This window comes from Mizuhopecten yessoensis, unplaced genomic scaffold (assembly GCF_002113885.1).
Source record: "Mizuhopecten yessoensis strain PY_sf001 unplaced genomic scaffold, ASM211388v2 scaffold9301, whole genome shotgun sequence".
Classification (NCBI taxonomy): domain Eukaryota; kingdom Metazoa; phylum Mollusca; class Bivalvia; order Pectinida; family Pectinidae; genus Mizuhopecten; species Mizuhopecten yessoensis.
Window position 1 is genome coordinate 241,368 of NW_018407979.1, and position 72,089 is coordinate 313,456.

Consider the following 72,089-nt stretch of genomic DNA (forward strand, 5'->3'; position numbering starts at 1 on the left):
TTAACAAGAGCGCGTGTGTACAAAGTTGAAATTGTCCTGTTGAACAGTTAACCATATGGAAATTAATTTTAAAAAAATACGAACCATANATAAAAACCCATGAAACAGAATCAAACGCTTTTTCAAAGTCTATCATAAGTAGCATACCTGGGATGTTTAGTTCTTCTGCATAATGCATTATATCATATACTGTACGAATATTTTCCCCAATATAGCACCATGCCATCGGAGGAATAACAACTAACCCTATCAGACATCACTCTCTTTTTTCCACCACCGCCGGGGCTCGAACCGAAATTCTTGGGAGAGCGAGTGGTCTGAAGCTCACGCTTGATAGCACACAGTAGTACAATGACTGTGCGCGTTAGCGATCACGGCTACCGAAAATTTGTCATCGAATTCAAAATTGACCCAAGGCCAATTTTTAATAATAAGGTAAAGTTTTAAAAAGTAGGTCACGGGGAACTAATCGGTTAAAATAGCTTTTCTAAGTTCACTTCTAACCCCAGTTATTTGTACAGTGTAGGTCAAATTTTGATAAGTAGATCACAGTGACCTAATTATGTAAAAAAAAACATGTGTTCCACGGCTTCCGGTTCCATTTTCAACATTGAAAACTGATTGATTGATTGATTGGTTTTACGTCCACTTCACTACCGAGTAGTTCGGTTATTCAGCAGAAGAAGAAAAGACGGAAAAATGAGTAGAAGGGATAAAGTATGGAGTGAAGGAATAGAAAAGGGAGACACGTAGGGGAGGGAAGGAGTCGTCCATCCTATATGTACAAATCTAATTATTGTAAGACGGCTCCTCAGAAACTGACGCTGGATCCATTTTTAAGGGGGTCAACTTTCATGTTTTTCATTTATTAAGTCCTCTAGTTTGATAACATTTGATCAGCATGTGTCGTTGAGATTGAAATGATCTTTTGGATTTTGTATTAATCTGCCGTTATTTGGTTTGGAACGCCTGTACGCTAGTGTTGTCAGCGCTATCGGTGGCTAGAGTCGGGTGTCTGATCGTCCATTCCAGATAGAATAGGCTACTTGCCTGGAATCCTATGCTGCCACGGGCGTAACTAGCCCTTGTTCGGAGTGGAGTCATTAAGGAGCAGGTCCAGGGCAGGGCCTTGGTAAAGGGATGCAAGGCAGACAGATAGACAGACATTCTTTAATTATTTCCTCGAAGGTCAAGATTATTACAGAATAAAATGCAATCAAAATGTATACCCACACTATTTCTTGCATTTCATAAATTGTTTTGCCATTATTCATATGGCGTTAAAAAGGTCGTTCATTTCGTTGAATATTGTTTTCAACGTTTGTGAAATGTTTATCATCAAAAGTTCCCAGATATCATTAAGACGTATTCATCACCTAGAAGAAAACTACACTGTTCATTATCATCTAAGTCTAAAGTGTTCACTACTTGGTTGAATAATAGGTCTCTACTTTTGTACGGATAAGGACATATTATCAGGAAAAGCAGAATTACATCGTCCGATTCTTTTCCACACAAACGACATATTAACTTTTCTGTCACATAAAGAAACGACCTTTTCAGCATTTCAGTTATTTCCCAAGCAACTGTAACACCGGATTTACTCCTTGGCAAGAACGAATCTGAGCGTATCTGTGCAGCCCTGGCCTACTGTCCAAATCCTCGCGCCATTGTCGATCGTAAAATGCATTTAGAAAACATTTCAAAAAACGACTCCAGCATGCTTTAGGAGGTACGAATTCGTTAAAGATGAAATCATTTACGAAAGAAGTGATACCGAACTTTTCAAAAATACACATAATGTAAGGAATGAATCCTATTCAAACTTTACTGCGAGGTTCGTATATAACATCGGAAAGACGTACTAGGAATATTGCCTTTCATATAAATGAGATGCTATATATATACACCGTTGCACAGCTTGTTCCAAAACATAAATTTTTGTGTTTCCACTGCATTCATCATTCACGATGCACGTTTAGGGGACCTTAGGTGTAGAATTTGGATACTAACCTCGGTAAGCTTTGGTTCTTACACAAATCCTACGCCTTTGGGTAGAATTTTCATATCTCCTATATTTCTACATACGATATACTCCATCACTCTTCTTCATTGATTCGAAGCGAAGTAGATGATTCACTGGGGCTAAGCTACTTTCTATGTACACAGCTTTGTGTTGGTCCATCTGGCATGTAACACACATTTGTCTGGGTGAAGATTGTGTTTCCTAGAAGGAGGCACGGTAGTCTCGTGGTAGGACACCCGGATCGTGACCGTAGAGTTGCGGGTTCCGAGTCACGGCACGGCACTGTGTTGCATCTTTGAGCAAGATACTTTACTCCGCTTGTTCTAGTCTACTCAGCTGTAGATAAGTATGTGATTGGGCAGTGCTAGAATTGTTCAATGCTAGCTGTGAGCGCCAAAATGGCAGAACCGGCTATATGCTCCCCAGGGAGTTGAGAAAGATATTGTCTGGTTGCAAAGGCCCTATAACCACGGATACTAAATTTGTGAACCGCTTTGAGACGACCTACGAACTAGGTTGTGATAAAGCGGTATATAAGGACCTTGAATTGTTATTATTATTTAAGGACAAAACAGCTGTATGATGCTACAGTGCAATTCCTACTGTATTTATTACCAAATGTTTAAGATGCAGTCACCTGTGTGTGTTACCTTCATCTTTGGTTGCTGAAGGGTTGATATGTTTTTCAGCTTTGTTATATTCCATCTTTGCATATTGCAGAGTTATCTTCTCTTGTGGGCAGGTATTGATTGTTACTCATTGGTTTGTGTGAGAAAATTACGTCTTTTACTCAAAAATTGATGACGTTACTCTCACAAACCAATGACGTAACAATCAATACCTGCTCACAAGAGCAGATAACTCTGCAATACGCAAAGATGGAATAAGAACAGAGACGGGCCATCAGCGTAGGTTTCATAATGAATTGTGATATTTCCATTTATATCGCTCGAATGAAAACTTAAAGATCGAGAAATGGGGAACGTTAGTGTTTTCTTGAAAGTACTTTTCAATGTTTCACCATTTGATGTAAATGTATGCTAGTTGTTTGCCATTCCACTTGACTATCGAAGTTATTTATCAATTTACACTGTCAAAATATTTTTAGATTGTTCAGTTGAGAAGTTTTGAAGTGGTGATTCACCAAAAAAAAGCTTTTCAGGAGTAAAAACAAACCTCTGTTTGACATTCAACTTGACTATCAAAGTCATATTACAAAACATAATTTTTAAGTGGAGCCAGTACCTGTTATACATTACATCTCCAGCACACATGCAGGCATACGCACATATGGAGATATTAGCCAGGTGGCATATGACCAGTAGTTAGCGCCTGATAGGGCAGCTCCTGCGAAGTCCTCAAAAATTGTATTGGTTTATGTATAGGCTTATTGTATTAATTGTATATCTATGTACTGTAAAGCACTTTAGAGTGGCTTATGTTAGCTAAATAGGGCACTATATCAAATGTTGTATACTTTTTTATTTATTTATTTATACTGTCAAAATATTTCTAGATTGTTCAATTGAGAAGTTTTGAAGTGGTGATTTACCAAAAATAAAGCTTTTCAGGAGTAAAAACAAACCTCTATTTCCTAGCTTTCACTTCCACACCCAGTCAAGGCTGCGAGATATGCCCTTGATTTAACCCTCTTACCACTGTAAACCATAATGGACTCATCCTGATCTGAAGAAATGACTGTGATTTGGAGGTCTTTGTCCTTTGTTTAAGATGTCTTCCGAAAACTTTCTGATAAAGAAAAGTTACAGCTCATCCACTGTAGTTCTTGTCTGTTTAGTTTTCCGTCTTGTAGATCGATGTGGCATTTCGCAAATTCAAAGGACTTAGCTGAACAAGACCAAGCAACTAGATAACCTCCTGGACTAGTGTGCACTCAAAATTCCAAAGAGGGTGCTGTAATTTGTTATTACAAATGTGTATTGAGTTGATTTGAAATGAAGTTGTCAGTGGAATTTCATTATTATAGTCTCCAACAAAGATCTGCAATCATTAACTTTGTTGACAGGAACTTGAGATAAGCCAATAATAAAAAAAACAAAAACAGTCAGGATCCTGATCAGCCTCTATAGAGGTTCCATCAGTATCTATTATCATTAAGTTTGTTCCCATTGGCTAATCTCCAGTGCCTGTGGTTTGTCCTAGTAAATTATTCATAAGTGAGTCATCATATATGGTTTTCTTCATGTGAAGCCATGACTTTATAAAATGTTGTGCTCATCCTTCTTTGACAGCTTTACCGTAGCGAGAGTTTATCCAGCCGTCTCTAGGATTTCTGTCACTGCTGAATCTTGCGTCGATTGGAATCTTTCTAGTTTCTAAATGCCCATGTAAGCTCAAACTGAGACTCGTTATCTGTTCAATGTCTGTCCATCTGTTTGTCAACTATTTCCATTGCAAGACTACTCCCTCTGAACGGTTAATAAGACTTTCACCAAATCTGGTCTGAAGCATCACTGAGCACAGAAGACTCAATGTTGTACGAGTACTATTAACTCATTCACCCCTGAAGACACATTTGAACTCTCCCAATTTAAAGGTTGGAATAGTTCATTATGAAATTTTAGGGGTTAATGAGTATTAAGTATTGTAAACGGTCAACAAAGACACATAGAGTTTAGAACTGGATTCATTTTAATACTTTTGCTAAAAGCAAAAAAACTGACCAGCATGGCCCTAGTGAAGGGTATTTTCCATATCTTTGTCCATCTACACATAACATGATACAAAAGTTTCAAAGTTACTTCTAGTGTAATTAAAAAGTGCAAGTAAGATTACAAATTTTCACAAAAAAATATTAGACATTCTTATGTTATATGATACCAGTCTTTCAATGCCATATACTTGAATTTTGACCGACAAACAAAAGAGATCGTTATTGATTTTATAAATAAATAAAAAATTACCTAAATTTTGTTATAAATCTATTAATATGACATATTTGTATCAGAAATACAACTTTTGAATTTTACTCGGGTATAGAATTTAAAAATATCTTTTTTATTCCAAATCTTCTCAACTATTTTACCGTTTGTATTACCCCTCTTTGTGCAAATTTTGAATCTTGATACAGGAAATTTGGCTGGTTGTTTCCATTGTATATAATATATTTTAAATCCAGTATATCCATTCAAAGGAAAATGTGTGAACATCAGTTGAAAATTACATAAATGTACTACCAAGTCAAAGAAAATCACAATTTTACCATACAGACAGTGTAGTTTGAAACAAAAAGTGATTCATACAAAAGTAATCTGGGTATGCCTAAACAATAAGTCAACTGATAATGTAAAAAGTTTCAATTTTTGATTTTTTTCCCATATTTTTTTAATAAGCAGTCATTAATAGAATTTTACAATTGGCAAAACTTTATCAAAATGAGAAGAAAACCACTACCTCACCAGCAAATACTCTCACCGTAACCAACTCCATCTCAGCATATCTAGCAAAACATTTCTGGTGTGTTTGGCATTTTCAGCAAAAGCGTTTTTTACAGATTCTAAAAGTGAAATTGACACATTCACTGTATGGAACACAACACTCCAGACAATACAAATAGCACAACAATCATTTTACTGATAGAACTTAGAAAAAAATGTGAAAATATATATATATATTAATAAAGAAATGAAACCTTATCAAAACCTTGATTTCACAAATCACTTATTAAAGTAACGTAAGCAAATATGGTATAACAAAAATTCAGATTTATTTTTCAAGTTGGTACGGCTTCACTGTACAAACAGTGAGAAAGTAGTTTGTTTTGAGTATGAAACATTTCACTGTACTTATGATATCTCATTCGCAACTGGACTCTTCATAAATCATTGCAGCAGATGAAAGAGAATTGGCTTTTTAACTCTTCCACCCATATGTAACTTGAGTAGACTCTACCATACATTCATCTGGATGAGTCCATTATGGTCTACAGTGGTGAAAGGGCTAACAGATTATTGATGAAATGTGCTCTTGTCTCTGAATGAGTCCTGATTCACAATTTTGTGTTTCATGCAATGTTATGAATTGTGCAGGCCCTACCAAATAAACCACTTGTCCTCAGAATACTTTAGCGTAATAAATACCTCCTTTTTAAAAAGATTAAACAAATCAATTATTTTCAGTATAATTTCTGGAGGGATTACTTTTTTCTTTCTTTTTAAGTACTCAATCTTAGATCAACAAATCAGTTAAATTGAAGTGGAAATTAAACAAAAAAATCTAATATTAACTTTTTTATAAAAAAAGAAGTAGGTGTGAGTACGTCTAAAGTGAATGTATTTTGTTTGGTCCGAGTCCATCATGTGGATTTTCAGCGTACATGAAGTATAATAATCTACGTAGGACAAAACCCTTCAGAGGTTAGCTGTGTCTGCTTCCTTATCATCTAGTATTTCACCAACTATTCAATGGAATGAAAAATATAAAAACTGGAAAAAAAGTAAACATCTTATAATTCGATACTGAACAAAAAAAACAAAAAAACTAAATCAACCATAACTTCATAAAATGTTTAAAAAAATAATTTTCAATTATCAAATATACTAGAGAAAAAAGTCAAACCTGTGCTGAAAACAATACAGAAATTACTGTAAAAGCATATATTTTTGTTGGGGTTAAATTTCGTTGTTAAACCCTTTCACCCCTATGAAACCTTAGTAGACTATCCCATGCGTTGATCTGGATGATTCCATTATGGTCTACAGTGGTGAAAGGGTTAAGGGGACAAGTCCGTTGGGTTTATGTTTCATGGAATCAATATTTTAAAACCCTGTGATTTTTTCTTGTAAGTAAGATGTTTAAATAGACAGGCGTGATGACATAGTGCAGGTAAATATAGGTCAGGTATATGATCAGTCTATAAATATTGACATGTGCTGACGTTACCTGTGTAACGATAACTGTGTTGCAAATATAACGCTTGATTGACACGCTGTTGTTACAAGTGTTTACCACTGTGCCTGTGACGATAATTACACTGTTGATCATGACTTGTGTCTAAATGTAAACACACTGTGGATTTGTAAAAAAAAAAAAAAGTTTATTAAATCTTTTCGTTTAGTTTATATTTCGTTATTTTGTAAAACCACGAAATTAAATCCCCACCGAAATGTGATGCTTTTACAGTAGTACAAACAAATGCTGAAACTGTGACTTATTAAATCTACATATTCATATGTATTGCTACACAATGTACTACAATTAAACATGACTAATTCTAAATCTGAAATACACACATAAGAAAAATGATTCTAGTTTATCAAGATATATAGGAATAACAGGACACCTAGTACTGTAGACCATAACTAAAAATAAAGTCACTAAATGAACTTAATATGGATATATTGTAAAATCATAAATTTTTGTGGGACATTAAATTTCATTTATTTCGTGGATACCAAAAATCAAAGAAATTAAATCCCCACGAAAACATAAATTTGGTATGATATAAATAGGAGAAAATTAAAAATCGGTGAAATATAATGTCCTTGAAACAGGCTAGTATATGAAAACCTCAAAATTTTAACCCCACGAAAATAAATGGTTCTACAGTATGTACTAAATAAAACAAACTATCAAGCATTTATGTCTTATCAGATCTCAACCATGGAAATATATTTGGTCAGATAATCATAAATAATGGAACTTTTATACATAATAGCTTTTTCTCATACCTGTAGTGGTTACAAATTAACTCTCTGTTCATAAAGTTTTTATCTTAACTACCAAGAATGGGATACTAAAATTCCAAATATATATATATATGTAATATAATCCTGAAATGAGATTTTTTTTTGTTTATAAATTAACATTAGGTTAATCAGTAGAATATTAATGTAATGAACGGCAGCTCTATCTAATTATTTCATTTTTGATTGAAAATTTCTTTAGAAAAAAATATCCTTACAAAAATATGAAAGAGTTTAGCAGTGCACACAAGTTTGTTAAGAGGGTATTTATCTACATTTGTATCCTCACAAAGCGAACCTGAGAAATCAAACTCAACAACTAGTATCATGTGTTGACATATTAATCCAGGACAAAAGGGATTCAGTAAAGCTTGAAACTAATACAAAACACATCAATGCCTATGAAATATTTGAAATACATAAGAAATATATAATCAAAATTTGGCATTTGTTTTAACTCCAGCCCTCCTTGTCCCCAAAGAAACTCAAAATTCTCCAAAAGTGTTTTCTTTTTTCCACATTTCATTTTCTTTTTTTTAAATGTGATTGATAGTGATACACTCAATATTTGCTTTTGTGTTCGATAGGAGGGATGTAAAGAACGAAAAAGAATAAAAAAAAACATCCATCGAAAACATCAGTTTATATTCTTTTGTCATAAAAAGGTGGAATCACAGCTGGAAGTGAAAAATGTTTGGAAGAACAAGTATCGGAGAATGAAGTCTCCTGGCAAACAAAAGCAGTGTTATACAAGAACAGAAGCCACAGTTACATCTAAGAGTTGAAGTAAGGGGAAAATATCCATATGTTTACACGAGATAATGTCACTGATCGTCAGCGTTGTCTTGGCGACAGTAAATGTTTTAGGTACTTTCATATAACTGATTGATGGTGGGGGGAAAACTTCCCTGTCACTTTTCAGCTCTAAATATTCGGGATGTTCCAGGACAATCTTTCAAACACATTTTTTTTTTTTATAAAATACAGAAATTGTTGTGTGAGTTAACAGGCTTAACTAAGTGTCCACATTCCACTGTATTAAGACTATAGATGGTATGTTTTCTGTTCCTTCGGCTTCAGATGTTAGCTACATGACTTCACAACTTCCCAAATCCACATTCTTCCTTGATAAAATATGAAGTGTTTGTCTTTATGGTGAAGTAACATAAGAAAACCGCTGCAATCTGCGGAAGGTAGTGGCAGTGGAATTAAGACTCTTCTTGTTCCCCTTCGATATCCTCTGGCCTCTGGACAGCTTGTTCTACAATAACAATTATAGCTCTGGTCAGTATTAAACATGAACAGTAAAAAACATTTCCAAAATGTCATCCTCCGACATCTATATGTCAAATTGTCTAAGTCTTGTGTTAGGCCAGAGGAAACTCCAACTATCTGACACCCTGTTTTGTTATACAACAAAGATTTGGCACACCAGGTCAAATGATTTCTGGATTTTGTGTGTGTAATTTGATGGGGTTAGCAGGTTTTCTTTGCTCAGTTGAAAGTGAGTTTTAGGGCTTCAAATAGGATATGAGTAAATAACACAAGCCATTCGGATTGATATGTCTCGCCTGTGCCCCGCTTTGACCATCAATGTACATATAAGAGAAACTAACTTAAATGCAAAAACTTCATGTTGATGGAGATGCTGACAAAGTCAATGGACCATGAAAGGTAGGCTGCATCCAGCACTTGATGCATGGGTTGATATGTACTACCCAAAATGCATCTATAGTCCAAGTTTGGTGTAACACTTATAGCCTATGAATGCCAACTGAATTTGGTAGGGTTATATAGTGTTGTAGGTCAAGGTCATCTATTTGAGGAAACTTTATAACACTCTATCCCAGGTACCTACTGGCCAAAAAGCATTGCTCTAGGCCTCTTTTGTTATTCATCAGAAGTTGTTTAAAGGTTTTTACAATTTTGACCCCTGTGACCTTGAAAGTTAGTCAAGGTCATTTATTTACTTTATGCTAGTTACCTGCTGGCCAAGTATTTTTACTGTGGGCCTACTAATTATTCAGAAGAAGTTGTTTAAAGGTTTTTACATACTTAACCCATGTGACCTTGAAAGTAGGTCAAGGTCATATATTTGAGGAAACTTTATAGCACTCTGTCTCTAGTTACCTACTGGCCAACCATGTGAACTTGAAAGTAGGTCAAGGTCATATATTTGAGGAAACTTTATAGCACTCTGTCTCTGTAGGTACCTACTGGCCAAATATCATGGCCCTAGGTCCTCCAGTTCTTAAAAAGAAGTTGTTCAAAGAAAATGTTGATGGACAACGGACAACACACCATACCATGAGCTCATCTGGTACTTCGTGCCTGGTGAGCTAAATATAAGATAAAATGTATGTTTTGAAATTTTGGTATCAACACCAAAATATTTTTTAGGTGATTTGAACTCATTCACCCCTGAAATTTCATAATGAACTATTCCAAACTTTGAATGGGAAGAGATCAAATGTGTCTTCAGGGGTGAATAAGTTAATACATCTTACCATCTCCATCTTTGACAGACATGTCAGCTGTCCACAGTGTCAAGTTGTCTCTCAGCAGCTGCATGATCAGGGTAGAATCCTTGTAGCTCTCCTCATTCAAGGAATCAAGTTCCTGAATGGCGTCATCGAAGGCTGTCTTTGCGACACTGCAGGCTCGGTCAGCCGAGTTCAAGATCTCGTAGTAAAAGACAGAGAAGTTCAGGGCCAGACCTAGCTTGATAGGATGTGTAGATTGAAGCGCATCTGCTTTTTCGGCAGCTAGCTTGTAGGAGGTCAAGCTGTGTTCAGCTGTTTCCTGTCGTTCATTTCCAACAGCAAACTCAGCAAGGTACCGATAGTAGTCTCCCTGCCTGTGGAAATAAAAATCATTAAACTTTTAAAATGATGAATCAGAATGCTGGCTAGACCATCCTTTCTTGAAACAAAGCTTTCAGTTATTTGTGTAACTTGACATATTCATTAGAAAATGGCATCACAAAAAATTGACATAATATTTTAATGGGTCAGTCCAAAGAGGCAACACATAGTTCAGTGTGGTGAAGTCCTCTGATTAACCCTTTCACAACTGTATACCATAATGGACTCATCCAGATCAATGCACGGTAGAGTCTACTAAAGTTACATAGGGGTGAAAGGGTTAAGAATTGATCAACCTACATGAGGGTATAATGGTAGATTGTATTAAAAGAGCAACAAAGGGATGGCATTTTTTGAGTACCTATGGTACAAAGGCCTGAGTTTATCTTACCTTGCCGACTATATTTTTAGTTTTTGTTGTTGATTGATTTGTTGACTTAAATTCAACTAGACATGAAGGCTTTAGACATTTTATTTCTTCATATTTAATAGATGTAACTCCTGTGACCTTGAATATAGGTAAAGGTCAATCAAACTGACACTCATATGGTTTTCAAAATTGACTTTATGTAGATTACCTGCCTATTTTAAATTTCGTTTTGTAAGGTGACTGACAGAAATTCGACTCATAATGAGAACTCCTTTAAATCAAGTTAATAAAAGCCATTTCCACGATTGATCTTTTCAACATGCAGTTGTAAACACAAAGTATTAAAACTGATTGTGGCACGAGGTATACTCCAACACTGTCTGTGTATTCAATATATTTTACAGCGAAGTAAGTACATACTTGTCTCAGCGTTGTCACAGAAATGAGAATTCTAACTGTCATTTTCTATGCATGTGTCATAAACATAGTCGATGCAACATAATCACGCCTGGTCTTCATGATCAGGAGAGTTCCTTTAATTTTAATTTAAACTATGTGTGAAATACATCTATGGCTTGCACAACATGTTTGTACTGTAACCCTTTCCTCACTGTAGACCATAATGAACGTATCCAGACAAATGCATGGCAGCTTGACAATAACCCCAACATCAACCATTGCAGTTGAAACTGAACAGCCCTAACATAAACCATTGCAGTCGCGACTGAACAACCCTAACATAAACCATTGCAGTCGCGCCTGAACAACCCTAACATAAACCATTGGAGTCGAAACTGAACAACCCCAACATAAACCAATGGAGTCGAAACTAAACAACCCTAACATAAACCATTGCAGCCGCGACTGAACAACCCTAACATAACCATTGGAGGCGAAACTGAACAACCCTAATATAAGCCATTGCAGTCGCGACTGAACAACCCTATCATAAACCATTGGAGTCGAAACTGAACAACCCTAACATAAACCAATGGAGTTGAAACTGAGCAGCCCTAACATAAACCATTGGAGTCGAAACTGAACAACCCCAACATAAACCATTGCAGTCGCGACTGAACAGCCCTAACATAAACCAATGGAGTCGAAACTGAACAACCCTAACATAAACCAATGGAGTCGAAACTAAACAACCCTAACATAAACCAAAGGAGTCGAAACTAAACAACCCTAACATAAACCAATGGAGTCGAAACTGAATAACCCTAACATAAACTATTGCAGTCGTGCCTGAACAACCCTAACATAAACCAATGGAGTCGAAACTGAACAACCCCAACATAAACCAATGGAGTCGAAACTGAACAGCCCTAACATAAACTATTGCAGTTGAGACTGAACAGCCCTAACATAAACCAATGGAGTCGAAACTGAATAACCCTAACATAAACCATTGCAGTCGTGCCTGAACAACCCTAACATAAACCAATGCAGTCGTGCCTGAACAACCCTAACATAAACCAATGGAGTCGAAACTGAACAACCCTTACATAAACCAATGGAGTCGAAGCTGAACAACCCCATCATAAACCAGAAAGTTGAGACTGAACCCCAAAATAAACCATTTAGAGAATCTCAACTAATGGTTTATGTTGGAATTGTTCAATAGACCATAATGAACTTATCCAGACAAATGCAAGGTAGCTTGATATAGACCATTAGAGTTGACACTTAATAACCCTAACATTAACCATTGCAGTTAACACTGAACAACCCTAACATAAACCATTAGAATTGACACTAAACAACCCTAACATAAACCATTAGAGTCGACACTGAACAACCCTAACATAAACCAATGGAGTCGAAACTGAACAACCCTAACATAAACCAATGGAGTCGAAACTGAACAACCCTAACATAAACCAATGGAGTCGAAACTGAACAACCCCAACATAAACCATTAGAGTCGAAACTGAACAACCCTAACATAAACCAATGGAGTCGAAACCGAACAACCCTAACATAAACCAATGGAGTCGAAACTGAACAACCCTAACATAAACCATTAGAGTAGACACTGAACAACCCTTACACAAACTAATGGAGTTGACACTGTACAATCCCAACATAACCCAATGGAGTTGACGCTGTACAATCCCAACATAACCCAATGGAGTTGACACTGTACAATCCCAACANGGAGTTGACACTGTACAATCCTTACACAAACTAATGGAGTTGACACTGTACAATCCTTACACAAACTAATGGAGTTGACACTGTACAATCCTTACACAAACTAATGGAGTTGACACTGTACAATCCTTACACAAACTAATGGAGTTGACACTGTACAATCCTTACACAAACTAATGGAGTTGACACTGTACAATCCTTACACAAACTAATGGAGTTGACACTGTACAATCCTTACACAAACTAATGGAGTTGACACTGTACAATCCTTACACAAACTAATGGAGTTGACACTGTACAATCCTTACACAAACTAATGGAGTCGACACTGTACAATCCTTACACAAACTAATGGAGTCGACACTGTACAATCCCAATTGAATGAAGCTTAATATATTCAGACTAGTGCAACAGAGATTTCTGTTTCCCAAGAAAACCTGTTAAGCGATTTATTCCAATGCCAAACGCGAGTGGAGACAGATTGCAGGTTGTACATAGCTAAACATAAACCACTGGAGTGCAGACCGAGTGTATCCTAATATTAACCAATTATGTGGAGACTGAATGTTACCAAACCAATTAGAATGGCGACTGCAGGTAGATTATACTAAACAATCTGAGCAGAGATGACCACAATTGAAACTGGTGAGATGACATTGAATGTATGGAGTAAATGAGTGGAGATAGAATGTACAGCAGAAATCATTGATGATGACAATATAAAGCGTTTTTTATTGAAGATCAGTATCTGATTTGAGTGAAAATTACTGATTAATTAGACAGCAAACTAGATAATGTGAAATTTATCAAGAGTACAGTACTAGTTGGGGGAAAACTATCAAAAATGCTCTGCAGCTTCTATTCCGTCTTTGTGTATTGCAGAGTTATGTTACNCGTATTGCAGAGTTATCTTCTCTTGTGAGCAGGTTTTGATTGTTACTCATTGGTTTGTGCAAGAAATTTACGTCGTTTTCTCAAAAATTGATGACGATACTCTCACAAACCAATGACGTAACAATCAATACCTGCTCACAAGAGAAGATAACTCTGCAATACGCAAAGACGGAATTGACGAAGGATTTTATTACGATCACTTCCCCTTCAATTTTATATGTTGTTACTTATTAAGTGGAGACAGTGAGAGATATTCTGCAGGCATTCAAAAATATACCTGGTCACATTTTTTCAAGCAGATTTGAACTGAGGGCTACTGATTGCTACTAGTCCAGTGCTTTCCTGAATGAGCTAAAGATTATTTTTTTACATTAAGTAACAATCATCTAAATGGTTCATCTCTCTGGTATAAACAACACAAACTCGATGAATTCTTTTTTGAAATCTTTAATATTCAAAGCAGTACAGATCTTGGACATTCTAGCTAATACAGTACAGTGTGCTTTTCAGTTCACACAACATGGCAAAATTCAATTTTAAATACAGGTTATACTATTTATTTAGTTCATGTACCGTATACATATATATATGTGTGTAAATGTTATCATCTAAATTCATGAAATATAAAGGAAGGGGAAAATGAAAATTTAAATATCTAACCATATACTGTATAATCCAATCTTTCCATCACAATGGCCTGAAAAATGATAGATTTTTTTTTTAACATTAATTCAGACTAAATAAAACTTTAAGAATAAAACCAAACCTTCTGGAACACAAACCCCTGTAAATTGTTATTGATCTCCCATACATTACATGTATTATCAGCATGCTAATAGATAGAAAGGTAGTTAAGGATCTATAATGGATGTTACAGGTACACAATGTACAATTTACACTTGTACTAAAACAAGGAAATATTTCAATATATCATAGTTTTTGTATAATTGTTTCATAACCAGATGATCTTGTTTAAGTTGCTTCATGTCTTAATGACATAATAGCAATTCTTATTGCGTCACAACGCGACAACAATAGAAATCTCACCACTTTACCGACATTGAAGAAAGTTTATAGAGTACTGAAGAGTACATTATATCTTATCATAGTTTGCATCCTTGATTTAAGATATCTTCTCTCTTCACCCCTGCAATATGTCATGATGAATTGAAGGCTCACGGTAAGCTATTTGATTACTTTCAGGCATAAAAATCAGACTAATCTCTAGACTGATACCAGTCCTTCGAAGATTACAGAGGGGCTACACTAAGCTTCATCAATCACATCAGAATACAGTCATCTACTTGTATCATCTGCTAAGTGTCCTGTAGAGAGCCTTAGATTTTGTAATGACATATTCCAGGAAAGCAGAGATGTCTATGGTGAGCAGAACATTTGGATTTGGAGGATGCAGTTTGATGACCCCAACTTTACAAAATTTATCTTTGTTGATGACCTTGACCTTACAAAATTTGTCTTTGTTGATGACCTTGACCTTACAAAATGTCTTTGTTGATGACCTTGACCTTACAAAATTTGTCTTTGTTGATGTCCTTGACCTTACAAAATTTGTCCTTGTTGATGACCTTGACATTATAAAATTTATTTTTGTTGATGACCTTGACCTTACTAAATATATCGGTGATCAATGACCTGATCCTTACAAAATACAAAAGGTAACTACTGAATTATACTGTGCATTGGGATATAAAAGCTTCCAGAGAGTTCGGAGTAAATGGTCTTCCATCCAGCAAGTTTTGAGTACTATTGTTGATTTTAATTGCTGTTTCACAGGAGTCTACAACATATGAATTTTAGAAGAAAAAGAAAGTGGGGAGGGGGGTGGGGACACATTAAAATATGCCCCAATTTTTAGAAAAAACAGATGAACTTTGCAAGGGGAAAATATAAGGCCCGAAAATCACCGAAAATCATTCTGCTATTTCTTCTCCAAACAGTTTTATGCATTACTGTTTTTTTACCGTTTTTTTCTTGGCCCAGTTTGGAGTACTGTACAACCTTTTCTCTCTCTGCACAGTAGTCAAGGGTGCATGATAACCTATGAGAAACACTATTTCACTCTTCCTACCATTATAAATGTGGCAAGAATATTACGCAGCTTCATACTCTGGGTTATAAGTGTATATCATGATTTGATTAAATGACATGCAATGACCATAAAATGTTTGTAACGATACATTTGCTACAGCAATGAGGACTAGTATATTTTGTCTTGTCAATAAACATATCCGACCGTTACGGCATTCCAGACCAATGCAGCTATTAAAAACTAGTCTTGTGTTTGGTCTAATACCAGACTTTATCTCTTAAAAGACAAAAAATCTAAATCATAAATACCAACATCAAAACAATTAAATACCATTTATTTCACATCACTTTAAACCAAAAAAATTAGCGTCACTTACCAGGTAATTTTTTATTTAATTTTTCATCATGAGTTCTCTAATTTACTTGGTATGAAATCAACGTTTGTGTATCCTTACCATTATAATTTCATACAAAGGAAGAAAATGAAAATGTTCTATATGGTCGATATATTTAAAGTATTTTCGATTGTTTAATTTTACAATGATAATCTGTTAACATATTTTAATTATCACATATGATAATTACATTTCCTCTGGGGGTTTCTCCTTCATGACGAGATGATCAGTAAGTAATCCTGTAGGAAGTAGATCTCGGTGGAAAACAGACATTCTAATTTAACAGCACATACCATTATCAAAAATCTACTGGAATTTTCTACCATAAATTATAAAGAAAAACAACAACATCATAGATGAACAACAGAAATACCAACATAAGTGATAAAACCATTAGTGATTCACACTGCCAAGTGGAAAATCCTCTGTAGGTTATTTACATGTCATCAAATAATTCTGCACAACTGAATTAACAAAACTAGGACCTTATCATGGAAAATACAGAAATACAGGTATGTATTGAAATTCAAATAGCAAAAAAATCTTATAAAACATGTAGTGTCAGTAATTGAAAAAAACATAAATAGACCGTATACAGTTGTATATATAAATAAAGCCGAATTTATAGTGTCCGAATATTCAGTTGACATGGTCTTTTTAAGGTATGCTTTTTGCCCAGATGTAAAGGTTCATACAGACTTTTTCAGGACAAAATTCAAACACTTTCCAGCATTTAATTGTAGTTGTCCAAGAAGAAAATTTTGGGAGAAAAGGGTTGAGATTTTCTGTTTATAGTAAAAGGATATCACTATATAGCACAAAGTTAAAACAAATCACAACTAATTAAAAATACTCAACTTACTTCTTACGACAATTTTTCTATCAGTACAAAACCTTAAAAATAGTCCTTCATTTACAACACTTCAAAATATTTCTTCATAGAGAAGAAAACACAATAACCCTTTCACCCCTAGAGACTAAACATGGACTTGTCAAGATCAAAGGATGGAAGAGTCTATAAAAGTTAATTAGGGGTAGAACGGTTAGTTGTCTCCAGTATATTTGTTCCAGAACTTTCCCCAGAGTTCTAATGAAATTCCAGCGCTTTTACAGGATTTCAAGCACTGACCTCACTTGCCTGTAAGAACCTTGACACAAGAGCTCTACATATGTGAAGGATAGGTCATGCTAAGGCGAAATAGAAATTAACATGATACACAATATCATAAACAGTTACCGTCTAATAAGCTATCTACTATAATATAATTTAAGTCTTTAACTGCAGTTCATAGCTAAAAGCATTAGTGGCATTTTTTTCTTGTACTAACTTTTTATTACATGCTAGATACTAATTTGTATAGCTAGGAAAAACATTCCAACCTATTTAAGGGCACATGTAATATGTTTATTTGCTTCAATCAAAAAATTCTAGAAATACATAAATTAACTGGGTAAAAAACCTTTCCAGAAGGTTAAAAAAAAAGACTTAGGAAAAGTGAAAATCTCGAAAGTTAAATCTGTGAGTTAATTGTTTGGTATCAAAAACAAGAAGCAATGGATATAGTGAAAATGTCATGCTTGATAAAATAAATAGGAGACTTTTTCTTTTGACCTATTTCAGCATGTGCATAGTTTACAAAAAAAGCAAAGTACACTTTATGTAAATTATTTAAATCTAAACCAAGTTTTTGTTATGTTTAAAACAAAGTATCTTGAAAACAAAATTTTACAACAAAATAACTTACAACAATTAACTCGCAAAACAACCCGATCAGAATTGTTTTTTAGAATTTTATATTTATAAAGCATAAATATTAGTATTCCTTATTTTTCAAGTGCACCTTAGCACAACAGAATACAGATTGTAAATGAATGACCCTTAATTGTTCAAAAGAATGGTCTCATTTAATTTCTTCAAAAAAAATAATAAAAAAATACTAATAATGTATTAAACAAATAAACTTAATCACATAATGTCTCGTTTGTGATCGAATCACTGATCGTTTATCAATTTTCAACACTAACTGATATCATACAGAAATTTCCTAGAAACATGATGTCTTGTCCCAAACAATTAAAAAACATGGCACCAGTGTTTAAACCACAAAAGTCTTTGTATCACGGACACATTATTGACCGGTAACCTTGGAAATATCGGGGGAAAAGTTGATTAAGGTTTTGATTGCATCCAAAAAAGAAATAGCCAATCATGATGACAACACCCATAACACGTGAAAAACAACAAACATCCATATTGCTAAGTGGAATTTCTGAGTTTTTTTTATTACAGGAGAGTCAACAGATGATGAATATAGTTTTTAATCTACTTTATTTTAAAACAAACTACATCAATCTCTGTTCTAGACAGAAGGTCTACAGCTCCAGTGTGTTTTGTCACTAACGAGTTTCCCAAGTAGATGTTGCTGAAGTAAGATGGAAATGATGACAATATTTGGAGGTGGTCCCATGATAAAACTTATCATAGTCGTTTGGGCATATAATCTTTCCTTCTACTCATTGTCCTCGCCTTCCTGCTGACATTCTGTGGACATAAAACACAAGAAAACTGAGAATACAATCTTCCTGATCCAGTGTAGTCAGAGAAATAATTCTTGGCAAAGTCTCACGGCCTTTTTGTATATTTATTTTTTACAATTGAAAATTAATTATTTTACCTTGAATGACAATGACAGTGGCTGATTTCCACATATTTGACAAGCAGTGTCATTATACTAAATTAACAAAGTATGAAACAACCCTGTTTATAACAGATGGTCCAAAGGGCCTGTACCACTCAATCTAGTGAAATTTCACTGTGTATTCAATTTAACTTAGACTACTGACACTACATTGTGTATTTTCATTAAGACTAGCAAAACGTTACTGTTTATTCACTTCTATGTAGACTAGTGACACTGTGTATTCACTTCTATTTATACCAGTGACACTGTGTATTCACTTCTATTTAGACCAGTGACACTGTATTCATTTCTATTTTGACCAGTGACACTGTGTATTCACTTCTATGTAAACCAGTGACACTGTGTATTCACTTCTATTTTGACCAGTGACACTGTGTATTCACTTCTATTTTGACCAGTGACACTGTGTATTCACTTCTATTTAGACTAGTGACACTGCATATTCACTTCTATTTAGACTAGTGACACTGTGTATTCACTTCTATTTAGACCAGTGACACTGTGTATTCACTTCTATTTTGACCAGTGACACTGTATTCACTTCTATTTTGACCAGTGACACTGTATTCACTTCTATTTTGACCAGTGACAATGTGTATTCACTTCTATTTTGACCAGTGACACTGTGTATTCACTTCTATTTAGACGAGTGACACTGTGTATTCACTTCTATGTAAACTAGTGACACTGTGTATTCACTTCTATGTAAACCAGTGACACTGTGTATTCACTTCTATTCAGACCAGTGACACTGTGTATTCACTTCTATTCAGACCAGTGACACTGTGTATTCACTTCTATTTAGACCAGTGACACTGTGTATTCACTTCTATTTAGACTAGTGACACTGCATATTCACTTCTATTTAGACTAGTGACACTGTGTATTCACTTCTATTTAGACCAGTGACACTGTGTATTCACTTCTATGTAAACTAGTGACACTATGTATTCTCTTTCATTTAGACCCGCAATTCTCACCTTCATCATCTTTGTCGTTTGTTTGTTTTTCTGACGTCCACAGAGTCAAGTTGTCCCGAAGCAGTTGCATGATTAGCGTGGAATCTTTATAATTTTCCTCTGGGAGCTTATCCAGCTCCTTGATGGCAGCATCGAAGGATTGTTTGGCAGTAATGCAGGCTTGATCTGGAGAGTTGAGGATCTCATAGTAGAAGACGGAAAAATTAAGTGCCAGGCCTAGCCTGATTGGATGGGTCACTGGCAGTTCTTCTTCACTTATTTCCGTGGATTTCTTGTAGGCATTCATGGCATCTTCAGCAGCTTGTTTGCGTTCTTCCTCGGTCGTGATCTCGGCCTGGTACCTGAAGTAGTCTCCCTTCCTACAACAAAAACAGTGGAATGCTTCCTGTTACAATTGAGCAATTATATCTACTTTCCATATGCAAGTGTTCACATAAAGTTGAGAAATTCTTGAATTCAAATATCAACCTCACTATCAACATTGACTGCTAAACAGGAAAACTTCACCTCTCTTTATGAATGAGACTGCAAATTCAACACAGGTCGAACTAGAAACTTATATATATAAGTCAAAAAGTCTTAATACAATGTGATATTTGTAAGCCTCCATGAAAATTGTCAAAATCATTAACTCATTCACCCCTGAGTCTCATTTGAACTCCTCCAATTCAAAGGTTGGAATAGTTCATTAACTGTGTATTCACTTCTATTCAGACCAGTGACACTGTGTATTCACTTCTATTTATACCAGTGACACTGTGTATTCACTTCTATTTAGACCAGTGACAGTGTGTATTCACTTCTATGTAGACTAGTGACACTGTGTATTCACTTCTATTTAGGCCAGTGACACTGTGTATTCACTTCTATTTAGGCCAGTGACACTGTGTTTTCACTTCTATTCAGGCCAGTGACACTGTGTGTTCACTTCTATGTAAACTAGTGACACTGTGTATTCACTATGTAAACTAGTGCCACTGTGTATTCGCTTCTATTCAGACCAGTGACACTGTGTATTCCCTTCTATTCAGACCAGTGACACTGTGGATTCACTTCTATTCAGACCAGTGACACTGTGTTTTCACTTCTATTTAGACCAGTGACACTGTGTTTTCACTTCTATTCAGACCAGTGACACTGTGTGTTCACTTCTATGTAAACTNAATTGCAGGGGTGAACCAGTTAATAAATCAAAATGTATAAAACTTGATGATGATAATGGATGAAAAAATATCAATAAAAGTCTGTTAAGGCCCAAAAAAACTATAATGTGTGTTTTTGCTATCATCCTCAGAAAGAATAGGGTAGGTAGGCATTTTGTGTTTATTTTGGAAAATATTTTCACTATGCATATATATAGAGCGGGAGTTCTGGCTTAAACAGTGCATATCACTAAATGTGAATAAAAACTTTAGGATAGGCACAAAAATCTAGGGTAGGTAGGGTTAGTGGAAACACAAGATTTTTTTTATTTCGCCCAAGATATTTTCTGCAGTATAATATTCAAACTATTCAATGGCTACAACCAAACCTGCTTACAAAACAAAAGTAACCAGTTCAATACGAAATCTGAGCGTGTCATGTTTGTTGTCACCAGAACAACAGTCACTCGGAGTTATCTTCCTTAACATGTGCATTTATTGCGAGGGATCAAATTCCCTTGATCTTTTTTGTAGTGTGACAATACATAGTAAGCAACAATGGTTAGTATTGATGAGCAAATTCAACAAGGGTTGAGTTGACTTTGAAATCAAATTTGGCAGGGTGAAAATATAGTTACAGGTTACTGTATAAAGAAAACTCATAGTTTGGCAGGGTGAAAATACAGTTACAGGTTACAGTATAAAGAAAACACATAGTTTGGCAGGGTGAAAATATAGTTACAGGTTACAGTGTAAAGAAAATACATTTCTATACACCATAATTATATGGTTCCTTATTTCACTATAAAAAGGTGATACAAGAATCTCTGTCCAACTGCACTGTGTTTTCCTATATACAGTAATCTCCCCTTCAGTTCCGTTTGGATATAACTGGGACAATTGGTCCAGGGCACTTCTGTTGACCAGGAAGCTCAATTGGTTAGATGTCTGAAGTTCTGGGTTCAAATTCAGGTCCAATCTAACTAAAGTTATATCTTTGCATCGCTCCCGTTTACCAATAGGTCAGGTGGAAAACGGGAGCAATGCGAAGATTATAGATGGAGTCGGGCTAGCCCTGCGTTTCTTTCTACACTCAGAACAGTGTGGTGGATTTTGTTTTGTTTAATCTATCATTAAAGTCCCACCAGGTATGGTTTTCTTTACAGAAATGACTCAACAAAGCTAGTCATGCCGAAAGAAACCAGCTTCCAATATTTAGTTACATTTTTTGGCTGTGCCACGGAGATTCTTGATACACACAAACACCAAAGAACATGTAAGAAACTATACACTTCTAACACCAGTGCAAAACTCTAGATGAATGCTAGGTAATTTGCTCCATATTGCAGTATGAGTAAAACAAAGATGGTCTAAATCAAAAATATAAAATTCAGAACCACCCTTAATTAATTAGCATTCTCGGTCTGCTCAATGCATTTCTATGTAATTTCATAGCATCTGTGAAGTCCAAGCAACTTGCTATAAAATACAACCTATAGATTTAGATCTGGTTGATATTGGGTTGGGTATAAACACACGTTACTGGGTTTTTTATGATGTACTTTCAAAACTGTAGTACTACTGTTAACCTCCTGCCTGCTAGTATATAATTTGGGATGATTCTTGTTACTTGAGATAAAAAAAACTGAAGACACATTTGAACCCTTCAAGTTCAAAGGCTGGGATAGTTCATTATGAAATTTCAGGGGTGAATGAGTTAATGTCACATAATGGACTCTTTCCAATAATCACTGGCCATAGCAAATGGGTTTGAGCAGGGTGTGAAAATGTGAGCCTTATAAAAAGTGTATTTCTATTGAAAGGTATTAAGTACACCTGTCTACTTACTAGAACCCCTAGGCTAAAGTATCCAAATCCTTTAATGGTTCAATTTTTTATTTTTATTTATTTTTATTTTTATTAAGTCAATTTATGTTATTACCAGGTAATATTACATTTTCATTCAAAACACTTTCTTTGTAGGTTATAATATATCCAAAACAGGGAAGGCACCTAAAAGTGCTTGCAAGGAGATTGTGTTAATATATTAAATGCTGTTTGCATGGAAACACGAAAAGACATCTACAGTGCTTAGCTTACACGGAGTTTATGACGAGGCATCAAATGTGCTTACATGGAAATTGTGAAGAGGCATCAAATGTGCTAACATGGAAATTGTGAAGAGGCATCAAATGTGCTTTCATGGAAATTGTGAAGAGGCATCAAATGTGCTTACATGGAAATTGTGAAGAGGCATCAAAAGTGCTTACATGGAAATTGTGAAGAGGCATCACATGTGCTTACATGGAAATTGTGAAGAGGCATCAAAATTGCTTACATGGAAATTGTGAAGCAGCATTTAAAGGTACCTTAAAGCCGGAGTCAAATGAGGATGGGTGCCTAAGGTGACAATGCCGGAAAGATAACGTAGACAGGATCAAAAGAAAGACAAACAAGAGTACCGCGGGGCGGAATAATATACGCCCATCGAATGCCATATAGTGTTATATACTTTCTAACGGACAACCCCATACCATGATACTTCCGTCAAATTTGACAGGCGTATAAAAATTATATAAAAAAATGAAAAAAAAGGTGTAGCAATGGGGACATAGATCATTGTTTTGCCTATTATGATAGACATGCAGTGGGATACAACAGGTGCACTCTGGGTTTCTTCAATGTCCCCTAAACAGAGGACAAGGGAGAAACCACAACTCGTTCTGCAGCAGGGGGGGGGGGGTGTACAGTAGTCGCCTCTTAATTAGCAGTAGTGCTCAGGTTATGTATTTATACACTGCAAATAGCAGTTGCAGTTATACTCTCATAAATGAACCTCCACATAGAACAGATATATAGAAGGGTATTGCCACACCAAATGAAAATAGAACTACTTGTATGACATTACAATAGCAACACTGTTATACACAGCTTTCAAAGTGTTTTAATTATTCATGGACGGACATCTGTTCGTGAGCGTCAGCAGTGGTTAACCATTACGTGTGTGGAACGTTATCTGGTCGCGATTTCATCGTTCATCCGCTGAACGCCTCCAGTCAATAGGTAGGCAATTAACATGTTTATGTGGAATCAATTAGAAATGACAGTGCTTTCCCAATTTGTTTCTTGTGTGATATACTAAAGGTACACATACAGCATTTTATTCTGTCCAGGAGTTGATTTCTGTGTAGTTGTATCTTTTTCAGGTGCTAATACACTGTTTAATGTTCAGGAGAACAGTGCTCTGGAGTTATTTTTCTATTTTCCTTGATTGTCAGGTCAAAATATAGGTCAGTTACCAAATATTGCTTTTGCCCCCTATACCTAGATTGCTGATACTACATAACAACATATGAAGAATTCTCAGGGAATTATTTTTCTCCAATGTCAGAGGTCAAAATGTGGGTCAAAATTTGGCTGTCAACATTTGGCTGTCAACATGCTTTCCTAGACAAACCCCGGCCCCTATATACAAAGTTAATTGACCCCGACCCCTCCCTGGATGAAAATCACTATGTAATACACTGTAAGTAGTAAACTTTCGCTTATCAAGATCCAAACGGTTGGACCAGAGTTGTTTGTTTACGAAGCAAGGTCAGATCTAGTAATCTGATGCTGTTTTCAGGCAAGCCTCGACAAAGCCTTGCAGGGCCTGCATAAACACCTGCATGTCACAACCAGGATTTATAACTGAAAATGTTACCTTTAAAAAAAAGACAAACCAGTTGTTCCGCATAAACGAACAGACCTCACGAGAGTAAAGAACCGTTGCAATGTCAAGGAAATATAATGATCTCTTGCGAGACACCCCCTCACAGACAGGATGCACTTCAGACAAGGGAAAGACAGATTGCCACACGATCCACCAGTTTGTTCCGAGTTACCTCTAACCAGTTATGTTTTAAAGATCCCTGTCCCACTGCACCGTGTTTTCCCCTATATACAGTAACCTGCACTAAATTTCTTTTGGGATATAACTGTAGGGCCAGAACACATCTGATGACTAGTTAGCTCTGTCGGTTAGAGTGATAGTATGACTATCTGAAGTCCAGGGTTCAGTGCCTGACCTACCCCAGCTGAATTTTTACATTCAGACCACTGCTGCTGAATATATTTTGTTTATTTCCTCCTCTCATCTTCACTTTTTTTGATAAAAATCCTGCAAGGTATGGCTTTCTTTTCAGAAATAATTTATCAAAGTTCTAGTCATGCCAGAAAAATGGTTTCTAATGCATATAGAGTATTTTTGGCAGTGGTATAGGGATTCTTAAGTCAAATCTACTTGACATGCGATTACATTATATTGTACAAATGAACTTGTATATCATTTAACAATAAAAGAAAAGAAAACAAATTAGGCCCCAACACTTCTGCCAACCAACAAATGAACTTGTATATCATTTAACAATAAAAGAAAACAAAACAAATTAGGCCCCAACACTTTTGCCAACCATGGGAATGGGAATGGGAGTGGGGTGTGTTTATATATATACATCATTAAATTCCCTTAGCCCAATGGGTGATCCATAACATATTTCATCAAAATCATCTTGGCTGTTCTGGACTTGTCCCTTTGGTCCATGTGAGCTAAAAGTGCTGTTTCTGCATGGGTTTTTTATGCTACCACAACTTTAACTCATATCAAATTTGGTAGCTTTTTTACATTTTTTTTTATCATGAATGCAACTGATCTTTTTGTTATATATTTTTTCTACACATTTTTAATACCGGTAGCAATAGCACTATTAACACATCCCTTTGACCAACAGCAGAGGGACCTTGGCAACTGGAAGTTTGATCGTTTGAATTGAGTCATGCCAACAGTCAATACATTTTATGGTAACTTTTGAGCAAAAATTAATACTGCAGTGTTTGACATTCTCTTTTCAAAGTGAGGTTGCAATTTGACCTATTTAACTAGCAACAAGAGCTTTCTGGTTTCTAAGTAAACGTTTTTCTTCTGATAAAACTATTTAAGCTTAAAATGAAATATAAGCAAACTTGGGAACAGAAGAACCTCTCAACTGGAGAGAAATCTGTAATACACTTTCTGAGAATTTGCTATTAACTCATTCACCCCTGAAGACACATTTTAACTCTTCCACTTCAAAGTTGGAATGGTTCATTATGAAAGTTCAGGGAAGAATGAGTTAATAAGTGTATGTCTGCCTGGCAGACACCTTGTCTCAAAATTGAACATGCAAAACTAAGGAGCACGACGATCTTACATATGAATTTGAGAAAGGTGTCGAGTACTCATGGATTACCGTAATAGTGTAAACTGTCAAAATCAAAAACGGCTGCCTGATTGCAATCTTGTTTGTTTTATTATCAGTCTCGGATTGAAACATGCACAGCTATGGACCAAGGGTAGTCTTCAGATGAAAGGATGAGTGTCTATAAGGCCCTTTTTTGGCCCCTGGTTTATCCGGATTTTCACCTCTATTTATTATTTAAGATGTGCTATTGTATTACATAAGCAAAAACTAAGGCAAAATTGGACCAAAAGTGGGTTTTTGGGGTACAAAACGGGTAGGGCAAATCACAAATATAACTTGCTGTTTTCAAAATGATCTAAAACAACCAAAATAATAACAGTTCTGTTTTTGAAAACATGTGTAAATTAACAGGCATATATGTGTATATACATATAAATTATATGAAAATTTAATTTTCAGAAATTCAATTGTCACTTGAAGATTGTTTATATAAATTGGAGTATTAAGTCGGGGGGGGTTCTCATTTTCCCATTTACATACAGTGACATGTTATTTAGTCATTTTCCACCCCGACACCTGTCTATATGAATGTTTGCAGATTAAACAGGCTCAATAGAGTGTTTATAGTAGTCAGAGGAGTGTACGACATGCTAAGAGAGACTAAGTCATATAGACTGGTATTATAATGAAATATTTGGTGTTTAGCAAGGAGATGCACTTTAGTCCTTGTGCTCGAAAACACAAGAAAAAGTGTTTTCAAGTAAAAAGGCATTGTGGGATAAGTACAAAACTTTCACAAATACTTACTGTATAACATGAAATGTTCATGGGTACTTTCCTTCTTGGTTTGAAACCTTTTAGATTGTTTTGTGGTACAAACCTTCGTGGATTTCCTACATTAACCAACAGTAGACACGTGTATCATCCAAAATCGTTGGTATATATTTTCAGGGTTCAATAGTAACCACGAAAACCTCGAATGTTTATACACAACGAACATTTCATGTTACACTGCAGTATCGTCATAGAACTGATATCTATGCCAAGTTTCGTGCTTATCCCAAAATGCCTTTTTTGTACAATCAGCACATAGACATAGGAAATAGACAGAACAATTGATAAAACAATGAAATGGGTTAACTTTAATGATTAAAACAAATACTTTTCTTGAGGCTAGGTGACTTAATATTACCAGCAAATCAAACTTCATACATCAAATTAATCATTTTACTGTAGTTGTTATGGCAAATGCCTTTTTATGATAAGTAAGAAAACAAATCAGGACCTGGAACTCACTTAAGCCACAGGTGCTGAGCACATATTATGGGATGTATAAAATATACAATATCACCTTAGTCATGATCCTAATTCTGCTATTTAGGTCTTTGACCAGAAATACATCATGTCTATATGAATGCTCCTTCAACACGGCTCCTGCTCTGGATTATCAATGACTGGGTAAGCACAAAGTGGCTGTACTAGGGACATTTTAGTGCTGCCCAGTTATAATTGATATCCGGAGTGGTGTTGGGAGACTGGTTAATATAACATTAGAATTTAACATATACTGAAAATATTGGCTATTTGTTCTGCTATAAAGTAATTAAAATGCAGTTTCTTGTATAAATGTTGATATTTTACTTTCATCGTAAGCATATGCATGTTGACCTGGGTTATACATATTACAACTCAAAATATGATTTAGAAAGGAAATTATTGAGAAAACAAAACATTATCATTTGAAAATTACCTAAAAGAACCCCCTGACATAATCCTCTATTTTATATAAACAATCTGTAAGTGATGATTGCATTTCGATAATTTTTCATTCTTTTATATATGCCTGTTTAATTTACACGTTTTCAAAAACAGAAATGGTATTATTTTGGTTGTTTAGCCCATTTTGAAAACAGCAAATTATAATTGTGATTTATCCTACCCCTTTTGGTACCCCAAAACCCCACTTTCGGTCCAACTTTTGCCTTAGTTTTTTGCACATGTAATACAATAGGACATCTTTGAATAAGTTGAAGTGAAAATCCGTACATACCGGGGCCCAAAAAAGGGCCTTATAGACACTCACGCAATGAGGAGATCTGTCCCATACAACTTGAGAAGTAGTAATAACAATAATTGTTCAAAGACGGACAACGGACCAACAGATGATGGACAAAGGACGAAGGGCAATTCGAACCGCTCAACATCTGATGATGGTGAGCTAAAGATGAGGCAAACAAAGGTGGCAGTATATTGTTGCTTTTTAATGTTTTACTGTTAGAAAAGCACATTACAGAGACATACAATTCATGATATTCATTCTACAAAAAATTTGCTTCAATTTGCTTTCTACTTATTGGACATAAGAAAACTGACAGTGCAATCAATGCAGCTCATCCTCCATGGATGAGAAGTCACACGACTTTTCAGGGTAAAGTTTGTAATGAAGTTAGACACTTCCCCTAATAAGTTACTACAGCATATACCAGTTATGGACAGTGTTAGATTGTTAATTAGTCTTTAAAGTATACCTAATCAGACCTTGGATCCTGGAATATCAATAGTTCCCAAAATAAACATCTGTTCGTGGTTCATTTGTATAAACGCTGTAAAATTACACAAGTCGGAATTTTCTATCTCTTGTACATCAGAGGGCAAACATATCAAAAATTAACACAATAATCACACTCAAGTGTAAAAAAAAATCACAAAAACAGGACAATGCAATGTGAAAACTACAAATTTTGCTCTTTATATCAAGTCATTGAGTGTTATCTACATGAAGCCAAATGAAAACTTGAACAAGAATGAAAAAACCTGCATGTAATGATGGCATGCATTAATCATAACAATAAAATTACAACCTTTTTTAAACCAATCTGAGCACTCACTGTTCCCTAGGACGTGCGATAATGGAAAATGGACATGGTAAATTTGTAAATAGTAACACAGTACACACAACAATGTTGAGCAACAATATTTGATCAGTCAATGTCTGAAGTTCATTATTTTTTTTAACATTTTGTTTTTCGGAATAAAGGTGAATTTGGATGTATCTATCACCTAGGGGATTTGTTTGAAATTTTATGTCAGTTCACATTAGATACAAAGGAAATATTTTTTACTGATTCAGGGGTGTGAAAATCAAGCCTTAGTACATTACCGATTGCCGACCTATTCTGGCGCCAGCGCACCTTACACTTCTTTTTCTTTTCAAAACAAACTACCAAAAGTGTTTTTGTTTGACCAAGACATATGTGCCATAGTGGGAATAGGTACGCAGCGAAAAAGGTCACCAATCCGTAGTGTTTCAAGTTACTGGAACAGCTCAGTCACTGCTTCTGGCATGTAGACCTTTACACCCGAGATTCTAAAGATAGAGCAGTACTACCAATATAAAAAAAAAAAAATCATTGACTTGCCCCTTAAATAATAACAAAGGTCAGGCCCCGTCACCATCACCAGTATATCAATAAATATATCTGGACTTAATTTTAGTAAATAGTATTATTGTTAACTTATTTTTTCTCCTACAATTACCACACCTATATGCATGGGTGACATTTTCTTTTAAGACATCAAGGTCCGTTTCTCCACACAAATGCTCTTTCTTTACACTGACCAATACAATTCTAGTAACACTAAATCTGGGTTGTCTGCCTTTTTACAGGGGCAAGGTCACTTTCTAAGGGGCCTCAAGTTACAGGAATGGTTACTATAGCAACAGATCCTCACCATAACCTAATTTGATGTAACAAGTACAAAGTGCATGTAAGCATACTACTATTTCACCCGATATACCAAAAATTTCATATTGTTTTCATTTAAATTAGGGGACACATATTTTGCCAAAAGTACAAGATGATCTCAAAAGTCAAAACTCCTTAATCAAAATTTTCTGCAAAAGTCTTTCATCTGGCATGTCTTAATTTAGCACTACATCTTGATAGAAAGTATCTCACCCTTATAGGGGCTCCAAAGTTCTATAGACAACATGCTTAGTACTCGTTGCATCAAATGATTCCTTCGTTACATTTATATAATAATTAAGATGTTGCTACTAAGCATCCGATACAGCCGAAGATATAGGGTCACACTAAGAATCTTGCCCTTCGATGTCCTCCACAACTCCGCCCTGTTGTTCCTCTGTAAACACAAACATAATTTAATATTATCATCAACCTGAATATGGCGTCATTACAAGTCACGAGATCGGTCACAGATCTATCACACTTTCTGAACATTGTTCCTCCTACTGATAATAGATTAAACTGTCAATGTGAACGAACAAGGCATGGCCACCACAAAAAACAAAAACAAAAAGTCTCAGGAGCCAAGCATGATATTCACATTTTCACAATGTTCACATTTGATTTGAGGTCTTCACTCAATATCACTGATAAACATTTAAGGAAAAAAATATTGCAACTATTTAGTGACGTATCAACAAATGTTGATGCAGTGATTATTTTTGCTCAGTTTTACTGCCGAATACAGGCTGTTCCCCTCGCTAAAAAGTGTCATCCCCGCATGCTTCTGGCCAAATATCATCACCCTAGACCTTGTGGTTATTCAGAAGAATTCATTGAACGTTTTAACATATTTGACCCCTGTGACCTTGAATATGGACATAGGTCGTTCATTTGATCAAACTTGATAGCCCTTCATCACAGTATGCTTCTCGCCACATATTATCACCTTAGGCCTTTTGGTTATTAAGTAGAAGTCATTTAAAGTAAAATCTTGACGCCGGACGACGCGCCATGGCATGAGCTCACTGGGCTCTTTGGGCCAGCTTTGCTATAAACCACTCTTGATACTCTATCCCACCTAGCTTGCTATGACAACTGTTATTACTCTAAGCCTGATAAATCCTGAGAAGAGAAGAAGTTGTTTAACATTCTAACATTACCGACTTCTTTGACCTTGGAATCAGGTCAAGGTCTTTATTTGAACAAAGTCATTATCCTCCATCCCAGTAAGTCAAATACTATTCCTCTAGATTGTACAAGATAGTTATACATACATAATACATATATAACTCTGTAAACTACTTGTAGTAAATGTCAGATGGGGGAACACAGAATGCCCTCAACTACAGGTTTAACAATCATCATTGTTCAAACAGCAATAACAGCAGCAAATCTAGCTGTTGGGAAACATTTTATCCACCAAAGTCACACAAAGGATGATTTGCGATTGAGTGGTGAAAATCAACCACTGTGCTACTTGAGACAAACAGCAACATTAGACTAAAGGAAGTTACTGGACAGAACAAATCCAGAGCACCTATCTTCTTGGAATGAAGCAACCCATGGAACTACTCTTGTTAGCGTCCTTTTACACTATACATTTTAACAATAGTACTTGTTCTGGGGTTACTCTGTTCCAGGTACCTACTGGCCAAATATCAGGACCCAAGGTCCTACAGTTTTTAAAAGAAGAAGCTGACGGATAACGGACAACACACCACCCATAAGCTCACAGGCATTTTGTGCCAGGTGAGCTGAAAACTTAACATTAGATCAATTCTAATTATTTCAGACTGAAACAATACACAAGTTAGTGCATTGATATCATGTCATGTTAACTGAATACAACTTTCTATTGTGATAAAATCAATTTACCCTCGGCATCTCCCATGTCGGTGGTCCACAGTGTCAGGTTGTCCCTCAACAGCTGCATGATTAGTGTTGAATCCTTGTAACTTTCCTCAGACAGTTGTTCCAACTGGCCTACAGCTTCATCAAAGGCTTCTCTCGCAAGGTCGCACGCCTTTTTGGGCGAGTTCAGAATTTCATAGTAAAATACTGAAAAGTTGAGGGCCAAACCAAGGCGAATGGGGTGGGTGGGTGGTAGATCTGCCCCAGTTGCTTGTGTAGCATTTGTGTAGGCCAGTAAACTGTCTTCAGAGGCTTTTTTTCTGTCATCACCAGTGGAGAACTCTGCTAGATAGCGGTTATAATCCCCCTCCCTGAAATCAAACAGCAAACACATGAATCTGTCATAAGTTAAGATCGAGTTATACATAATATAGTTACAATGGCATTGAATTGCACCCCCCATTCCCACCCCACACCCTTTCAACTAACATCTCTTATTTATATCTATTCCATTTTTTTCTTTTCGAAAGACAACGTGGTTTTATTTTTTATTGCTGTTTGAATAGGAGATGCCCCACAAGGTATGAATATTTAGGTTACATCTACACAGTACGACACTTAAAAGCCAGGAAACCCCTACTTTGTTGGGGAACAAACACACACACAAGGGTTCATCATACATCTTACACCTTTTAGTTACACAAGCAAGTTGTAATAACATTCATCATCAAACATATTCATCAGTAACCAGAAAAAGCTGATACATCAAATTGCTTTAAACATTTTTTTATACACTGTATCAGTTATAGTCAGGAATAATCATGGAGGGGCCATGGGGCCGTTAATCCCTCAAAACTGAAATTGACCCATTCATGTTTCAATTTCATTTTTATTTTGCATAGAATGGCCCCTCTTAATTTTGATATAGACTGAAAAATTGCTGAAATGGCCCACTGCACTCAAATTCCAGGATTTTCCCTGTTTATTATATACATAACTTTCAGCCATTTGTTTTACTTTGAAAACATATTCATTTTTTTATTCTTCTTTTAACAAGTTATCATTGTGTTATGTTTTATTAGACTCAATCAAATCCATTTGTAGTTTATTTTTTAAGGATTAATGAGAATGAAAAATGTTGTTTCATCATAATATACACGAGTAAAAGTAAGTACTCTTTTTTTCTGTTATTTTGCTTGAATTTAAAGTGTAGAATTTAAAAGCTTTAAATAAAACCCTTGAGCTTAAAAAGAGACAATACATTATTAGTTAGCAATAACTTCAAATATATCCACTAACTTGAGATCATAGTGGCCATCGCAGAAATTAGTATTGACCCAAATAATGTCAATAACAGTTTTAAAATCGTTAAGGTATCAACAGAATATCTGCACTAAATGTACGTTAAATAGACCCAACAGAATTGAAAATTAGTTCAAAGTTTCTATTTCATATTTCAAATCAACATCGAAAAGAATAACAGTGTATGTTAAAGACCAGTATCAGGTTTTGGAACCATTGCATTGGCCAGTCGGATGTTAATGCACTGAAATGGTTCAGATAATCAGAAAACATGCAGCTTTATATAGTCACCTTTAAAGTGAAATACGGGGAGGGGGGGAAACGCCAGATCACGGCCATGCAAGGATTTTTTTTTTGATTTTTTTTCAAACTCTGTCTGATGGAAAATGTGAACAAGTCAAACAATCTTTCAGCCAATCTTAAGCCAAGAAAGCGATCTTGCTTTTCAATTTGGCCAGAGAAATCCCTGCTGGTCATAAAATGGTCAATAACACCAAGTTTGGTAAACTGTTGCTTATTTGACCTTGCAAAAGTTTTAAATGTTGGTCTCTTTTCCCCTGAAGGGCCCCATCCCTCTCTTCCCAACCAAATACATCCTACATCTAGGAATACTCTATAATGAGGTTTATTTTTGTGCAATGCAACTTAAGGACTAGGAGTAATCATATCCAAATTTCTGCCGATGGGCCCCACCTTCGTGCACAGTATAAGATTTCCCTCACCCAGGGATGCTTCATGCTTATGAGGTTCATATCCTAATTTTGTTTACTTTTGATCTGTTCACATTCTTAATACAATCTCGATACTCGCGGGTTACGCTCGCTTACGCTCTCTGCAACCATGGAATAGGTCATGACAAAATTGAAGGCTCAGTGTGCGCCACCTTGTGGATGAGACAAGGCGGCTAGTTTGATCCTTTGCAGTACATCAAAAGAATCTCGCTGTGCCATAACGGTAAAATGGACTTGCTTTTAAGTCGGGTGTCGTTCCTCTGTAATCTTCCGAGGACAAATATCAGCCTAGCGATTGGTCAGATTTTTTTTTAACAGAGACTAACCAAATGGCTATCTTCTTGACTTCACTTTTAATTTGCAAAGACATATTCCAAGAGTACGAGAGCATTAAGAGAGCGATCCTTAAAAATATATTTTGAAAATATTTTGAAGAAACCAACCTAAATATTTTGAAGAAACCAACCTTTTTTCAATGTTAAATTCAGCATGAATTCAGCTCAGTCAATTTTAACAATTTCACAGACTAGGCCCCTTAGTAAACTTTGATAAAACTTTTTTTTAAATTACTTTCCTAATTACCTTCTTTATTCAGTTTAAAATCACTACATAATTTTGAAATGCTTGATCAGAAATCTTGTCATTTTTCCTTGTATAGGAAACATAATACATGTGTAGCCTATTATATGCAGTCACTGGGAAATGGGAATGATGTCGGGTTTGACCTATTTATCATCTATATACTACTTTATACCACCTACCGGTAGTATGATAAATTCATTATTGTTGGTTGTGAGTATGAAAAGAAGTTCAGAACGACTTGAGAACCGCACGAAACTTCTATTTGTTTACGTTTGTCAGACGATCATTGACCATTGAGCTTTTGAAGTAATTTGGAAAACATGGTGTTTAGTTGACTTTTTTAAATGGAGAAATATATAAGGAAGTAGTATATAGATGATAAATAGTTTATCATACATAATTTTCAGTGTGTGCTGTGAGAACAATTTTCTTATCGCTTGCACTAAGATAAAATCTTTAGTCTGTGGTGGCCTTTCGATTTTATCCACGTGCTCGCGATGAGAAAATTATTCTCACAACAAACCCTGAAAAAACATGTGCAGTGTGATAATCTATAAATATCAATGAATGATGTCCGACATGACCCGTGTATCTGCAGTGATATCCGACATGACCTGTGCATCAATGAATGATGTCCGACATGACCTGTGTATCTGCAGTGATGTCCGACATGACCTGTGCGTCATTGAGTGATGTCGGACATGACCTGTGCATCATCGAGTGATGTCCGACATGACCTGTGTATCTGCAGTGATGTCAGGCATGACCTGTATATCTGCGAGTGACATAATTTATAAGTTTGTATCATGAATGATGTCACATATATCCATGTGTTCCAAATAGCATATATCCTGCATAATTAACTCATTGTGTAATTCTTCAGTAAATCTTTTTTCTATGCAGCTTTTTCATATTATAATCCATTTATCCTGCACACATGTTAGGGTGGCACAGAACACACCCTCCATTGATGTAAATTTTAGTTTTTGTTATCAGTTTCAAAAAAGTACATGTATAATTATGGACCAAAGGAACCCTTCATATTCAATTTGAGAAATATCTGTCCAGCACTTTTTGAGAAATAGTGATAACAAACTTTTCCAAATCAGACATTTGTTAATTTCTCTTATCTTGCTTAGCACAACTGTACCAATACACCTCAAGATAAATGATACCACTGCATCAGTTATAATGGCAAAGAGGAGTTCCACGTGTTTTATTTACATCCAGTAATCTCCCAGAGAAGAGTTCCACGAGTTTTATTTACATAGAGTATTCTCCCAAAAAAAGAGTTCCACAAGAGTTTTATTTAAATGGAGTATTCTCCCAAAGAAGAGTTCCACAAGTTTTATTTAAATGGAGTATTCTCCCAAAAAAAAGAGTTCCACGAGAGTTTAATTTACATCCAGTAATCTACTAAAAAAGAGTTTGATGAGTTTTATTTACATAGAGTATTCTCCAAAAGTAATGGAGTATTCTCCCAAAAAAAAAAGAGTTCCACGAAAGTTTTATTTACATCCAGTACTCTGCCAAAAAAGAGTTCCACGAGGGTTTTATTTAAATGGAGTATTCTCCCATAGAAGAGTTCTACGAGAGTTCAATTTACATCGAGTATTCTCCCAAAAAAGAGTTCCACGAGAGTTTTATTTACATCGAGTATTCTACAAAAGAAGAGTTCCACGAGAGTTCAATTTAAATGGAGTATTCTCCCATAGAAGAGTTCCACGAGAGTTCAATTTACAGAGTATTCTCCCAAAAAAAAAAGAGTTCCATGAGAGTTTTATTTACATAGAGTATTCTCCAAAAGAAGTGTTCCATGTGAGTTTTATTTACATAGAGTATTCTCTGAAAGAAGTGTTCCATGAGAGTTGATTAGTCCCCCAAAGAAGAGTTCCATGAGAGTTGAGTAGTCCCCCAAAGAAGAGTTCCATGAGAGTTGAGTGTAGTCCCCCAAAGAAGAGTTCCATGAGAGTTGATTAGTCCCCCAAAGAAGAGTTCCATGAGAGTTGAGTAGTCCCCCAAAAAAAAGAGTTCCATTTACATCGAGTATTCTCCCTTCTATATACAAAATGAAGCTTCCCATTTTTGTGGACGAGAGTAACTTTCCTGTCAATTGCTTTGCAGCTCATACATTTGATGCTATTTTTTATGCTTTGCAGTTAACATTCCCTAAATAACAACATGGATAAATAGCAGGCTTTGTAAATTAAGGTCCCCAAGTCCAACCCCCGCTTTTTGTGTTTTCTTTTTTCTTTTGAATAGTTCAAATTCGAACAATTGTATGAAAAATGCATGGCCACAACTATTATTAAAAATACTTCACAATAGTAACAATGGTAGTTTCCTAGTTTAATATGTTGGTTCCTTTCAGAAATGGTGAAATGTAAGGTTTGACAATAAAAATGTTTCTCCTCTGTGCCAAATAAATCAACACCTATTTTTTCTTTTCACACTTAAGAAACCAAAGAGCAGGGTTTAGCAAAATAAACAATGGGTCTAGTTAACTGCGACATCACCATAGCCCTGACATTTATTTATTGCGACATGTTGCAATGAACTTAACGGAAGAAACATACCTATTTGGAGACACATTTGAACAGAAGACAAAACAGCAATAGATATATATGTATATTTTAATGGTTTCACATTAATTCTGTTAAAACAAAACAATGAGGAATACATAAAGATTATGTGGATATTGAGTGATAATTAATTATAAAAACAAGCACAAACTACATTGATGATAGTATTGGTAAACACTTCTTTCTGTGTCTTTCACCTTAATTTAATTTGGGTTTAAACATTTTATAATTTGCATTGTATGCATATTTTTTTTTATAAATCTGTTTAGATTTGGTTTTTATTCATCTGACCGAAAGAATCAAGCCCACTCTGCCTGAACTGTGACAACCTCGGACAGCTTAACCTTGCCTGTTTGCCAAGAAGTTTGGGTTGTAAGCAAGTTTTCTTGTTATCTGAACCAAATTAACGGATTGTTCCACATTAGTCGACTACCCAGAAGTCCATCTTGTTCAGCTAAAAATATCGACAATTATTTTAATTAATGGCGCAATTGAACCACAGCCACAACATTCAGATCGAAAAAACTTGATTAGCAAGCCACTATATATAAATCAGTAAACACATTTCTTACAATACCAATCTATCATTGTTATTTTAACAAATTATTTCTGCATCTTCGTGGACCTTGATAAATATGGCCTACAGCCAGCATCCACTCAAGTTTTGCGCTACATTTTGTATATTGTAATATTTCTCCTGTATATGCCATTTAACCATTTAAAATTTTCTGTATTGCTACGCCTAAAAGACTTTCTTGCCATTTGTTTATTTATTCTGCCACTATTCCACTGCAGGGTTTTTCCTGCCTAAATAGATGGGGGTCTAAATTTTTTGGCCCCCTTTCAAATCAAATTTAGACATTTTTTTATTTATTTTTTACCGAAAAATCCCATCATATTACCTCACTTTCTTTTAAGATGTCAAAACATGTGGATTTTTTTACAGAATATCAAACATTTTATAAAAAAAAAAAAAATGAAAATGAGAGAATCAAAAATGAAAAGATCACACTGTCAATTTTTGCCAGCCAAAGGAAGGTGGTAATTCCTGAAATACCCAGAAAAAAGACCTGCATTGCATCTTTTCAAATTTATAGGCACAACATGCACATAAACACATAAAATGTAACAACTATTACAAAGAGCAAAGACAATAGTGTTTTCCTGTTGTGAATTTTGGGATGAAAATGATACAAATATTTATCTTGCACAATATCGGACAATAATAAAACTATGCGAAACTTGCAATCATCAGGAAAGATTAAAAACAAAAATTTTGGGAGCTTTAAGGGATTGGCAAAAAAATATTTTAGGTAGCTAGAGGCGAACACAACAACAAATGACAACCATTCCTTCCTTACACCACTTTTTTTGTATGCATTATTCAAGTGTACTTGCAGTAAAATAGCATAACCCACTATAAGTCACTTTTTCATAATTCCATATACATCAGTTTTTATTACTTTAGTTGAACATCCACTACAAACATACAGATTATCTGTATTTTTAACAACAAAGACCAAAAACCCATTTTTTACTTTGAATTTCATGTGAAAATTAATTTGAAATTGTCATTGTCTCACAATACATACACCAACTTGTGTTAATGCTCAAGTTTAGCTCAAAATGTTCACAATACATTATTACAACAATGTAAACATCACATTCCCATTCCAAAGTCCATACGATAGTCCTGTCTATTTGCTAGTTGATGAAGTGAATGTTATAATCGTAAAGTGTCCTCAGCATTGAGGAGGGATCATATGATAGGGGTCAGGTCAGTTCTGCTCTTGCTCCTGTTCTGCATCCTGTTCCTCTCCTGTAAACAAAACACAAAATGTTCAGTCAATACATTTCATCATTTAGACAAACTCAAGATTACATCATTAGTATTGTTGTACACAGTTCAGTACAAACTGGGTTTTGGTTAAAGGTAGATTAGTAATAAATTAAACTCATTTTAAAGAATGCGACAACTCCTTTGTTCTGTAACATAGGGTTAGCACAAATCTTAATTTTGACTAAGGAATTGTAAGTAAAATGTAGGGCCAGGTTCTCTCGTTAGAGCAAGGTTGTGCAGTGAAACAACTGGTTTTCAATCTTTGTACAGGATGCTGTAATTCTCAAATGAGTGATGGTTGGTTATCATGCTTATTGACCCCTTATTGTGTATTTTCCTATTGTATCAAGATACGAGGCACAGTAGTCTAGTGATAGGACGCTAGGCTCGTAACCAAAGGGTTGCAAGTTTGACTCTCGTCATGGCACGGTGTTGTATCTTTGAGCAAGATACTTTACTCCGCTTGTTCCAGTCTACTCGGCTGTAAATGAGTACGTGGTTGGGTAGTGCTAGAATTGTAGAATGCTAGCTGTGAGCACTGAAATGGCAGCGCCTGGCTGTATGCTCCCCAGGGAGTTGAGAAAGATATTGGCTGGTTGTAAAGGCCCTATAACCACGGATAATAATTTGTGAACGTTTTGAGACGTCCTACGTACTAGGTTGTGATAAAGCGGTATATAAGAACCTCATGCATATGTATCTTTTTACGATTTTTTTTTTTTTTTTTAGAATTCAGTAAACATGATAATTAACCATCAACCGTTGAGAAACCTGTTTCTATCAGATCATCCTGTTATGTCAGGAAAGCTGTTGATTTGTAAAGCAATATCTTACTTTCCAATCGGAAAGAAATCTCCATGATTCATGATATTCTAATTGAATTCAATTTAGTTTTGAAAATGTTTCAACATAATCTTAAAGATAATGAAAATGCTTGCAGCCTTTATACCCCACCCTCTACATGTTGTATAAAGCATGAAGATCATCAATACTACTGTTAATTTCACAGATTAGGAATAGTGAAAGGCATAACACACATTATGGTAGAAGCACACTGCATGAAGACAAAAGCATAAAGACATGAAACAAAAAAGTTAATTATGTACCACAAATAGTGAAATCCTTTGCTAATTACTTAAGTTAGACCTTCCTTTCTGTTCCTTACATGAAATCCACTAGTCCTGGATGTTAAGATAGTGAAATTATATACCCATGCCATTAAAATAAACATCCGGTGAAAAACAAGAGGTCTACGCTTCTAAAGAGTTTCTCAAAATTTCGACTATCCATTAACTTCAAGATCATGTCCCTGCATTGGTCATTCTACCTCCAAGAAGTGGAGTCAAATGTTCCCATTCAGAGTTTACTCATTAATTAATTTAATATACAGATTGAGTATGGAATCAAACATTTCAGTGATATCCAATCGTTGTCTTGCACATGTAATGATTTATATCTCCACACAAATATTAACACAAAGCTATTTAAAAGTTCTTTTTTTTTTCATTCACAATATACTTGGGAGGAAATTTTTTTTTTGCATCTAATGATTTTTTTGGGGTGACGAGATATATGACTTTCTGTCTAGAGTAACAGTAGATCAGTAATTTAGTGCTAGGTTTGCTGTTAGGTGATCTTCAAGGCTTCAAATGATTCATGATGTATCACTCATTTTTAATCAAAAGTGGACAAATATCCATTACTTATCATTATGTAATTCTCTGGCAATTATTTGTATGCCAGCATTATCAATTAATTCCCAAGACCCTTCTCCTCCCCAAGCCTGTCCTTTTACAATACCTTCCAGTTGTACACATGACACAAGAAACTGAGGCCAGAAACACAAACCACCAGAGATAAATTTCCTATTTAAAACTTGGAGACGTTGCATTTTCCTTCCAACCTTTAAAAATATCTTAAATCAAAACGTTCCATTAACCAGGAAATTAACGACCCCATAATAACCCAACCTCATTATTGGTCTCCTACATAGTTGATAAATGACCAAGCAATTAAACTGACCTAATGGACAAAATCTTATCTGGTCCAAAATTACAAAAAAAAATCATGACGATGGAATTCTACTTTCATTTTAGCTACAAAGTTCAAAAATAATCTTCAACCAATAAGAGTACTCTACCAAAGTTATCTAATCAAAGTCTATGTTTTTCATGGGTTCCTATCGAAATATGGTCGTACCATCTTGCTGATTCCATAGTGTTAAGTTATCTCTGAGAAGCTGCATTATTAACGTAGAATCCTTGTAACTATCCTCCTCCAACGTGTCTAGTTCGCTGATGGCATCGTCAAAAGCCTTCTGAGCAGTTTCTTGAGCATCCTGGTATTTCCCCTTAATCTCGTAGTGAAACACAGAGAAGTTTAAGGCCAAACCCAATCGGATCGGATGAGTGGGTTTCAAATTTTCTTTTGCCATGGCAACTGCTTCTGAATAATTATCTTCACTTTTCTTCGTCACTTCCACCTTATCCTCAACAGAAATCTCTGCCAAGTATCGATAGTAGTCTCCACACCTGCAAAATAAAAGAAATCTCAAATATTCTACAAAACCAATGAAAATCAACAGCATATGTTAGAGTAACATTGTGCACATGATTATCAACATTGCAATCTTCAAATATACTGAAATACATATCAGTAAAATTTCAATTGAACTGTTTTTTCTCTTATTTGATTTTTAAAGAATATTCTTGCTCAAGAAATTGTGACAACATTTACATCTCTTCTATAGAAATTGAAGCTAGAAACCCCAAGAGATTTTGTGATCGCAAAACATCTACCAAGACTGATGGATTAACAGAAGTCTTAAGTAAATGAAGATGTAAAGCAGGGATTAGTGACACATCCATGGATAAAGAACATTTCTATGGACCTGTTTTCTTTTTAAGCACAACTGCCAGTTAGTATTTGGTGAGCAGGGTAATTTAATGTTGGGACACTGATGCAGAATAAATCTATGTTGGGCTAAAAAATTATACAGTACACACATTAGGTAAGACTGCTACGAACACCAAACAAATTAAAGCCACTTCAGAACAGAGGAAGAAATCCTATTGCTGCTTGCCATCGTTTATTACGCTTCTGACAAATGGACATTCATTTATTATTTCTTTTATTAAAAAAGTTACACATCTCATTTCCATATACGTCACCATCTTGTGATATTAAAATTCATTTTCAATACAAATAAATATAGTAAAACCTTTTATCTAGGCTGCTAATCTGGTGAAAACTTGTTTAGGAAAAGATATCAACCAATCCTAGTGAAGGATAAAGAAGCCAATGTGTAATGGCCATTATCCTGAATTAGAATGTGGACAAGTTTCCAATGTCACAGATTGGCTCTGAAAATGTATCTTACTGGTCTGGTCATGAAAAACAACTAGTGTTCATGATCATGAAAGCCAGCGATAAGGCATACAATAAGCTTTATACTTGGGTCAATAGTTGAAGTTACCTTGCTAGAGAAAGTCAACTTGCAACATGGATATTTTGAATTTGAACTATACACCATCTTTAGACATTACATCTCTACCAAATCATAAGTGGTGATGACAACCAAACTTAAAAACTTCATGGAATATACACTGTAGTAACAGAAATAGTAAGTAAGATTTGGAGACCAAGTGGCCAGTATCATTAAATTGTTCTTCAGTATTTGATGGCGTCAGAAGAATAACAGAATACTTAAATACTAATCGATCAGAAGTGATCAACACATGACCTTGAAATATTATGACATATTTTATTAGAGCAACTTTATGACTCCTGCCCTCGTAGTTCTCTAGAAGTCATTTGAAATTTCTATACATGAATTCCTTATATAGGTCAATATTATTTATCAGAACATACTTCATAGCAAATTCAAGACTATTGTTTCTCATGGAGTCCTTTATATAAATGAAATTGACCGCCTTTTTTACTGTGCATTTTTCAAAAGTTCAGTTTAATTTCCCATATCCGACTCCCAACCTTGAATTAAGGTTAAAGTAATACATTTTCAACACATTGATAGTTTTTCACTACAGCAAGCTACAATCTCCCATGTTTTGAAAAGTTGTCATTATTTGATAGAAAATCCATTACTTTTAAAGAGCAAAAAGTTCATTTATTGGGAAGAGATATATTGCCCTTTATCCCATCAAAAACCAGACCATATATAGAATTACTTTAGGTGTAATTGGTCATCAGAAGTTGTTTTAAATATTAACCATTTGACCTGTGACCTTGAATACAAGCCAAGGTTATCATTTATTTGATGAACTGTCTTGACATCCATTCACCACAGCAATTTACATGACATGACCCTCGGCCAAACGGTTCTTCTCTACCGTTAAGAAGTTGATGAAAGAAAAATTTGATGACATTCTTTTCTACTGTAAACAGTAAAAGAAGAATTTGATGACGTTCTTTTCTACCATAAGAAGTTGAAAAGAAAAATTTGATGACAAACTGATGATGCACTACAGCAAAAGCTCGCTGGAATTTTGTGCCAGGTAAGCTAACAAAAATGTGAACAATATGATGTCCTCTTCTAAACTGGCTTTTTTTAAAAACCTTTCTTTCTGAAGTAGAATACTAGAAGATTTGACAATGTATTTTGGAATAAAAAAAGTTCATACAATGTTTATAAATAAAAGTTTACCTGTAGCTTATCTACTTTTGTAGGAGTTGGCAAGGAACAAGCCAGGTTAGATGTTTGATTAAGTACTATCGTGAGCAAACAAACATGCTGTGCTGGCTAGCAATAGTGTACAGTGCACACACACACACAGAGCACCAATGACAAGTGAATTTACTAACATTTAAATATGTGTACAAGCCCAATCACACATTGACCAACAGTGACAGGTGCGGTCAATAAAATCAGCAATAGGTAGCGAACATATAAAGGTCAACACGTCACTGGAGTCAGTTTGACCAGTTCAAAGTGGTTGAACAATTGTTATTCAAAGCTGTTTGTAACAAGTCAAGCCCAGACTCCTTCGTAGAACTCACAGCCTTACATGATTCTGACCATTTCCAGCAATGCGAGACTAAGTACAGGTTGTGACGTATTTGTTAGCAACAAGACTGCTTAATGTCATTGCATGCCCTATTGGCGTGTGGAGCAGGCCTCCTGCCAGTGTCTGTGCAGATACAGTTACAAGTATCCACTCTTGATATCAAGCAGCTTCTCATATATTGATTTCTCCAGTCCGTAGTACAAGTCGGCCACACACACTCACAACATCACATTTAGTCACCTATATCATCATCATTGTAGTAGATAAAGTATCGGCCAGGGACCAATCTGTGTTTTGTGTGTATTCACTCTTTTTGTTATTGGGGAAAAAAATGTATTCACCTTCATGAGTGTCTTGACCTCATGAAATTCAAAGATACTGCAACAATTAAATAGCATATGCATAATAAATATCATAACTTTATTAAACAAAATCAGTGATTTTGTTTACTTAAAAAAGCTTTTGAATTTACACTAAAAATTCTCAAAACAAGACAATTTTCATATTGGGAGAAATATAGACCTGTATTGAAAATCAGCAAATTTAATCACAAACCATGAAAATCTGGCCAAGATTGGTCCCTTTTAGTTTAAAGATGACTATCAACATACGAGTTATAAAACTCTGAAATAACATATTCATTTTACATATATATACACTTATATACAATTACAATTTCTAGCCAAACTTTAACCTTTGTCAATTCCTTGAAAATATTGGAAACTTTACGCCGACCATATAAGGGTCCTTTACTCTCCTCCATTGATTTTATGTTTACAATTAGTACACATTGATTTTACATTTACAGTAGCACATTATGTGTATTATCGAGCCTTTATATAACCGACAAAGCCTTCCCTCTCTTTCAGTCGTTCGGGCCCATTGATAATCTTACCCTTTCATACCCTCGAGAGATCACAATGGAACCTTCCGCCCACTAATCATGGGTCGTTATATAAAATCTTGAGGGATGAAAAGGTCTGGTGATTTTAGGGATTATAGAATTCTAGATTATCTGCCTTCTTAGAGACATGCAAATCTGTTCAATCCATATCAACTCGGAGCAAAATGACGTAGATCTTAATGCTCAAAACTATGGTTAAGTTTTCAGATTGTAATCACTCACACATACAATTCTATTGCAGATCAATATGATATATGTATACATTCGTGTTTTGTATATGATCAGATATTGGTATTGCAGTTAGAATACATGTGGCATGTTCATGTACAATAATGATTCAAAGTCAGCTTCTACAAACAGCTGATCTGAATACTNTAAAAAAAAAAAAAAAAAAAAAAACCCAACCAAACAGTGGGAAAATGGTGAGAAAAAAAATCCATAAGCCTGAAACTATATAAAAACAGTACACAAGGCTTCTCAGAATTATTTGCTAGTAATTGATTATTCTTGGTGAAAAGGTTGAAATGAATGCTGAAGAATTTTGAGAAGCATATATGCATTTAGGCATAAATTACAACAAGCAGAAATAAAACAAACTGAAAAGTCTATCAGTAGGAAAAAGGTTGGATTATACAAGCAAGAGGTAACATGAAGAAGACATGCATATGTTATGTGGATATTTTAAGTGATGCTGAAAACTACCACAGCATTTCAAGAAACGAAATCAAATTTGTACATATTCTTTTCAAAATAGTTTTTTAATCCATATCTCGATACTATCCAAGTCAATATTCAAGTTCAGAGAACATGTTGCCAGCATGGTGCAGTCCCGGTTTACAGACAGCAGTTGACTTGCCAATATCAGATCAATGAAGCTATACTAAACCAGTTCTAGTTCATATGGCCATCACCTTCAGCTACAATGTTCCATTCCCCAAGGGATACATCTCCAGCACACAACCACCAACCACCTCATGCTTATTACAACTACAGCACTGGATCAGCAAACAAAAACCATATCTAAACGAACTTGCTCCAAAACCTTCCAAATCAACGTTTCATTAGGAACACGAAAGAGTGGAGTATGAAAATATTTACACATATTGCAAATACTTGCAAACTATTGTTACCAGTTATTAACAAACCACGTTTTGTGCATTTTTCCTAAACCATTTGCATATCCTATTAAGAAAAGCTCTCAATGTTAGGATTGCTGTTAAGAAGATTGTTAGGTCTGCAAGTCGGTGAAGACTAATTCTGTTTGCAGATCATGATCATCTTAGTTATAACTTGACCTTCATAGAGTATTGCTAATGTCTTCAATTCTTCCAAGGACATGGTTGTAAAGAGATATGTATGCAAGTACCCGATCCATGAATGGCCTAGCTAGTTTCATTGCAAGAAGAAACAATTCACAAAATTGTAAGTATGTTGCTTGCGAACAAGACTGCCATATTTCAGACACTAATCCACTCACGTTAGAAATCAATGAAATAATTAGATGGTGTGATGAGGTCAAGTGTTTATTAGATATTATCTATCACTGGAACTACTGAAATTTGTTATAAAGCTGTAGCACTTCATCAGTAAGAAATCAGGTCCCTTATTCTTCGACAAATGATCTTCAAGACAAATAAAGATATCCAGCACCTGATTAGCCCACTAGGTATTGATCAACATTATGACAAATATGATGTATATTTGACAATTTTTATACTTTAAAACATCTTATTTAGTTGAACTTTCAAAATGTATTTTTTTAAACAAATCTGTTGTTTAATATTAAATCTTTGATCATTTTTATGAATCCCACTAGTTTAAGGCAGACTTTCAGTATTTCTGCCAATGATGATAGTTTTGTGTAAAACTGTAGTCAGTTATGCTAATTTGCTATGAACACTACTTCATGTGTAGTTCCATCAGCTTCATGACACATTTAAAAAAAATCTGATTACCAATATTGAAATGGTTTTTTTTTTATAAATCCCTTCATCTGTACTGAAAGACACTAGGATTAGTCAAAAATTTACTCAATTTACTTCATTGGGCACCAAACCTTTGCCCATAGGACCAAATCCTTCCTTTTTACACTGTTTAATCTCCTTTGTCTTAGGATACTATATTCATATCACTTGTCGTTTAAATCCCTTTCCCCATACTTAAAAAGTAGGGCTTTTTTAAGACTTACTTCTTCTCCCCTACTACCAAGCCCCATCCCTCCTCCGCCCTCAGAAAAACATCCTTAATGAATATATAACAGACGGACTCCACTGGTTGTGGGATCCGTTGTAACAAATTAATCTGAATTTATACAATGATGATTCCATTCGGCCAAATTATGCTCCATATTAAATCTGCCAAAATACATTTAGCCCTCCTGGACCTGGTCTTTTAAACAAAATGACTAACAGAGGCAATAGATGCTGTATTGTGGCACAAGTAATTGACCATATTCCAACTAAATTTAACTGATCAATAAAAAATGATCATTCAAACTCCAACCACACAAGTCCCAAGCAATGAGATTTACTAAATGAAAATGTGCCATTTTTTTTGTCATAGTACTGTGTTTCCTAAATACCATACATTTTTTTGGTATTCATGAATTAACTTGATACTAGTCTTAATAAATTGTCATCGAGTTAGTTGCATGATGTAAGTTTAGGACATTTGCAAAACTACAGCTAAACATCTTGGCAATAAAACAAAAATTTAGTAGCAGCAACAGGGCTTGATAATGACAAAACAAAAAGACTACATATAAATCAAATTAGAAAGACCAACACTACTACAAGCTTGCAACCCAGGAGATGTACAATGTATGTAATTGTCAAAGGAAAATATTACCTGTTGGACACGTGTCCACATGATGTCAGCCCGACTCAACGACACGCGACATCCAAAACTCACGGAATTGTTGGTGTCGGAACAACCCGTCTCCACGACTCGAGAATAAAAATAGTTACGCGCATCAATGTCTCTCAAATTATTGCCGGTTTCAAACAGGTGTTTTACACCAGAATTATGATAGGAGAGTAAACTTCCGATCCTCACCTGTCTATATATTGTAACAAAATCATAAATTTAAGTATGACCAGTCCCCCATAATAAATTTTGGTAATACAATTACATGTATTGGTGTTCTGTTCAAGAATAATATACTTTCTCGCCATTTTAAACTTAAAATCATGAACTGGTTGGGCCAGTTGTACTTAAATACTCTGGGAATAACCAAGTAAAAGAGCGTAAAAATACTAAAATTTGATAAGTATATTTACATGTTATGACCTTTGTTTATAAACTGCCATCTCATTCTGAGTGGTTGTTTTATTTGACATTGAAAACAGCACACAGTCAGTGGTATTCTTTTAATATCAAATTACATGTAGTACAATTTATTTCAATTAGAACAAAATCACCAATAACCAGGATTATTCTGAGAATCAGCAAGTGGTTCAGACCTTGAAAGTAATTGCATCCCAAAAATCTTTAATCTATTGGGTTTTGTAACCAACTTGCAGTAAATATGAGAGATAGTATTTTGGAAGACTAATTATGATGGATGGAGAACAACCAACATGTCTGAACCTTATGAAGCCCAAACATATGCTTTATCATAAGCTAACATCTTGTTTACCGAGAGATTACAATATTTTGCCAAATATACCCCATGTCAAAGACTATGATCAAATTATCATATCTAATAGTAGCAGTCACAACATTAATTTGCAATACAGTACATTAAAAAGAGAACACTATACTTACCAAATCTTTACCTGGGATTTGAGATATTTTCTCTTGCATCTTCAAAAATTCTATCAGAACTGGAAAGCTTCGAACATCTGGGCAGTTTAAGCAGCTGGTTTAGTCTGCCATTTATAAACATCCTGCGTTTTTTGTGATGGAACTTTTATAAAGCGTCGCCATGGAAGAAGAATACGTTCGTAGAAAATTTAGGTGCAAGTACCAAAAAGAAAACCTTGCCGGAGAGGAATTCAACATACATCTCTCTGAAGGCTGGAAGTGGCGAGAATCCAGGAACAAAAAACCATGGCACTTTGGCAAATTATTTTAATCATGCAATGGTGAGTGAAATGTGTGGTTCTAACCAAAAATAAGGTATCAACGTAGTGTTGAAAATCTATATTACCTAACAAGAAACCTTGCCATATGTTAAACATCTATACCAAGATCTGTGGAAATCTCATCTACATACTGGGTATGTACCATGCTGGCCTTCAGTGATGCCATCTATACTACTGTAACTTCTCAGTTTTGACAAACACAAACTTTGACATTTCCCAGGTCAACAAAAAGCAAGCTTGCGCCTTTTCAAAAACCTGCTTTCCACTGCAGACACATATACCATTTGAAATTACTGCCAGTTGATTATAATCTAATGTTGTCAATTATTGCCAATTCCCACTGTTAACACACTATGTATGATCAAGTCCCTCCATTCATACTTCGTATTAGGAGCTGGCAAATACAGCAAGCACCATTTCTTGGGATAGTGGAGGCACATTTCCTTCCAGCTTCCTGAATCATCTCACTTAAATGTCGAAAAAAGGGCAGCCACCATTATGTGAATTTTGTTATCTTATTATTTGGTTCACTTCTTATCAAAAGCAATTAATAATGGCATGATTAAATAATGGACTTTAGTCTTATTTCTACATGTAGTTCATGCAGTCAAAAGAAGATAAAAATTTCATTGGATATGACAAAGAAGTTAAACATGTAAGAAAAATCAGTGTGCACAGCCACAGTTAGTCTTTGAATCAGTGGGTTTTTTTTCTTCTTTTTACTTGACCAATTGGGATGGGTTATAGAATTAAGAGAATTGCTAAATGAACATTCAATTTAGTTTTTTAACCGATCGTATCCAAGATTCTGCTGTTTAAATACCACTTATGAGATCAATTGTTTTATGAAGCTAAATTTAAATTTACATTTAAATGTCATGCATGTAGGAAGTTTGAAAAATTGGGAGGAAAAAACTATTTCTCCTTCATGGGTTAATTTTGGTTGTGAATTGGACCAAAGAAAAAAAATGGAGATATTTTATAAACATAATCTTATCTTTACCTTATAATCTTATAATGGATAATTATTTGCTAAATATTTGAAAAAAAAATAGTTTAAAAATATTCATGAAACTGATTAGAGTATGCATATATTAAATAATTGCTTAATTCACAATTACCTCCATATCAAAATGAAACCCAGAAATAATACTTGGGCTTAATTTCAATATTTCAGAAAGTCATTATCCCTTTGAGATATTTTTTTTATCCAGGTCTTTCCCGATCTAACAGAGGAGTATGGAAAATACAAAACGCTGAACACAAGGTGTTAAACACAGCTGGTATACAGCAGGATAAGGGGTAAAGGTGGGAACAACTAATGCAACGAGAACTAGACAGTGCAAGACTTTTTCTGTAAAGATTTTTTACACCATTTTTTTTAATCTTTTTTTTTATTCGATTCCTTGATTTTTTTCATAAATTGTGCTCCGACTGTGGAATTTGTATTAATGGTTTAGTCACCTTGTTTCTTGTGTAAAAGTTCTCGACTACAGACTACTGAAAAACTGTCATATTACAAGTTATCTCGAGGAATAAAATATCCAACTAGTAACAGTGAGGGAAAGAATTTGAATCATTGGAAAGAACACAGATGGTTATTTGGACATGTCAATAATTAATATTATCACAGAACAGATATGTTAGCAGAAGTACATAGATCAGTGCATATATACATTGCCTTCAAGAGTTGGGTCCTTCATGTTTCCATTGCACATTTGTGTTTCCGTACATGTAAACAGGCATTACAGTTCAATATTGCATTAAAAAAGGTAAAATTTCCGTGTAAATAACACAACAGAGATGCTAAAATAAATGTTCCTTTAGGTAAAAAAAAATTCCTTTCAAAATTTCAGAATTACAGGAACAACATCATGTAAAGAAGATATGTCTTGTACCAGGTAATTACATTTATGCAACTGTTGTTAAAATGCTTCCGCTAAGACAGGAGCTTAAATATATAGCAATACAGGATAGAAGTTTGATTAGAACCTTGAACGTTGCAAAAAAAAAGACACTTCATGAACGTGAACTAAATTAAGTTAAATATTTTACAGCAACCCCAGAAAGCAAATGTATAAGGCACATAAACGTTGCCATCATCAGTCTAAAGCATTCTTACAGGCACACACACACTGATCAGAGATGTAGTTGGACATTAAAGACTCAGCTTTTCCTTCAACAATGCCAGACTCAAGAAAATACAGAATATTAAATACAGATATTGTACACAAGTTTTACTAGCAGTACATTTTCCTTCTTTTATCACTTATGAATCTAATTCTTGAATTTGAATTTCTTGATGATTTTTGATTCAGGCTTTGCGGAATAAAGAAGCTCAACCGTTCCTGCCCATCTACTAAATTACATTATAGTGAAACTAATCACATGCTTACCTGTACAGCAAAGTATTTTCATTGAGATTCTTCACAAGGCTTATAATCCAAACTGGCTCTTTGTCGTCCTCTGCAGCTTTGTAGATGCGCGACTTAGTGAATATATCCGTATACTTTCACGATATTTTAAGAATTCAAATGCGAACACCAGGCCAATATTACCAACCATTGCACATTGTTGCTCACGATGCCAGGAAAGGTATTATAACACTTAAAGCTGTTGTCTTAAAGAGTTTAGTTTAAGGTTGAAGTAAACTTAAAAGTACACCGTTGAAATTAATATATTTACTTCTACATATGAATATTAACGTTAAACAACCACAAAAACTAACTTCCTAAATACTAAAAGTGATAGTCTGAATTTAAAAAAGGGGCTAATCAATCGTTTTTAAATTTTCATTTCACTGTAATGTATTTAAAAACATGTATTAGAACTGCTGCAAGAAGCAAATATTCTTTACACTGCTCACATTAAAACATTACAAAAGAATCCTTGTCTAAACGTGTAAAGTGTTAAATCTAAAAAATAATCTCGTCCAAGTGTTTTGAAGACTTGCAAAAACTTGTACTTACATGTATACAATAATTATTACGATTATGAGGAACAACGCAGAAATATGTGCCTCTCATATATATTAAATGTATTATTTTGTAATCTTTTGACAAAAATGTGTAATAGACAGATGATATACAGAACTACATGCAGGCATGTGCAAATACGAATCATAAAAAGAAAAATAAACCAGCAACAAAAAGGACACTAATTTTGATCACTGACTGGTTCCAGTCTAACAAGTAGCCTGATGTAGTTTTTTCTCGATTCCAACAAATGTTAAATAAGTGTCTGATATACAATAAAGCAGACATATTGCTTCATCATAAAGCCATCAGTACCTGTTGAAACACACAGTTTGTGTGTTCATCAGTGGGCAGTACTTGGTCTGTGGTGTTTTCAGTACTGAGTCACTGACAAAGCTACCAAATCCTTTTTGTCGTTAAATTGTACAGAAAAACATACAGATTGTCCACTGTCCAACAGATCAAATAACACTCTCACTTGGGAGAGTTCTAACAGTTATTTGCCCGAGAAGTGCAAATTGCCATGGTAAATTCCAACAAGCTTATGTTACTTGTCAGTAAAATTGTATGCATCAAAACAAGATGTCATACAACCGATCGTCTGCAACAGCATGCAAGATACTTTTGCAGTTTCCAGGTGATTTCACAAGCTGCTAGAAAGCTTCATTCAAAGCACTTCCCCCACCACCATCACCAGACAGTTACATGAAAAAAAGACCTGACCAGTAACCACACTGATTCCATATCACAAAATAATCCAGGCCACAATATTCATGTATTGTATTCGTTATAGCGATATTTTCTCTAGTATAATCTCCAAAGACAAATTTTTACAATGTGATAACAAATATTCATCACATATAAATTTTACAACTTTACAATAATAATTCTGCATTACCAAGATTGTCATTATATAATTTTAACTCAACAGTGGTACAATTTTAAATTATTTGATTTTTTTATTAATTATTTTGTATAGTGAATCGCATAAAATCTGACAAATATTTTGAAAACATGGAGTTAGATCTACAATTTCATATTAATTAATAAAAGAATGAAAAAAAAGATTTGCTAAGTGACCACTTCTGATCCAATTTAAATATGGTGGCGAGTCTGGTGACTGTTTTATAGCAATAGGCCTAAGTGCGTACTGTATAAGATGTATAAATGAGGGGCTTTAGGTGCTAGTCAGTAATATATTTCCTTTGAAATGTAGTTCCTGCATGAAAACAGGCAACAGCCTTGTTTCAAAATCACCCATACATTCTAAATGCAACCACAAGATCTGCTTTCACCTTGATTTATATCATATCCAACACAGATGACGATACTTTCATATATACAATTATACAAACAATAGCAAAAGCTATTGCATAAACACCATGCTGTTCACAGGAGCGTGGTAGAGATTTTCCTGCATGCCACATATACATTATTACAGCAAAATGAATTTCTCTGGAAAAAAACAAAGCTTCATGTATCCTTTGTGTTATTTGAAAGTTTGACTGATGAAAGAGTACTTACATTTTATAGTAGAACACTTTCGATTCTCCTGATGTAAGTTCCTGTCTTTCCAAGATATTTTTTAACACTTGTAACACTTTATTGCAGGTTTGTTTCAATTCTTGCTCAATCTGTCCAATGATGAAAAAAAAAAAATGACATACATTCCTATTGAAATTCACAAAGAGACCCAACTAGATAATCGTATAATACATGGATTACTGAAATGCTAAATTCAACAAGGATTTTTTTTCTAACTCATTCACCTATTCCAACCTTTGAATTGGAAGAGTTTAAATGTGTTTTCAGGGGTTAATGAGTTAAAGACCAGCATCTCAAGGCCCCAATTGCATTACAAGGCTTTTCCACGACACAAGGTAATTTCAAGTCTTTTCAAGGTCCATATAGATCTTGATGCAAGACAGATGACACACTGTATATATGGAAAAGGCTCAAAGGCACTTGCGTTCGTGTCAGAGCTACCAAAATGAAGGTACACATTCTGAGAAGTGTTCTCATTTTAAGGAGTCTGCTATTTATCAACTCTGAACTGGCTATTTTTTAGAGTATACATATATCAACATTATAACATGTGAACAGTCGACGGACTATTCGAAGTCAACACCATTGAGTGTTCTATGTTAAGAGAAATAGCAACAAGTTTGTTTCATTGATAGTCTGCATATTTATACTTTTTACAAACCTTTTTTCTGTATTCCACGATGTAACCCAATTGCTTGCCCGTTTCACTTTTTTTTTCGACCTCTTTTTGTTCAATTCCAGTTATTATTCTCCATGATGCCCTTTTTGTTCCAATAACATTTTTGTAGGCAACAGAAAGCAAGTTACGTTCTTCTACCGTCATCTCTTGATCCATTTCTGCCACTTTCTGCATCCATTCTACCATATCTGTTTGAAAGAAAACCTGACATGTGTATTTACATATATTCAACATAAATCAGGACTTGTTGATTGGTTGCTAGAGATTAGTGCAGGGAATCAATCCGATATTGTAGATTGATTGATAATCGAAAATCGGTTGAAATATGCACCAAAAATAATATGTTTAAGAAATGGACACTGTCCATTCAATAAGAAATATTGATATACCCAGGGGTGTAAAAAAAAATCATCAGAGCACTTGACCCATGTACAGACAACAAATTTTTCAAAATAATAGGATTTTTCATGAAATATTTGTCTTTTTTCTCTCTCTTTTTGCTATTATTATGATATATCATTTGCTATAAATCCGGGTCAGGATTTGTCTGGTTATTAGTCACACCAATGCAACTTCCTGTTTGATGAACGAAGACATTTTTTTAGGCCAAAATGATGTCCTTCTGTAGTTAACTAGTACACACACATAATCATTCATTAAGTAAATCATTTATCTATTCCTACTTTATGTTTTAGCTGGAGTTTCAGTTATTTTTTATCGGCCGTAAAGTCTTGAAAATTTTCTGAATTGATGAAGAGACAATTTTAGTTTGTTTTATAATTATTTTAATGTTTTCCACTAAAATACAAAGAGCTTAGTTAATTACTTATTTGGGGGAACGGAGAAAAACATGCAAAAAGATGTTTTATATACTAATCTAACACACTTGCCCAGGACAAGTGGGCCAAGTTTTTGCACTTGCCCAAGCAGCAAGCACTAAAACTGGTTGTTCCGGGCGTCGGGCTAGTGGATATTTACACCCCTGTATACTAGATGTTCTTTTGCTAAGAAAAGAATCAAGTATCTTTAAAAGACATTCATATGATGGGAAAAGGCACTTCAGAATTTTACTATGACCAATGGATTACTATTTGAGAAGTGAGCATACCTTTTCCTATCTCCTGCAGATGAGTTGTGATGATCGAGATTGCAACACAAACAAATCAGGTCATGCAGTTTCGGAATATCCAGGTTATATCAGTTTATATAAGTATAGCCTTGTCTACAAAACACTGCACGACCATGATTACGTATGACGGTATAGCTAGCTACCATGCTTGAATGCTACATGGTTCAAGCGAGAATCAACAAGAACTGATGAAGAGGACGTTTTATTTTGGATTAAGCATGAAAAGCTATGTTATCTTGAGATTTCAGTTCTTCACGAAAAATCTACAAAATCAAACTTTTATGTGTTAAATTGATTATAAAATCAACCTCATGTCAAGCTCGCTTTAATTCATGTTTCCGGTTATCGGTACAGCACTATTGGTGATGTGGTAATTTGTGGCCGACACCTGGATTCTGTCCAGACAACCAAGTTTCATGTACCTACAGTTACAGTGTCCATCAGACAAGTAACAGAAAAAAACCCATACAAAACATGCAATTAATATGAAATTGAAAATACCTTTTTAGCTATTACTGCATTTTTCACACACATGCATTTTTCATACTCACAGTCATATGTATCATATTGTGACCAAGTATTGCTATATATATCATATGATGAGCGAATAACGAACCAACTCTAATGCCCAACCTGATTTTGGCTACAGTTGCTACAAAAGTTTAAGCCTGAACTTTTTCATCATTCATACATGCCACTTCATATGTCTCAATCACTCACAACTAGTACAGCATAAAAGTTTTTTGACATTATACTGTATTGAGAAAATTCATACAAGACATTCAACCAATGCACTAATGAAATAATCCCTCTAGATCCTGCCACATATATATCTTAGCCTTATCCAATAATCTCAAAATCTTTAATGCAGCTTCAATGAATTATGGTATAACAGTTCCTTGTCCATGATATCAAATGACAGCTCTACAAGTGTACTGACATTTTGTATGCTAATGTACAGTCAGAAAACGAGACATGGACGTAAATTTCAAGCATCTTATTTTTCTATAAAGCATAACGGTTTTCAACTTGCTTTGGTAGCAGCATCAAAGTGTCGGATAAAGCGATAACGGCCCAACTGAAGAACTATCGCATATTTCAAGGATGAGTCAGAACATGATTTCACTCAACTCACAAGTCAATACAAATTGAGCGTGAATCTGTCCGTCTGGCGACAAATCGTATTCGGACGGGCTATTCGGTGGAACGAACAAAAACAGTAATGCATATAAGAATGTGTTTGAAAATATGCGAAATCGACTGGTTGGGCCTACTACAAGTGCCCTTCCCATTCCAACACCCCCCCTCCCCCACCTATATTTAACCTTAGATTTTGGCCATGTTTCACGCCAATGCAATAGACATATATCATCGATCGCTTGCAAAACACCTTAATTATTACAAGACAGTCGTATATATGAACGCAGACAATATGCTAGGCTTATTTTCGGCATTTATTACCTAAATTCATGAATGACAGTTCGTATACTCATTAAAGATGGCGGCTGTCAGTTGCCGTAATAATATCCATGGACACACTAATTTAAACATTGGTTTGAGAAACACGGAAATAATTGTAGCTTTTGTCAACATTTGAATGACACAGGGGGAATGTAAAAAGGAATATTCAGCGTCATATTGGACATGCATTTCCAAATTTTCTGTCGCTAAGCGGAGGACTAGGTTTCATCATGTCGCTCAGAGTTATGGTATTCAACGAATACCTCCAAACAATTTTTACCTTCATATCTCTCGGCCTGTTCAGCCAATTTACTTCTATATACACACTCCTCCCGTTCGCCCATTTTGATGCTCTAAATTCCTCGATGAAGCTGGATTTCCGATGGAAATAACAGGAAGTTCGTGAATAAGAGGAAATGGCCCCTAGAAAGTAGTCCACCTGAAAAATTCAATAGCTAATGTATTCATGCGCACATACGCAGGTCTGTTCATGATCGTTACCGAACCGGTGACGATTTGCGCCTAAATTATGTATCGCATAGACCACTGCGCTGTAAGGTATTTCCGTCTCGGTTTATAAATAAACATTCGATGACACTGCTGAATTTATTAAGTCTTGGTTTTACGAACCTTTCTATTAAAGTGTCTAAAATGCGTTCTGTTACTTCGATTCCAGATTGACCGCGGTGGCTGAGACCGCAGGGAGAATGTTCAGTCGGTAATCCCACATACTCGGGCCTGCCGGAAAGGACAGATCATTTCATTTCTAATATAAAAGATTTGCGTTTTGGGTACCTGGAATGTAGTTCTAGGCCTATTCATTCATTTATTTTCAGATTTTAAATTTCTTACGTGTTCCCCGTTTAAGAATATTAACTAACGTTAGATTATTGTATCGGAGTGGAAAAAAATATCTGGTTTTAATGAGATTGGGTACGAGTTATTACGACAGACAAACAGGCGACAGCAATATTTACACAAAAACACAAAAATATTAAATATTCATAGATATTTATATTTCTGCTACCTGACATTATGTTACATAATGATGTTTCCCGTTAATTGGATAGTTATAGCACGGACTTAGATAATAGTTATAGTGACGCGAGTATTATTAACTATACGTATTTGAGTTACTTCCCCTGCAAACAGGTACTGTGAAAATGAATATCTATAGGTTGGTGCGGTATTTTGCTAATATATTTAAAGCGCCAGGATTGCTAAATTACGACTGCAGAACCGCAAACCGCCCGTTTAAGCAGAGAAATATTTATATAGACAGTAACGTTAGTAAAGTCCGTGGTATAACGTTATATATAGCTCTCTGCCGTAACCTAAGCTGTGGAAGGATTCCCATACTTCATTTCGGATAGAGATGTTTGGCGAAAAGTATCGGATAGGATGGACAGTTTCCGTTTCGTGTAAACGTTGCGTACCTTTGAGGTTACGGCAGAGAGCTGGTATGTATAACGTTATACCACAGACTATAGCTCTCTGTCGTAACCTTAAAGAAAAGCATCCCCAATAACTTACCGCACACCTAATATGACGAGTGACATTTTTTTAAGGATCTTCTTTATCGATTCACAAGCATCAACTGACAGGTATTTTAAACACTGAACATCAGACAAAAATATGCCTCGTACCGTTCTCTGGGCGTTTTGTAAACGCCATTCATTATTTTTCACCTCTAACTTCAATTTTATTGAATAATAAAAAACTTCTAGTGTATCCTGCTTCGAGAGAACTATAATGACTGATTAAAAGATAATTGATGTTTGTGCTATTTAAACTTACGAAGTTTATTTAAGTCTATGTGATCTTAAGAAGANTGGGGGGGGGGGGGGGGGAGGAGGGCATTTTTTTGTCTGTTTTTCTTAGTATACTGGCAATATTTTTTCAATCACAAACACAATTTTCCTGGTACCGCTCGGTATCGAAGTTTAGGACTACACCTTTAAAAATCTTTGGTCAACTCGCCTGTAAACATGTACCAACCATGCTGGTATCAAATGTTGTTTGAGAGGAATAGTCTTGGTTTGAAATAAAACTGATTTTAGGGGCTATTCATATTAAAGGTATTCTCTAGATAATCTCACAAGACTAAAATCATACCTCATATAGCTTCTGGATCTTCCCTGCAGAGAAATTCCGAGGATGCCAGTCTGTATAATACCGATACATTTTGATGTCAACACAAAATTACATTGATTTACAAGTGGGTAGGTAGGGCAACACACTTTCGATGTAATAACATTAATTTTGTTTGGAAATCCGCAAAATATAGTTGTGGCGTACAGAGGGAACAAATATTTACCTTGTTACTTTCTTGTTACGTACGTGATACTGGGCTGTTTTTGTTTTGTCGTGTAATTGTGTTCCCGTGAGCTATTTTTGTACGTGAACTTTTAAAAAATACAATATTGAAACGTTGAAACGAGTCTTGTTTTCATCGAATGTACTTAGAATCTTTTCCCTCGGGTTGAAATTCCCGTGTGTCATCCCAAGGAGTGAAATATTCTTTAAATCCCACATATGTACCTATGAATCACTCTTTTAGTCAAATATTAAATTTGTAAGTATTCATATACATTGACTTTCCTCGGAGACGTATGCTCTCACACAGTTTTTTTACGTCTCTGCTGTCTTTTTCTAAGATTTTTCATATCTCAGGGGCACTCATTTAACGCACCATACTTTAACGAAAAATTACAATTCTAATGTTATTTACTAAGAGAAATAAATAAATTTCAAGTTTAACTTAGATGAAAATAAAATAACTTAATCAAAACTTTCTAAACATCTCTTGAAATATATCCTAATTATCAATCATCTGATATCGAGAATTTTTTTAAGTATACAAATGGTAGATATTTATCCTGAATTTCTGCTCACATGACTCATTTATTTATTCATAAATAACTTAAAATAAAACATAGATATAGTAGAGTGTCCGTATTCATGCACTAAATTATATACCCCTTCTTAACTAGAATGAGAACACATCGGACACGTATATGTATCACCCGAGCGATTGATCAGGTTATATAATGACTATATATACTATCCCTGCTGAGATCAATGACTAAATAGCCAGCAGCGTGCCTTCAATTTTGCTATGACATATACAGCTCGGACTTAGATAATCTAATGTGATTCCAGAGTTGCAGAGAGCGTAAGTGAGTGTAACCCCTGGAGTATCGTTAGTGGTACGTCTGTGGTCTTGTGGAGTAGGTCACTCAAGTAAAATAAATGTATGTAATACCACGGAACTAGATTGCTATCTAAGACCGTGGTAATTAGTAGTATAATTCCAAGCAAAATACTTATTTTCCTATGGGCAAATGCGCTGTTGTTAAAAAAGCCAATCTTGCCCGCGGCTGTTATTTCTGACCAAGGGACAGTTGTTTCATAATCTGACATGTAGAAGAGACGTTTACTACATACGTCTCTGCCTGTGGCTGTGTGGACTCCGTGATGATTTACCTGTATATCAGTTTGACCGATAAGCAGCTGGACGTTGGATTAATTGTCTCTACTGTTATTACACAAGTTACAACACAGATAAGGACGGCCTGACCAGAATCCCGTTCGACACAGGTAAATGGTCAAGGGATGGTCACAGGTTAGATATAACGGGTATACCGATATAGCAATACCTGGTTGTGTTGCCCCAGGCAACCATCCCTTAAATCTGCCTCTGCAGTAATGTTGTAACTGTATGAATAAAACTTCAGGTTGACATAATAAAACGTTACCTATATTTTATTGTATACAGGCTTATAATGAGTTTATCAGATGCAACTTATTTCATTGGATATTAATTTGCCTATTAGTACAAATGAAATACGTCATCATTAAACAACAGGCAAGAAATTACCAACTCCTGACGAGCTGTGTACCTGCGAATTTGATGGCTCACCTGGTCAGCTGTATACCTATTGTATTTCACGTTTTCGGTAAAACGGAATTATTGCATGATAGTAAATACATAAAACGGTCTTTGAAATTAACTTTGATTTAATTGATTTCAGAATTCTATTAAATTATCAAAATGGTTGTTTCTCATTGGTTTATAGGCTAACGTCATAACTAAATTTGCATTTAGATATTTTTTTGTAGCGCAATTTTAACTATATTAAACTGTATCTTAAAACTTTATCCCTTTGAAGTAGTACATATATCTATTGATTTTGTGTAATCAGTATAATCATCAACGAAAGTATACAATTTATCTTGTGTTTTGTATATCAAATTGGAATTTTAAATAATCAGAACGAAATATTACGTTATATTGATATTATGTAATACTCAGTTAAATACTTTTTCTTATCAATTCAATTTTCTTTCCGTGAATAAACACCTTTCATTATACACAGTAAGTGTTTAACCGGCATTAACACCGTAGTGTATTGGAGTTAACACTGAAGTGCACTGATGTTAACATGTAGTGCACTCACTGGACTTAACCGTTAACACTATAGTGCACTCCTCCACTCCATCCTCGATATCCAGGGGTTACGCTCACTTTCGCTCTTTCTGCACCCCTGGAATATGTCATAGCAAACTTTTTGATTGGTGTCGGGTAAAAAAACTTAACCAATCACAAGGTTGATACCTGTCCTTTGAAGATTACAGAGGAGCGACACTCTACTTCAATGCCAGTAAATTTTACCGTTACGCGACCGCGAGATTCTTTTGATGTACACCAAAGGCTAACTAGCTAGCAGCGTGCCTTCAATTTTGCTATGACATATTCCAGGGATACAGAGAGCGAAAGTCAGCGCAACCCCTGGATATCGAGGATGTGTTACGGCTGGGACATATTTTCCTGTAATATTGCAATTGTTATATGTGTACGTTATTTCAGAAAACAGTTTATATGGGTATAAGAAATTGATGTGAAGAGAAGTTTATGGTTTCAGATAAAAACAACCACTCCATTAAAGTAAATTTGGTTTATTAATTAAAATTGATAAGTAAATAAATACACGGTAAAATTGTTTGAAGATACAACCGAGGCCTTTCCGGTAAAACATTATAAATATGACAAATATAATGCTAGGCAGGAAATCTATGGACGGGGGTCTTTCTGGTCTAGCAGTATAAACATGGCCAAGATAAGTGCATTTGTTGAATTTTCCGTGTGTATATAAACCATTCGGAGAGAAATCGAGGTCAGTAATAAAATATTATCAAAAGGGTAAACACGTCGAGACTGCCTGTCCGAACTTGTCCCAAGACGGGGCACGGTTAGCCATCCTGAATCTTTCGACAGTTTTTATTTTATGAAAGGCATGGAATTTTATCTTTCACATGTTATATATACACATACTTTTCAGCAATATTGTCCAGAACGACTTAACTACAAATGAGACGAACTTGCCCAATGAAACTCGAAAGAGCTAGTAGGACGAACGACTCAATCGGGAACCGTCGGCACTTTCCGTAAACGATCGATATATATTTCCGATTGACGAACGATCGATATATATATATATAGAAACCTTTCACTAGTCAGACTATCTACAACAAAACTCGTGTAAGTGTTATGATTAAGATTCTGAATACATACTGGTGATTAATTTAGTTTAGAAAAATACGGATTTTACATCATAACAAAATTCTCAATAAATGAAAAAAGAAACCTATCCAAAGAAAACTTTGCGCCTATACATTGGCGAGGTAGCGTACGTATCATCCTCGATATCCAGGGGTTACGCTCACTATCGCTCTCTACAGTGTAGAGAGCGTAGGTGATCGTAACCCCTGGAAATCGAGGATGCGTACGTATCAACGGAACTAAAACATAACGGGAAACTAACCTTTGGTTATATTTTTTCTTTTATAACTATATAATTTAATCTTGCGCGATCTCCATAACATAAAAAATGTATTCAAGTTAACCTTATAATTTAATCTACTATACACAATCCCTTTGGAAATCCACTTTTATTAATTGACTCTTTTCTCTTAGACATAGTTACGCCGCTGTATCAGCCAATCAAACGCGACGTTATAAACGGCGACGTCATTTTTTACGTTATGGGCAGATAACGTATTTTTTTTAAGCCAATTTAAAAAAAATGCTTGTTACCAGCAAGATTAAATTATATTTCCATAACAAACANCGCAATAGGTCACTTGAGACTTTGTCTCAGGTGACCTAAAAATATTCAAGTTAATCCTTAAATAGTATTCGTAATCATGAAAGAGAAGTCCTCGTTGTATGCGTATGCAAATGACGTCCGTGTATCGGATACAGGTACCTTTTGGCGCGTCATCAATACGGCTGAAAAAAAACCTTTCCTGTATACTTGGACTTTTCACAAATAAATTCTGTCCGCCAGAAGTTTTTATTTAAAATACCGTTATCCCGATTTCCCGGCCTTTGACCGATACGTGGGTGTTTGTCATTCACTGAGGGATTCTTACTGCACCACACACAATATATGTAACGTCACCCTCATAATCATCCTAGCTGCTACATATTGTTAAAAAACTCACTTCCGGACTGGTGACGTCATATCGCGTGGGTGTCCACCGTCGGATACTTCTTGATCCCAGCACCTGTCACTGTGGTCACGAAAAGGCTCTAACTCATTCACCCCTAAACTTTCATAATGAACTAGTCCAACCTTTGAACTGGAGGAGTTCAAACGTGTCTTCACGGGCGGATGAGTTAAGACGTGTACAGAATTAGACAAGAACGTACAGCGAGATGTAATCTGAACGCTTAATACTTCCCAAGCCAAGCTTTCTTCACACTACCGTTGCGTTGTTTGGGTATGCGCTGCCTTCATATCTACTGCTATCACTGTAAAACGACACAGACAATTGTCTATACCCGCAGTGTAGATCATGAGATAACCTCCTACTTTCCCATTAACTGTTGGGCAACTTGCATGAGTTCGGAACATTTGGTGAACGTATCATAAAGGACAAGTTGTTTCATGAGCAAATAAAAAACTCCTTTTTGCCAAAGAAGTAATTGAAAATCTTGACAAGACGAAATATCCGGTCTAATACCAAGAATGTTACAACCCCGTAATCGACGCAGAGGGATATAAAACAGTATGACAGGAACCTCGGAATGAACTTCATTTCTCAACAAAGAATGTTCATAATCACGCAAGACCAATTGCGTTGGCATCTATATACGGCAACTGAAACAATTGCTGATATCGGCCCGTGTATTATACACCGTTAGCTTGTTAAATCTCAGAAACGGGTTTCCGTAACTTCCGGATTTGGTTATCCTCACGCAGGACATATTCGATAGTGCTATGTCTTGAAGGTGTTGTTTTAGAGACATGCCAACGTGGGAACACAGTGATATCCTAAACCACTAAGTCCCTATATAACCTAACACACTGCTGTGTACTTTAGATAGAAAAACTAAAATTATTTCTTTCAGTTATTCTAAACCCACTGCTTCAAAGTTTTTCAACTACAAGCAAACGTTACCAGAAATCTCGTGCATCTCTAGACAGACAGATGGTAACAAGTGACATGAGTATTGCTCTTAACGTAAATCTACGACAGATTTTTCACGAATGGTCGAAAATATCGAAGACTCACACTATCATTTGAAACACGAACTTACACATCCCTGTATACTTGATCCTCGTCTGCAAACACGTCCTGGTTTCAAAAGGAACTAGTCTTGCTTGATAACAAAGGGAAATCCTATTTCCGCATTCACAAGCTTTCGAAAGGCGAAATACTAGTTATTCATTCCTATGGACCTGCTTCGTTTGTTTTGGATTTTTTCAACATTCTACCGCAGATTCTCCTAGTTAACAGTAGTTTAGACAAATTTGGATTTCCAATTTTTCGGCCACTAGCATCACCGATGAGTTCTAGAAGAACGAAACAGCTGTATGATGCAGTGTATTTCATTCTTTGCATACTGACGTCTGTAGTCCCTACGGGTAGGGCGTAAGAATTGTACCTGCTGCCACCGTTGCATGACCGCGAGAGGCGACTAAATTTTGGATCTTATCTTTTTTCTCTTCTTTCTAAACAACTTTCTTCTTTCTAATGTCTCCCTTGACAATGCCTCACTTTTGGCCTACAAATGAGCGTTCGCTCCTGTGAGGAAGGCTTTGGGTTTCGTCCCCTGGCCGAGACAAACCAGAGTCTGTAAAAATGGTAGTTTCTACTCCTTCTTAACGTTCAGCAATTTAGGAGTGAGACGACTGGTTCGCCTGTTGTCAGTATAATGTGACCGGTTGGATTGTCCTGTTGGGTGTCTGCGGCAGTATGTTTCAGTGAGGTATCACTATAAAGTCGGCATCAGTTCCGCGCTATCACAAGGAGACAAACGCGAACACACACACACATACACTACACGCATGCATCTTGCACACAGGAGAGGCCGTCCTTAAATGACCATAGCTGTTGATAGGACGTTAAACAATACTAAACCAAACCAAACCACTAGACTACCGTGTTATGTATCTTTAACTATTTTCTAAAGGTACACTCACCTGTGTGTTACGTTTATCTTACTAAACCAACCCAGTTTCCAAACTTTTTGCTACCGTTGTTAGTACCCCAAATCATGGTTTCAACCGTATTTGTTTCACAGTACACCTTTATACAAACTCGAGGAAAACCGTTGTTCTCTTATTGCGAGAGTTTTCTCGACCGGGAATATGGCGGAAGGCGTTATATATTTAAATGGTTGCAGACAACTTTTGAGCACATTTATTTAAAAGACCAAGATGAAACACACTGAAATGCAATCGAGAGAATGATTGAATTCCTGGTGGACGACATTTATGTAGAATTTAATTGGAAGAGTTGCCAGTAGTCACTACAAAATAGTTCTAGACGGAGGAAGCAGACGACACCAATGGCGCGTCAACCTGTTTTTCTCTCTCTTGGCAAAGTAAACTATTTATTGCCGTTGCTGTAGGGAATCACGATTCTTTGTTTCTCCTTGATTAATCATGTTTTATTCGGGCTTCGACCTTGCGAAACACGGATCAACCTCGGAGAAACAAAGAATCGTGCTTCCCTACAGTAAGGGCAGTATATGGTTCAGTTACTCCATGTTCAGTAAGACGATACATTTTTGTCAAACAATATGCAACGTCACACTGAATTAAGAAATGCCACCTTGGATTTGCTCAATCAAGGGTAACCTGGCAATGACTAGAAAACCGTCACATTCGATTGAAGCAACCAATGTTACCTCGCATCGACTTAACAAGATGCCCAAATGGACTTAAATCGCATCTGACTATTTCGAACTTAACTTGAACCTGACAAGTAATTTCAGAGGATAGCTCAGAGAACAGACCATTCCACTTGAAGTGATCCCCTGGGGTTAAACGTGCTGTCATTATCATTTGGTTGAAAACTGCCCAGTAATCTGGAGGGAGAAGTCATTTGATGCAATCAGTCACTTTGATTCCTTTATCCAGCCCCTCAACCGCAAGAAGGGTCAGCCTTTTAATTCATTCACCCTTGAAGACACATTTGAACTGTTCCAATTCAAAGGTTGGAATAGTTCATTATGAAATTTTAGGGGTGAATGAGTTAATGTCTACAATGTTTAACTCAATCACCCCTGACATTTCGTAATGGACTATACCAACCGTTGAATTGGAAGAGTTCAAATGTGTCTTCAGGGGTGAATGAGTTAATACTTATGGGTTATGTTTACTACCACTGCTTTTTTTGGTTGAAATCCGCTCAGTATTTTGGAACTCTATGTCCTTTAAAAAAAATCAATAAGCTTTCCATTTTTTGCCCCGTCCAGACTCCTGTAACCCCACAGGAGGGCCAGACCTATTATTTCTATGACTTTCGATCCCAATGGGCTTAGCATGGTACCACTACAATCTGTCTTTAACAGCAAATCAGCCACATAGACACCTTTATCTCCATCCCTCGCTCCAAGTAGGGTAAGCTCCTTCTTTTGTGTAAATAGTTTTTGATACCCACGCCCCAAGCAAGCTACCCGGTCAATTTGACTGAAATCTGCCAAGTAGTGTTGAGAATTCACTGAAAGCAAATCAGCAAGTTTGATCCCTAGCTTTCAGATCCAGTAATTTGATACTAATTCTAATTCAAAGCAAATTGGTTGATATTTACTCAGTTGTTTGGGACATGTCTTTAAATGCAAATCAGTCACTCCTTCATTTGTATAATATTTTATTTCAAGTGTCCAAGCAAGATTCAACTTCAAATGGTTACAATATGCTCAATGGTTTTGGAGATATAATTCAGTCACCCCTATGTAACTTTAGTAGACTCTACCATGTATTTATATGGATGAGTCCATTATGGTCTACAGTGGTGACAAGTTACAAGTTTTTATTCCTCATTCCTGGCTTTGTATGCTACCATTACAATTTGGTGAAATCTGCCAAGTAGTTTAGGAGAAGTTTTTTTTATGCTGAAGCAAAAATTAATTACCTGTAACGGAGCAAGATCAGGTTATCTAAGTAACAGCCTGGGTTTGGATTATGTTACACTTCTAGCCCTTGATAACTGATCTGGCTCAGTTACTTACAGGTAGTAGATTTTATTAATCCCTTTATTTTACTCATCCGTCATGACCCTAGGAATGATTCTAACACTAAACTTTGGTTGAAATCTGTTCAGAAGTGAGGGAGGTGAGCAGATGAAGTATGGACCAAAGACCTCCACATATAAGGTCACCCGGGTACAGCAAACAGCCGATGTCGTATTCCTATGACTAGAAGAAATGTCACACGTTTGGACTGAAACACTAATAAGGTGACATTATCTCATTTCACTTTAAAATTTATAAACTAAGGTCGTATTACATTCACTAACAAGTTATGTCACATTATATTGATTGGTTTGGTTTGTGTTTTACAGAGTTTAATGCCATATCAACAGCTAAGAATATTGAAGGTCATAGGAGTGTATTGATAAACAGAAATAGGAAGTACATCCCTAGTTGAAAATCCAATGTAGGGAGACAGTATCACAATTTCTGCATATTCTAATGTTTAATATTACAATGTAAACAGATGAATATTGTATGTTTATTATTGACAGAACAGTATGTTTTTCAATATTAAAGTATTTCAAAGCAATTCAGGCATTAATTCAGTTGTTTTTTATCAATGAGTCACATGTGTCCATTTTTCTGTACTTCAGGAAACTGGCTACCTATTTCACTACTGTTAAGCTTTTCAAGAATGATAACTCTTACATGCAATTACTATGTGTATATGGTTTTATTATTAAATGAAGAAGAAAGTTTTTAAAGAATTTGCTATATTTCCCCTCAGCCCCACCATTTATACAAAATTTGTGCCCCTTCTCCCAAGGATGCTTCTGACCAAATTTGGTCAAAATCTACTTGGTCGCTCAGGACAAGTAGAGTTTTAAAGGAAAAGTTGGCGGACGGACAGACGACAGATGCTGCGGTATGGCATAAGTTCACCATTGTCCTTCAGACTAGGTGAGCTAAAATCTAAAGAATGCCAGAATTTGGTTGATTTTATGAAAAAATATTCGACCTACCAGGTCAATCTGATGTCCAACTTGAACCCTAAACACTGTTTTGTCTTACCACAAAACTGTTTAATGTGGAATCATCAATGTCTTTTTCTTAAAACTATAAAATGTCTCAGCCATGAATGCCCCTGGCGCCACATGAAATTAGTTTCAGTGTATGATAATGTTCTATAAATAAATTTGATCTTGACACCCTGAAATATGTACATGTTTTTTAAGACATGAACTCATCTGAGATATTCTAATAACTGAAATCTGTATAAACTTTGCCAAAGTCGGTTAAGAAATGAAGTAGCTAGAGTGATGACACTGAATCCTTTGATGACTTTCTATATATAGCAACAGTGACCTTGGCCTTGACCTTAGAACACTAAAACACAAAAATGTCAGTGGTATTTTCATACTTGACCTTTGAATAAAATTTGATCAAAATCCATCAGAATATAAAGTTGGCTAACTAAAGACACTGAATTAGTTGATTTTTTATTACTAGCAATAGTGACCTCGACCTTGACCTTGGAGTCCTAAACATGAATTCATTTGATGAATTTACATACTTTTGACATTTGTAGATAAAAATCCATCAAAGAATGAAGTTGCTAAGTGTTTACATTGAATTGCAACGGGACGGGACGGGACAGGACACTTGGGCAACACTATATGCCCCCCTCCCTTTTTATAGCAGAGGCATAAAATATAATCAAAACAACACAAAATCAGTTTTGAAAGTCAAGCTCAGTTTTTAATTAATGTAAAACCAAAACATTCTTCTGTATATGAGACTATTTTTAACATTTCAGCTATCACTTTGCACTGGTACCAAGCCCTTAAGATATCCCATCTTTAGCCTGTACCGTTATCGCTGGTACCTTCAGATATCCCATCCTTAGCCTGTACCAGTATTGCTGGTACCTTCAGATATCCCATCTTTAGCCTGTACCAGTATCTTTCAGATATCCCATCTTTAGCCTGTACCAGTATCTTTCAGATATCCCATCTTTAGCCTGTACCAGTATCTTTCAGATATCCCATCTTTAGCCTGTACCAGTATCTTTCAGATATCCCATCTTTAGCCTGTACCAGTATCTTTCAGATATCCCATCTTTAGCCTGTACCAGTATCTTTCAGATATCCCATCTTTAGCCTGTACCAGTATCTTTCAGATATCCCATCTTTAGCCTGTACCAGTATCTTTCAGATATCCCATCTTTAGCCTGTACCAGTATCTTTCAGATATCCCATCTTTAGCCTGTACCAGTATCTTTCAGATATCCCATCTTTAGCCTGTACCAGTATCTTTCAGATATCCCATCTTTAGCCTGTACCAGTATCTTTCAGATATCCCATCTTTAGCCTGTACCAGTATCTTTCAGATATCCCATCTTTAGCCTGTACCAGTATCTTTCAGATATCCCATCTTTAGCCTGTACCAGTATCTTTCAGATATCCCATCTTTAGCCTGTACCAGTACGGCTGGTACTTACTGATATCACACTTTATCTGTGTGATTATCTACTGGCATACAGAACTTTACATTGTTTAGCTTTTCCTTTAATATCTCATCACTGCATTCAAGTCTTTTGTATGAAATCTGTCACTTTTGTATATAAATTCAAACCCAACCAAACGCACCATGCATTACACAATCACAGATCAATATCAAATGGGCCTGATTTGGCGTTAATTATAAAAGATCTATGTGTCCATGTTAGCCAATCAGCATAGCTTCTGACTATGTGTCCATGTTAGCCAATCAGCATAGCTTCTGACAGTGTCCATGTTAGCCAATCAGCATAGCTTCTGACTTTGTGTCCATGTTAGCCAATCAGCATAGCTTCTGACTGTGTCCATGTTAGCCAATCAGCACAGTTATCTTTTCTGTATATATATATTCAAACTTTGTTCCAGACAAAAATCAACAGTAAAGAAACATACTTAGTACTTAGTTGCGATACTTGTTATTTGGTTTTTATAAAGAGGTCTATCATTTCAGAGTGAAGAGTTCTGTAAAACAATTAAACACATCCCCTATGCAAGCACACGTATCATGTGTAACATGCTTGTCAAGCCCCCCTACTTTGGACGGAAAATAGAAAGTCACCATTTCATAAAGTTATGTACCAACGACCATCTCCTTTGTTCCCCTGAAGACAGAACATGTAAATTGTGCAGTGTAGTTTTATATGCCTTATTTAAATAACACACAAGTGCTTCAGGGTGCTAATGAATATTGTATATTATTATAAATTATATTATGGAGACTCCCAATATTTTACCCTAGTTTTTGACTTTTGAATTTAGTAGACGTCCTTACATTTTACTTGATGCTTAAATTTTAGATACAAATATATCCAAATACACTTATTTTGTCTAATAGGTAGCGTTAAGTATATCCTGTGATTCTGTACAAGAATTAATTTGGAAACAATTGTTTCTTTTATCAATTTTTATAATAGCAGCATAATGTATTTTAAACTTTGAAAATAGAATTTAGTTAAGCAAGAACCTACATGTTTGAAATATTGATGATACGGGTATCCTTCGTTATAAGAATTTATTGTGACCCCATAAAATTGTTATGATTTTGCCTCTGAAACTTCAACATCATACCGGTCCGGTGTCTAATCAAAGCCTGCTGGTGAATATACACTTGTAGTTCGACTGACCTGAAACAGGAACACCGTTCACACTGAATGTTTTTTACTCAATCGGTAAAAGAAAAAGAAAAAAAAAGAGAAATTAAACCAAAATTATACCTGGTATACATTTGTAATTTTTCATATCAACATTTCAGTAAAATTTGATGACAAGATGTAGAACATCAATGACGAAGTATACCTCCAGATAAGTCCAATGATTTTCCTGGACACAATCACTTCATTGTGAAAAGAATTCCACTTCATTAAATCATATACACATAACTTGATTTCTTGTCTGTTGAATTTAAATCATAAACGATTTTTGAAAGAACTGTACTTTATTTTATGCCTTTGATACCAATTAACTTGACGTTTCCGATTCTCATTAATTAGGACAGAGATCATACACGCCCTCAATATGCCTCGTCAGTTGTCAGTCGCCGCCATTGGTTGAGTTTGAATCTATAGCACACGATGACAGAATCCCTCTGCCATTGTCCAAAGCTCCGCTCCTCCTAATGATCGGATAGCACTTTGCAATAAAGTTACAGAAAAAAGAAATTAAATTAATATCACGGAAGTGGAATCATTTGAGGACAGTATCGTCAATGTTGTCCGGGAGGGGTTCCACTTGTTTGCTTAATTTCAATAAAGTCTTAGTGATGAGTTCCGACAGCGAGTCCCTCATGCCTGCATCTAATAGCGGCGTTATCTCCTGCAATGAGTGAGAATAGGACTTCAAAGACACACTGATCATAATAATAAAATCTAAAAAATATTGCCCAACAGACTCCTCCCACTTTGACAGATATCAATGCAAAGTTTGACCAAAGAAATGGTGCTAAATGTTAATTCTCATCAAAGATATGGTGCTAAATTCAAAATCTGAACAAAAGAAATACATGTATAGCTGAACACAAAGTCTATTAAACAAAGAAATAGTGCTAAATTTAATATCTCAACAAAGAAATGGAGCTTAACACAAAATGTCTATTGACCA

The 72,089-nt window shown here is 35.4% G+C and overlaps 2 protein-coding genes across 5 annotated transcripts in view; both read right to left on the reverse strand.

The window, feature by feature from the left end:
• Positions 1-8,269: 8,269 nt before the first annotated feature.
• On the reverse strand, positions 8,270-57,422 carry LOC110457729 (14-3-3 protein epsilon-like). Of its 4 annotated transcripts, none has more exons than XM_021509110.1 (5): positions 57,223-57,422; positions 54,335-54,540; positions 53,653-53,762; positions 10,239-10,588; positions 8,270-8,992 (listed from the first exon to the last, which is right to left on the reverse strand). In XM_021509110.1, the coding sequence occupies exons 1-5, from the start codon at positions 57,284-57,286 to the stop codon at positions 8,940-8,942; spliced, it is 783 nt and encodes a 260-aa protein (XP_021364785.1). In that variant the 5' UTR covers positions 57,287-57,422; the 3' UTR covers positions 8,270-8,939. The 4 variants fall into 4 exon arrangements, with proteins under 4 accessions (XP_021364785.1, XP_021364787.1, XP_021364786.1 ...); XM_021509112.1 differs by lacking the exons at positions 8,270-8,992; positions 10,239-10,588 and adding exons at positions 18,251-19,002; positions 20,143-20,501; XM_021509111.1 differs by lacking the exons at positions 8,270-8,992; positions 10,239-10,588 and adding exons at positions 28,744-30,646; positions 32,128-32,474.
• Positions 57,423-69,166: 11,744 nt separating this feature from the next.
• The window catches only part of LOC110457742 (eIF-2-alpha kinase activator GCN1-like), a 59,045-nt gene continuing 56,122 nt past the window's right edge, over positions 69,167-72,089 (reverse strand). Inside the window, exon 52 of the mRNA XM_021509130.1 lies at positions 69,167-71,804. Within this exon, the coding sequence (XP_021364805.1) occupies positions 71,676-71,804 (129 nt within the window). The 3' untranslated portion in view covers positions 69,167-71,675. The remainder of the gene's footprint in view (positions 71,805-72,089) is intronic.

Coding starts and splice junctions, on each gene's coding strand:
- LOC110457729 (XM_021509110.1), bottom strand. CDS start 57,286: ATGGGCGAACGGGAGGAGTGTGTATATAGAAGTAAATTGGCTGAACAG. Junction 53,763..54,334: donor TCGTGGAATACAGAAAAAAG/GTTTGTAAAAAG, acceptor ATCATTGGACAG/ATTGAGCAAGAATTGAAACA. Junction 8,993..10,238: donor GTCTGTCAAAGATGGAGATG/GTAAGATGTATT, acceptor TTGTTATTGTAG/AACAAGCTGTCCAGAGGCCA.